Source organism: Arachis stenosperma, chromosome 3 (assembly GCF_014773155.1).
Source record: "Arachis stenosperma cultivar V10309 chromosome 3, arast.V10309.gnm1.PFL2, whole genome shotgun sequence".
Classification (NCBI taxonomy): Eukaryota; Viridiplantae; Streptophyta; class Magnoliopsida; order Fabales; family Fabaceae; genus Arachis; species Arachis stenosperma.
Window position 1 is genome coordinate 156,779,390 of NC_080379.1, and position 72,089 is coordinate 156,851,478.

The 72,089-nt window shown below is 34.0% G+C and overlaps 3 protein-coding genes and 1 pseudogene across 5 annotated transcripts; 3 read left to right on the forward strand and 1 right to left on the reverse strand.

Moving 5' to 3' along the window:
- The first annotated feature begins 8,500 nt into the window (after positions 1 to 8,500).
- On the forward strand, positions 8,501 to 11,222 carry LOC130967007 (uncharacterized). The gene is made up of 3 exons (XM_057891831.1): positions 8,501 to 8,825; positions 9,304 to 10,299; positions 10,399 to 11,222. Exons 1-3 carry the CDS (start codon positions 8,501 to 8,503, stop codon positions 11,220 to 11,222), a joined length of 2,145 nt encoding a protein of 714 aa, XP_057747814.1.
- A 6,178-nt stretch (positions 11,223 to 17,400) lies between these two features.
- Positions 17,401 to 21,493, forward strand: LOC130970433 (receptor-like protein kinase HSL1). Its single transcript, XM_057896516.1, has 2 exons — positions 17,401 to 20,041; positions 20,470 to 21,493. Exons 1-2 carry the CDS (start codon positions 17,434 to 17,436, stop codon positions 20,859 to 20,861), a joined length of 3,000 nt encoding a protein of 999 aa, XP_057752499.1. The 5' UTR covers positions 17,401 to 17,433; the 3' UTR covers positions 20,862 to 21,493.
- Positions 21,494 to 37,934: 16,441 nt separating this feature from the next.
- Positions 37,935 to 41,895, forward strand: LOC130969758 (NAC domain-containing protein 10-like). Of its 3 annotated transcripts, none has more exons than XM_057895639.1 (4): positions 37,935 to 38,130; positions 38,281 to 38,559; positions 38,641 to 38,833; positions 40,954 to 41,895. In XM_057895639.1, the coding sequence occupies exons 2-4, from the start codon at positions 38,344 to 38,346 to the stop codon at positions 41,544 to 41,546; spliced, it is 1,002 nt and encodes a 333-aa protein (XP_057751622.1). In that variant the 5' UTR covers positions 37,935 to 38,130; positions 38,281 to 38,343; the 3' UTR covers positions 41,547 to 41,895. The 3 variants fall into 3 exon arrangements, with proteins under 3 accessions (XP_057751622.1, XP_057751621.1, XP_057751623.1); XM_057895638.1 differs by having other exon boundaries at positions 37,959 to 38,158; XM_057895640.1 differs by having other exon boundaries at positions 37,959 to 38,126.
- Positions 41,896 to 67,942: 26,047 nt separating this feature from the next.
- LOC130969362 (E3 ubiquitin ligase PQT3-like) overlaps positions 67,943 to 72,089 on the reverse strand; it is an 8,110-nt pseudogene continuing 3,963 nt past the window's right edge.

Consider the following 72,089-nt stretch of genomic DNA (forward strand, 5'->3'; position numbering starts at 1 on the left):
AAAATTGTTTTATTATTTAATATTTAATGTCAAATTAGTAAAATTATTACAATTTAAATATAATAAACTTTTACTTATTCTAGTAGTTCCTAAACGTGCTCTTAGGAGATGAAAAGCCTAGCTAATTTAGATGATTATTAGTTCATTACTAAACATTTTGCCAAAAAAATTATAGTGTTTATTTGGGTGTCGTTAAATTGATAAAAAATATTTTTTAATAATTTTTTTTATTTTTTAGGATATTTGATAAATTTTTAATAGTAAAAATAAAAATACTAAAAAATTAAAAAATATATTTTTTGAAAAATTATAATTTACATTTTTTTTCTTAAAAAAAGATATTTTATACATAATAAATAAATAAAAAATACTTTTATCTTGTTTTACTCAAACATAATTAATAGATAAAATAATATTTTTACATGAGATATCCAAACATAAAATTACTTTTATTTTAATAAATTTTTTTTTCGAAAATAACACCCAAACAAATCAACAATAAAGGCGTGAAAATAATGTTATTCGCAACATTTGGACAAATAATAGACATATATAACTAGTTAATTAAGTACCATATCTACGCTTAAACATATATTTTGTGTTGTGTAATAAAGGCAATGTTAATTATTACAAACACCAAAGAAGAACTTTTCCTTTGCTTTGCTTTTCTTAGCTTCTTTAATTTTTTCTTTTGGGATGAGGATGATTAACTATTCTCTATTGCAGCATGAGTTGATAGTCATTTTTAATTCACCAAAAGTAAACTTTCTGAACTGAATTATGGAGTTGGTCATGTCACGCACTAGTAGTAGCGAGTCAACTAACCTAGCTAGCTTTTCTTTTTATTTATTTGCCTATGCAAAACCACTTTTGGAAAGGTACGACACCGTTTCCATTCTATAGGACATGCATCACTAGTGCAGGTCCTTTTCTAAGTAAAACGGATCACGAGGATTTACTGTTTTAATCACCCTTATGTTATCACATGTTACCAAATAGTATCTCTAAAAATGGCAAAACAATAAAAATTGACTACTCTTAATTAAGTCTTAACTTAACACTTCTATTAATATATGTCTGTCTTTTTCTCTGGAAATTTAGTTAATATAAAAAAAATAGTAGTAAATTAAAATACACAAAATTTAACTAATTAAGCAACACTACGTACCACGTACTATATGTATTTAATTTACAGGTTCCAAGTTCCAAAAAATTCTTGGAATTGATCGTAAAGTTTCACTGTTGTAGAGTGATTGATCAATGGAATTGGAATTGCAAAAGAATTGATGGTGTTAGGTTCACATACAATGAAGGTCGCTATCAATTTTAATCTGAAGGAGAAGGACTGATAACGAACCCTATGTGACTGTGCTGACAATTGTTAAAGGTTAAGTGCCCTACAAATTTCGAACAACGCAACAACATAACGCTTTTTATTTTTAATATGGTGGGAGATATGGGGTAATACAGCATTATGGAGAATAGGGGTGTTTTTCCTGCGTATGGTACCAGGAAACTGAAATCGAACCGAGCGATTTAGAGCAAAGAAATCGGACGGTCCGATTTCAGGAGATCTACAAAAAAATAATTTTTTAATAAAACTCGGAGGGTCCGATTTGATTTTTTAAAAAAAAAAAAAAAACCCAGAAACGGAGGGTCCGTTTCCATTAAAAAGAAAAATTAAAAAAAACAAAAATTGAAAACGCAGAGTCCGTTTTCAGTTCAAAAAAAAAAAAAAAACAAAAGGTGTAAACGGACGGTCCGATTTGATTTTAAATAAAAAAGAAAAAAGCAAAAATTAATCGGACGGTCCGATTTGTGGTAAATGAAATTTTTAACAAAGAACTCGGACGGTCCGATTTCTCTCTGTCCCACATTTGTGTCTAACACCTATATACACCATAACCAAACACAACTCACACACTCCTCCCATATCAAAAAAAATTAGCCAACAACATAATGTGTACAAGTGCGTTTCGAAAGGGAAATTGTCATGTAACTATATTTTTCCAAAATCAATATAAAAATGTGCCAAATTACTGTCCACTTGGCCCCTTAGCTTATTATTTTTTTATAGAGATCTTTAGATAAAGATGTCTAAGACGTATTTTTTTAAAAATATTTTTTAATAATTAAAATTTAATACATATAATCAATTAAATTATGTTATTTTTGTTAAAATTAGATCAGACAAATTAATTTAATCAAAAAAATAATGAATCAAATCTTAAATTAGTCTAAATTAATATTATTTTTTATAAAAGATGACTAAAATATTCTTATTATATATATTAATTTTGAAAATCCTAATATAAATTCTAGTCCTTTACTTTTCTGCCATTAAAGGGTTAGGATTTAGAATTTTCAAAATTAATATATATATAATAGGAGTATTTTAGTTATTTTTTATAATAAGAGTATTGTAGTCATTTTCTATAAAAAATAATATTAATTTAAACTGGTTCAAGAATAGATTCACTATTTTTTTCGATTAAATTAATTTGTCTAACTTAATTTTGACAAAAATAACATGATTTAATCAATTATATGTGTTAAATTTTAATTAATAAAAAACATCTTTAAAAAAGTTTTAGACGTCTTCATTTGAGTAACTCTTTTTTTCTATTACTCATTTTTTAAACTGAAAAGTAAAATTAGAAAGTGAAATTAGATATCAAAATAGTTATTTATTCTATCTCAATTCTTATAATAATAACTTTTAATTGGTGTTTATAAGTTGTTGTTTAAATTTTGTCTAATTTATTTTAATAATAAATTTTTAATTTTTAAAAATTAACTATTTTATATTTTTGTATTTTTTAAATTAAATATTAATTTTTATTTTTTTTTTATAAATTAGACACTACATAAATAATGATAGATTATTGATAGATGATAAATGACTGAGATCACTGAAAAAGCTTACAATATTTGAGAGTCTCTGTTATTGATATTTTATAATATGTTTAAAATTTAGAAGCGAAACAATCCACTTTCGGATATATGATATGTGAAGGCATCCGTGTATTTTCAATATGCGAAAGACGTATTGTTTCGCCTCCAAAAATTTAAAAAATACTACAAAATTTAATAATTGAGTAATTTTTTTTTCAATATCCACAAAAAATTAGCCTACTGTTAATACCCAAAACCAATAATGAATTATATTGAGAATGAATTGTCCATGTTTCAACTTTACACAGCTAAACTGGAGCCGGTGTTAGTTTGACTCTGACTCCAAGCTTGTAAGAAAAATAATTATTATCATGTTGTGTCAACTACTGCAAAGTACTGTTTTTATGTCTCTTGGCCACAAGCATGCAGGTTCTATAAAGGTTAAAATTTAAACAAACAATTTTAACTTAAGCTTGTACGCAAAATTATAGCCAACGCTTCAAGTCCTAAATTAAAGTAGCTAGGCTGGGGTGATTGTGATGCTTCTTCTCAGGTGAGGCTACAAATTTACATGAACAACTAGTGCTCCTGTTTGGAGACAAACTTCACTGTTCATGCTGCACCCAACGCAGCAAATAAGCTAAGCTCCTAACAAATACACCTATATATGTAACGTAACATTTCATCTTTAATTTAATCTACCTTAAAGCCTATTTCACCGCTACCTACGTAGCATCATTCTATATCAATGCAGGAAGTAATAACATGCATGACATGATTGATCTATGTATATATGTTATGTTCATGAACACTCTTTGTTACCTTAAGCTTTTCAACTACGTAACACTCTCTTGAAAAAAAATTTTTTTCCAGAATAATATATGAAAACTTAATTAGTAATTATTCGAATATTGATTTTTGAAAAAAAAAAAGATTTCCAGAATGTGTGAATAGGTGGGTAACTCGAGCAAATTTGTTATTAATGACACAATTTATGAGCAATATTCTGTAGTTACGCCACATTACTAAGGTGGGACCAACTTGATTATAAGGATGCGTATGATCTCTCATAGTTATGTAGCAACAACCCATTTGGAAAATTTGGTGGAGAAAATGATGAGAATTATGCTATACCTTAAATTCAAGAATTATAATCTAGCTACCTTATCTTCTTAGTTATTATTATCCTTACTTAAATCCTTTATATTAGAATACCTTCTTCAAAGACCCAGATTCCAGGGTAGGTGTATTTCGGTTTTATTATATGTACGACGGGGCATTTAGAACACATAACAAACAAGAAACAAGCAATTAAATTAAAGACATGATAAATCGCTGTTCTTAGATTCATCTCAGAGACATTTAAAAAAATGCATCTTAGACTAATTAAAGGACTACACAGCATGTATTACTATTTACAATACATTAATTAGTAGTATTATTTACATGAAAAAAAGTTGGTGCTGAATTTAAATGTTGAATGTTAGATGTCCCACGAAGAAGGCAGTGACAGTGTATTAATAAATGGAAGTCACGAGGCAATTTATTATAACATTATAAATATGTTGCACCAACCTCTGCAGTGTCCCTGAATTCGAATTTTAACTTTGGCCTATCTATGTAACAACAACCAAATTAATAAGTAGATATTCTGATTCAGAACGAAATAGGTGGAACCATATGTAAACTCTTACCAACTGAAGTAATTCTACATTGAAAACAGTAGCTTCAGCTGTTGAAGATCATCACACATGCATTAGTTTAGTGCATTGCTACTATATCATCACAGTCTGTAAATTTGGTACACGCTTTCCTCGTCAGTATGGCATGCATTATATTCTGTAACAATGGCGAAAATTTGTCCCCTCAATCTACCCAACTTGACCAAGTACCTTCAAAAGGTTGATCATTAATATCAGGAATCTCTATCTGATACCACTAATTAATAATAGTTAATTAATTAAGTATACCCTTTTTATTGATCTTCTATTATAATCCCAACAAATACTTTCTTCTCTCATTTGTTTTAAGAAATAAACGAAACACAAGACCTCAATTTAGAATGCCAAGACAATATTGAGTATCAAGGTTGTTGCTGCCTTTAATACTGCTCCTACTAACAACATATTGAACAAGTCAATGATTAACTTTAAAAATAAACTTGTGTTTGGAGCCATGTCGAACATTGTGTAAATAAACTGGTGGATAGCATTTATCATATTTGCAATTGAACAACCCATTAACTCAAATCAATGTGTTGTTCTTTGTTTTTGAGAAATGTTTGGCACACTTATCTGTTATAGATGTATTGACTTGCTATTGATTCTATGTTAAACACTATTTGATGTGGAAAAATTATACACAAAACATTACAGTAAAAACAAGTATACTTTTTTTTTCAACATGTGATCTCATTACTAATTAAAGAAGTGGCGAGTAAATATAATATTAATGTAACTAAATCATGTAAAAAAAAAAAAAAAAACCATACTATTATCCGGTCCTGATGAGTTAGTTTTCATATATATAATAACTTGTGGTCGTTATTATTATAAGTTATATTTATTACTACATAGTCAACACACATTCATTAAGTTTGTTGTCGTTTATTACTACATACTCAATACATGCATTGAATCTAATAAATGTAATAAAAATACTATTTACACACTAAAATCAGGTACTAAAATTAATTATAATATATTTATATATAAATAAATAATTTGTTTAATTAATTTTTAATATATATTTTATATTTTAATATAATATTTTATACTAATAACTGAGTTTTATATATACCTAGTGTAATTGAATTTAATTACTTGAAAGTTTATTCATTAATAACATATTTCATTGAATTTATGTTTGCTATGCGGGGTAATAGTTTCATGAATTATTCACTATATAGTCCATATATACATGCATGCGCATTCTGCCACTTCTATTTTTATTTATATATATATAATTGTACAATTTTATGAACTATTAAATATCAAATATATTATGTATAGATTAAAATAAATTAAATAACATATATATTTTATACACAAATATATAATTAATAATTTTTAGTGATTAATTTTAATATATTGATAATATTTTAATTAAATATTTATTATTAATAATTAAGCTATACTATTAGGGATAAAAGCTCTATTCCTATTTATACAAGGCTAAAGGGCTCTCAAGTCTCAACAGCTACACACACGTTTATTTTCTAAGTCCTACCATGATCATTTTATGTATCTTTTTACATTGTGTTATACTCTTTGTATAGTAGTCTATACCTTCATACATCTCACATGCATGATATTTTCCACATTACCTGATATTCTGTATTATACCTACACCGGAAATTTCAAATTAGCTTTAGTCACACATTCCCAATTTCCCATCTATTGTCAATCTGAGTCCAACTATAGTCATGTGATGGAGTCAATATATATCATAACGGTTATGAACCATACGAATAACGAAATAAGATTAAATTTTAAATAATAATAATAATAATAATAATAATAATAATAATAATAATAATAATAATAAATCTCATCGTCGACAAATTATATATGCTAGTTTTTTACATTTATTTTCCGAATGGAACATTTGTTTTTAACTTTTTACAAAAATATTTTCTGCATGTATTTCTAATTAATGATTGATTTTTTTTGCCATTTTTTACAAGACTTTTTTTAAAATATATTTTATTATATGTAATTTAAACAAAAATATTTTTAGGGGTGCACATGGCTCGACCCAAATATTTTAGGGGTTAATTTGGTGTGATTTTACTGGGTCTATGGTCGGGTAAGGGTCTTAAAAATAGACTCGGTCATTATTTCGGGCCGAATTCGAATCAAGTCGAATCTGGATTCACCCAACTCATGTGCATCCTAAAGAACAAAAAAAGATATATATGTTTTAAATTAATTTCAATATTATGTTATATTAATTATAAGTTTATTATTTTATTTTTAATCACATTTGTTGAATTAGAAAATAGATAAAAGAAACATTAAATTAGAATTTATGGACAAATTCAAGTTCAAATATGGATATCAACTTTTCGATAATAAATTTCTTTATAAATTATTGTTAAATTTTTAAAGACCCGGTTTTCATTCGATATAGTTGTGGCCCAAAAATGTTTAAGTTTTATCGGGTTTAGAGTCGGTTTAAAATCTAAAAAATAAATCCAGTATATATTTAGAATAAGGTTTGAATTAGGACAAATCTGATTTCATCTGCCTCATGAATACCCTAAATATTTTATTATTTCTAAGACTTGAATCTAACCTCTTAGTTAAATTATAAAATACTAATTTCACTTTTATTATTTTTTACACACATGTAATAAATAAAGGAGTAAATTTATTGATCCATCACTATAGTATCTATAACTATAGTTCAAAGATTTTCCCTATTTCAATGATGAGCACAAGAAGAAAGTCTCCTCAAGTTGATGAATATACACTTGAAGTGCAATCTGGCCTTCAACTTTGTTTGAAACTCAAAATCTTAAATAAGAAAAACACTTATTAAAAACACTTGGATTAAAGAAAGAAGCAAGTAACTAATAATAATAATATTAAAAATAATATATCTATTTGAATTTTTACCTATCTAAGTATTATAAAAATAATTAAGATGATAAATTAACACTTCTAATAATCACTTTAATAATAATAATAATAATAATAATAATAATAATAATAATAATAATAATAATAATAACGAAAAGGCAATGCACACATCCTGCGGCTCAATTTTATCGTTATGGAGGGCATGTGTGTGCTATGCTTGGATATGGAGTTAGGGGGGAATACACATATATGTGGGACAGATTTTTGTCAGTTTGAGACGAAGGAACTCGGACCGTGCGAGTTCATAGGATTTGAAAATTTTATAAACAAATCGCACGGTCCGATTTGTTAGGCAACCATATAGAACTTCAAGTATAAGGAATCGGACCCAACGAGTTGACATCTTAGGAATGGGTATGAAAGTCGCAGGGTCCGAGTTCTTAGCTGAGAGAATGAAATGGTGATCAATGAACTCGGACCATCCGTTTTGTGGCAATGAGACAAAGAAATCGGATGGTCCGAGTTCTGTCTTAGAAATGAATTTTTTTGGTTCAAGTTAACCTAGTCGTAGGGTTCGAGTTCCTCAAAGGTTGTGATATAAAAGGGTGAAGTGAACTGGTAGGTGGGAAAGTAGCTGGGTATTCCTTCTTCTTCGACGGCTGCATCTTTCTTCTTCTTCAAAACTCTCTCTTTTTTTCAGTTTTGATTTTGATAATGTAGTATCTAAGATTATGTTTCTGTTATAGTGAGTGAAAAAAATGAGTGACAGAGTATTGCTAAAATTATTTTATTTTGGTCAGATTTTGTTAGAAACGGTTGAAGGAGTAAAATTTATTTGTGAAAGCCCAGTAGATATTGTTATTCCTTTTATTATTTCATTTGAGGAGCTAAAAGGAGTAATCTGTGAAAAAATTGGTTCTGAGAGGGCAAGAAATATATCATGTATTCTATACAGATATCCCATACAGGTGTTTGGTGGATTCGTACAATATCAATCCAAATATGTGACGGACGATGCAAGCATGCAGGAGATGTTTTCAATGTATATTGAAAACCGGTCTCAGATCTCGTTCATCGAGTTGTATGTTGAGTTCGAACAATCTGAGGCTGATCGGAATATTCTACAGGAAGATTATAATAGTGACAGTGAAGAAGAGTTCGAAAGCAACTATGAATTTGCTGTTCCAGATGGTGATGAAGATCAAGGTGAGAGAACCATGTGCCCAGATGTGACAGAAGTGGCAAATGCACTTGCAAACGAAGTGCCGTTTGAGGAGCCATCATTCATGCGAGTTTTAGACTTGGAAGCCATGCATGTTCCTGAATTTCCGGAATATATGACTGCATGTACGTAATCGTGGTATAAGTGTTTTTGTAGTTAGACATTGATTGAGTTATGAAGATTTTACCCTTTTTTTAGCATTATTTAATCATGCGTTCTGTGTCGTAGTTGTCAGGATCTAACCGGTCCTCGACCCGTTAAGGAATTTATTTTTTTCTTTTATATGCTTCATGTGTTTATTAGGAAATAATATTTATGTTGTATAAGATATGGTTGTAGCAAATTGCATGAGTTTGTAACAATTATCGGCACTGCTTCGATCTATTGTACGGTTCAAATGGCATGAACCGGACAGGACCGGCACGGTTCGTTTGGTTTTTCGGTCGAACCGGCCGGTCCGGTCCGGTTTTTTACATTTGCTGCTGATGTGCTTATGTTGTTTAGTGTGATATCATAAAATGTTGATAATTTTTTATTTAAAGCATACTGGTTTATTACATTTGCTGCGTATTAATGAAATTTATCTTATGGCATTTGTCCCAGCAGAAATTCCTATGGTCGCAGATGGTGAATTCGTCGTTGGGATGGAGTTCAGTTCCAGGGAAGCTGTTATTAAGGCGGTTAAGGAGTATACCATACGACGAAGTGTAGACTACCGGGTTTTTGAGTCTGAGCCGTTGACATTTTATGCCAAGTGTACACAGTATGGGTCAGGGTGTGATTGGCTTATCAGGGTTAGCTTGATCAGCAGGAAGTACTGTTGGGTTATAAGGAGGTATAATGGTAGCCACACCTGTACCACAGCCACCATTTCACAGGATCATTCAAAACTGGACTCTATCACAATTGCAGAAGCAATAAAGCCACTGGTTGAAGTTGACCCCTCCTTAAAGGTAAAATCGGTAATAGCAGAAGTGCAATCGAAATTCAACTACACCGTCAGTTACCGAAAAGCATGGTTGGCTAAGCAGAGGGCAATAGAAAAAATATTTGGAGGTTGGGAAGCATCGTATGAAGCCTTGCCTATATGGTTTGAGGCCATGTGTCACAAGGAGCCATCAGCTGTTGTCCATTTTGAGACTATGCCTGCATATCAAGGCGATGACTTGGTGGGTGATATTCGGGTACTGCATCGTGTATTCTGGAGTTATTACCCTTGCATTAGGGCATTCAGACATTGTAAACCAATTGTCCAGGTGGATGGTACTCACTTGTACGGAAAGTATAAGGGTTGTTTGCTTGTGGCAGTTTCCCAGGATGAAAACAACAATATCGTTCCGATTGCGTTTGCTATTGTTGAGGGAGAGACTTCTGATGCATGGCATTTTTTCCTAAGTAACCTCCGTCAACATGTTGTTACTCGGGATGGAGTGGGTCTAATATCTGACCGGCACGAGTCCATCAATGCAGCTGTCGAACGAAGTAACGGAGCTTGGTCACCTCCTAGAGCTTTTCATATGTTTTGCATCAGGCATATAGAGTCGAATTTTCTCAGAAAATTCAAGGCACCTTACCTACAAAAATTGGTCGTTAACATCGGTAAACATTTACTAAATTTAAGCAAATTATTAATAGATGTGCCTTAAATAAATCTATTGATTTTAATTACTTTGCTTTCTACATGCTTTGATCTGCTAGGATATTCGAGGACGGTGCGGGAGTACCAAGTGCGTTACCAGCGTTTAAGGGACCGCGGCGAGGCATACACAAACTGGTTAGACCGAATTCCTCGCGAACAGTACGCACTGGCCTTTGATGGCGGGTACCGATGGGGTCACATGACGACGAATCTAGTGGAGTGCATCAACTCAGTATTGAAGGGTGCCCGCAATCTTCCCATTACTGCTCTTATGAAGGCAACATTCTACAGACTAAATGAGTTGTTCACCCGTAAAAGAGCGGATGCGGAAGCCCGGATCAATGCTGGCCATGTGTTTTCTGAGATAGTGACATCGAAGTTGCATGCAAACCAACTTGCATCAGGAAACATACAGGTTAGTTGCTTTGACCGCCAGAATGAGGTCTTTGAGGTTCGTGAGATGCCAAGTGGGCTAGAGTTTGCAGTTGATCTACGTAGCCTTCGATGTGACTGTGGTGAGTTCCAAGTGGACCGAATCCCCTATCGACATGTATTTGCATGTTGTGCCAACCAGCGACTTGATTGGCGACTTTATGTTCATGATGTGTATAAGATGGATCAAGTGCGGCGGGTGTACCGAGCACGGTTTAGGCCACTGGGTAATCCCACTACATGGCCTGCTTACAACGGACCTCGGTTCATACCGAATCCGTACATGCGACGGGTGTCAAAAGGTCGGCCCAGGATGACGCGTTTTCTGAATGAGATGGACACGAGAATGTTACGTCGTCCTAGGCGATGTACTCTATGTGGTGCTGAGGGACATAGTCGAAGCAGATGCCGTCGGTCTGTTGGTTCAAATACCAACAGAGAAGCCCCCTAGGTTCACAGTTTTAATATGATATTGTATAATAAAACCTGACTGAGCAAATTGAGGTAACATGACCTGCTATATGTAACCTTATCATTAATGACACTCTAGTATTATGACATATCTGTAGCATTGCCTATAATATGATGGTTAATACATCAATTGAGAAATATCTGTAGTATCATATTAAGGTTTTAAGAGACATTATTACATGCTCCAGATGGCTAATACATCAATAATGTCCAACACATATAAGTACTCTATACAAGGTCCAACACATACAAATAAGTATAAACGATAAAATATTTTCATCGTTACATAATGTCTAACCAATACAAATAACTATAAACACTACATAAAGTCATCAGTACATAATGTCTAACAAATACATATAACTACATAATGTCTAACAAATACATATAACCCATAAAATTACATAAAGTCATCAATACATAAAGTTTAACAAATACAAATAACTCTAAACAAAAGAAAAGAATTATTTTCTCAATTTCCACTTTACATCCTTCACAAAGCTCTTGCATTTCTTGGCCGCCTTTTTGAAGACAGAAGGGGTGAAACGATTAGCACTCCGACGTGGCGGATCAATCCTCAGATTGTAACCTTTGACGTTGTCATCTGGACTGCGTGCCTGACCTGTAAACGATTTTCAATAAACAAGTATGTGCAGCACATTACATATTCATATACCAACATAAATACCACAAATGAAGAAGCAAAATCCAATAAGATATGCCATTTATGCAAAGAAAGTAAATAAGTCATGGAATATGCAATGCAAAATAGTAAACATAATACCATCGTTGCGAGATTCTTCATCCTCATCGAACTCTTCAATTTCATCGTCGTCGTCATCGCCCTCTTCATCCGGGTCATCTACTAGATACGCATCGGTTTCTTGATCGAGTGCGTTAGTATCTTCCTCAATGAGTCCCATGTTACATCGGTTAGGATTTTGACTATTTAGAACACCTCGTCCACCCTCACTCCTACTAGAGTCAACAGAAACAAAGCCTCCAGAAGCAACGGATGAGGTATGGCCTGGATACCTTGCATCCAACGAATACCTGCCAGGCATAAACTCAGGCTGATCACCATATTGTGAATGTGCTCCATCTGCAGACATGAACCCAAGCAACTGGCTAAAAGAAGTTCCATCACCTATTTCAAACTGTGACATACCCCAATATTGTTGCTGTACTGGATATGATGGGGTGAATTGTGTCTGAGGTAGATACTGGGTTGAGGCTTGAGGTTGTTCTTGTGGAGGCGGAATTGCAGGTGATATATGTTGCTCCTGCTCTTCATTGTCCTCATCCATATCCTGACTACCCTCATCGGTATCTTCATTACCCTCATCCATATCCTCATTGCCCACATCCAGATCCTAGTTGCCTTCATCATTCTCTTCACCCGCAAGATTCGACAAGGCTAAGCGGGCCCCATATTTTGATCGGTACCAGTTCAGGTAGGTATCCAACGGATGCTGTGAAGGCATGAAAAGTTCAGAAAGAACGTAGTGATACCTATTGGTCCAATGCATTATCCAATTTGAATGAGTCGGTGTCGTGGCCCAGTTAAGATTTTTAGGTCCAGTCAGAATCTCTCCATGAGCCTTATCCAAATTCTGTTCCTGAGAAGGTACTCCCTGAACGAAACCGAACTGTCGCCTTAACCTATCCGTGGCATACCACTCGATACATTCAAACGACACCAATGAAACTGTCGCGTTCCAGATAACCGATTGCATGTATATTTCAGCAGGAATTATATTTGGATCCACACGATCCACAGCATAGGCAACCCAGACAAACTGAAAAATTAAAGAAAAATCATGATTACAACCCACAACACATAACTCCAACACAATGACTGATAGTTTTGTCGAAGCCCAATATTCTGAAAAGTAATGCTTCTTTAATTAAAAACACACCTGGCCTTCCTGAAGTTCATCAAAGGCCTTCCTAAAGTGAGCTAGCTTGAGATATCTATATCGTCGGTCACCACGCTCCCAATTACGTCACCTAATACGATGTCATCAATTAGCGCAACTGAATCTTAAATATAAAGAAATAGATACATTGTAACATAATATTACCTGTTTGCAAGTGGAAAATTGCGGGGTTCTCTAGGAAGCGGCGATAGATATGGCAATCGGATCCAAGCCCAACCCAGCAGCAGTGTTAGTGGACCATCTATTTCCTTACAGTTATAACGAGATGCCCTGCATAATGCCCTGTAAAGGTGTGCTAGGCATGCCGAATCCCAACTATATTGTCCAATATTGACAAAATCACGAAGCAAGGGTAGAAATTTCCAGTGCACACCTGCCCCAGACTTATCCCCAAACAGTATCGTCCCAATCAGCAACATAATGTGACACCTCACATACCTAGTAATTAATGACAATCTAATATTATAACATATCTGTAGCATTATATAATACGATGGTTAATACATTAATAGAAAAACATCTAATGTAGCATATTAGGCTATTATGAGACAATATTACATAGTCCGCATGGCTAATACATAAATTACTTCATCAACATAATATGACACCTCAAATACCTCTATATACTGATTTCATCATTTAATTCTAAATTCTCTTTTAGATTCCGGAGCCATGTCAGTTTTATGCAGCTTGATCTACAGTCCTCTCTACGAGGTGCAACCCCAAATTGAAGCAGACACTCCGCCTCCATGGCTTCAAAACTACTCATTGTCATCCCTGTGACTGGAAGACCATCTGTGGGAAGACCAAGTATTAGAGCCACATCTTCAAGAGTCACGGAACATTCACCAATGGGGAGGTGAAATGTATGTGTGTCTGGGTGCCAACGTTCGATTAGAGCATTTACCAATGCTTTCTGACACTGAACTATCCCAATCTGAGACACATGATAGAACCCAGTAATCCGTAAATGCTCCTCCACCCTATCGTTGTACCGATCCGGAGGAACTGGGTGGTTACATGTCAACATTCTTAATTTCTACAAAAAAACATAACAAATAACTAGTCATATAATTAACAGTTACTAACTTACCATCATCAATCATTTCAGTAAATCCATATATAACTAATTCTTTTAACTTCTAAAATTATTGAATTAATCCTTAAAATTATTAATAATTAAAAATAAAAGTCATGACCTATACATTTATTTATTCTTAACGAATATTCTCAACAATATTACAACAATTTAAATATTATCTAATACTAATTACTCATTTGTGAAACACATTTTTTCCTCAATAATAAAAAATATTAACAATCAGTATATGCCATCATCAACAATTCTACACAACATTAACATTCATATTCTAAAAACTATAAACATTGTCATAATTAAAAAAATAGCATGGCTTAATTAAAATAATCCTATTAATCATTAAACATTAACATTTTTATCAGTCACAATACCAATAACAATAACATAAACATTTAAATTCTTCTCTAACAGTTATACTTACTTTTTTAAATAAATATTTAAATATGCTTAATTAACTAAAACATATAATTATACTAAAAATTAATAAAAGTTAAAAAAAATCAACATTCTCTACTGAATAAGAGATCTATTTACTTCTTCTTTTATACCAACCGAAATCTTTTCACCATTAATAATGATTATGTTTTCTTATTAATAATAATATTTTTTATTAAAAATCTGCAAAAAAAATTTAAAAAAATTTAAGAAATATTGAAATATAAACTGCATCTATTTTTTTATATATCAACTGCATTTTTTACCAACAATCACCATCATAATAATTAAATTCTTAATATTAATAATTATAAATATAAATAAATTTCTAAATCTTAAAAATAATTAAAAAATACTTACATAATCAGGATCACTGAGATAATGAATAATATGAAGCTCACATCGATCAACATCTTTAATTTTATGTTTTTTGGGCATGATTGCTTCTTCTCCACCATGCAAAGATGAGCTTCAGAAATGAAGAAGAAGGTTTGAGAGTGAAGTGTGTGTGCAGCTTTCGTTTTCGGATGGTGAGAGAAGAGCAATTGGGTTTGTTTCTTTATTCAAATAGGGGCACCGTTCGGGGGAAAACCGGAGAGCGACGCGTGTTACATGCAACAACGAACTCGGACCGTGCGTTTGGCTTCTTCAGAAATCGGACGGTCCGTGATCATCTACAACTCTGAGGGTCCGAGTTCGAAACTGGCTACAGGGGATTGCATGGAACTCGGACGGTGCGAGTTGGGTTTAGAACTCGGAGGGTCCGAGTTGTTCCCCCTGACACCACCATTTTGTGTATCACTCCCTTTCCCCATATCACCGCACTTCACCAGCTCAGGATCCATATGTAAATTAAATTCTGACATCCTGCAAGAGAGAAAATATTATAGAAAGCCAAGAATATCGTTTTCAGACATTGACCCATTGCCGTTTTGTTGAAAGTCTACGTGATGACACTGTCCGAATCCGAAATATCACGCCGGGATTAAGTATCTATCAAAATTTATTCTTCAATCAGTTATTATTTATAAAAATTTAATAAAATATGTATTATAAATTTTTTCATATATTTAAAATTTAAAATTATAATTTTTTTAAAATTAAAATATTTAAAGTTAATAAAATAAAAATAATAAATTAAAATTAATATAAAATTAAAAAGAAGAATAAATGAAAAGATATTGCGATTCAATGTGAATTGGCAGTCCGACTCCTATATTAATTAGGTGATTCCTATAATGAAAGTTGGATCTAATTTATTTAAAAGGTTAAAAATTAATATTTAATTTTAAAATTATAAAAATAAATAATTTTAATAGTTAATTATTTATTTAGTATTTGAAAAATTTAGGCGTTGATAAAAAGATTTTTAAAAAATATTATCAATAAAACAATTCTTAAACAATGTTAGAATACAACAAAAATAATCAATAAATATAATATTTTTTGTAAATGACAAAAAAATTTTGTATTTAACAAATAATTTATTCATTTAATCTAAATTTTTGTGATAATATTTAAATAAATATTTAGAAGGTACAAAAAAATTCAGACAAAATTTGATCTCTAGCTTTTTCTTTTATTTTTTAAAATTATGCGATCGTTCATAATTAAAATATTTTCTAGAAAAAATTCACTTGACATAAAATTATTAAATTTTAAAAATGAAAAGATTTTATTTTTTTAATAATAATGACAAAAATTTGTATAAAAATATGTCTAAAGTCATTTTTTAGTATATATATTTAATATGTAATTTTTTTGTCATGTTTTTAAATATTTTAAAAATTTATTTATTGTTAGTATTTTTTGTGATTTTTTTTGTCAGCTGTGTAAATTTTTTAGTACTATTTTTATAATTTATTTTAATTTTTAAATATTTAAAATTTATCATCAAAATAAATTAAACAAAAATTAAATACTAAATTATAGATACAGTAAAATTCACTTATTAATTAATCCGAGGCCAATGGTTGAGATCTAAAAGTAAACAACTTACAAGCTAGCAAAAAGGTAAGGTTCTAAATAGAGGAAATTTTAGCCTCTACGTATCATCACAATATGCATGTTGTAACTATATAACTTACACGGTTACATCAATATTGCACCTTTTGCTGACCAGTCCAAAATCATATTGGTTGTTAACCGTAGCTACTAGCTAGTAACATTTTGCCGTATTAGTCATATCAACCCTGTTTAAAAAATATTAAAATTCACTATTAAAATTAATTATTAATATAAAAAATATATATTAAAAAAATTAAATAATATATATATACAAATATATAATAATTAATTTTAATATATAAATAATATTTTTGTAGTCATGCATTTACTAATTAACGCCAAATATACTCAAAATTAACTTGTATACTATCTTTTGTGAGTTGGAATTAAACCTTACTTGTTTAGGCCAAGTCAGGAATGTTTAACCCAAAAAAGAATCATTTTATAAGTTTAGCAGCATAATCATACTGTTATTTCCTTAAGGAGTGACATGATAATGCCAAATTGATGCACTGGAGTGTCCTATTTTAAAGATACTTGGTTAGTTGGTTACGAGGAGCGGACAAATACTAAAAAATTTAAAATAAAAAAAACAAATAAAATAGAAGGGTGGCAACCCAGCTGAGTCACTTTGTCTGTCTCAATAAATTGAGCGCACACACTCATTACTTACTCTTGACTCTAGAGTGTTGATTCCATAGGAAGCCACAATGCTTCATCTGCTTGTGTGCATGCTCAGCATTCTGCTCTCCCCAGTGACCTGCCTCAACCAAGAAGGCCTCTACCTCCAACAATTCAAGCTAACCCTCGACGACCCCGACAATCGCCTCGCCGACTGGAACCCCCGCCATGCCACCCCTTGCAACTGGTTTGGCGTCCTCTGCGACCCCCCTACCAACACCACCGTCACCTCCCTCTCCCTCCCCGACACTAACATCGCCGGTCCATTCTCCGCCCATATCCTCTGCCGCCTCCCCAACCTCTCCTCCATCAACCTCTTCAACAACTCCATCAACGGCACCCTCCCCCTCGACATCTCCCTCTGCTCCAACCTCCAACACCTCGACCTCTCCCAGAACCTTCTCACCGGCACGCTTCCCCACACTCTCCCTCACCTCCCCAACCTCCGCTACCTCGACCTCACCGGCAACAACTTCTCCGGTCCCATTCCGGACTCCTTCGGGTCCTTCCAGAAACTCGAGGTCATCTCCCTCGTTTACAACCTTCTAGAAGGCACCATCCCTCCCTCATTGGGGAACCTAACCACCCTCAAAATGCTGAACCTCTCTTACAACCCCTTCTACCCGGGTCGGATCCCGGACTCGCTCGGCAACCTCACCAACCTCGAGGTTCTCTGGCTCACACAGTGCAACCTCGTTGGCACCATTCCAGAATCGCTTGGCAACTTGAAGAACCTCAGGGACTTGGACCTTGCGCTCAACGATTTGTACGGTTCCATCCCCACTTCCCTCACTCGTTTGACTCGTTTGACTCAGATTGAGTTGTACAACAACTCGCTCTCCGGGGACCTGCCTCGTGGCTGGAGAAACCTCACCGCCCTACGCCTTCTCGACGCCTCCATGAACCACTTGACGGGGACCATACCGGAGGAGCTCTGCGCTTTGCCCTTGGAGAGTCTCAACCTCTACGAGAACCGCTTTGAGGGCCAGCTGCCGCCGAGCATTGCCAATTCGCCCAACCTCTACGAGCTCAGGATCTTCGGGAACCGTCTCACCGGAAGGTTGCCGGACAATCTGGGGCGCCATTCTCCTCTCAGGTGGCTCGACGTCTCCAGCAACCAGTTCTTGGGGCCGATTCCGTCCACGCTGTGCGATCACGGGGAACTGGAGGAGCTTCTTGTGATATACAATTTGTTTTCCGGCGAGATTCCGGCGAGTCTGGGAACGTGCCAGAGCCTGACGCGGGTGAGGCTGGGGAACAACCGGTTCTCCGGCGAGGTGCCGGCGGGGATGTGGGGTCTCCCCCACGTGTACCTTCTTGAACTCGCGGAGAATTCGTTCTCCGGCCCCATTGCGAAGACCATTGCCGGTGCCGGGAACCTTTCGCTGCTGTTTCTCTCGAAGAATAAGTTCGAGGGAGTGATCCCCGACGAGGTTGGGTGGTTGGACAATCTCGTGGAATTTTCTGGCAACGATAACATGTTCAGCGGTTCGATCCCAGAGACTGTTGTGAATCTCGGGCAGCTTGGGACCCTTGATCTTCACAACAACAAACTATCCGGGGAGCTTCCAAAAGGGCTTCATTCTTTGAAAAAGCTGAGCGTTTTGAATTTGGCCAACAATGGCATTGGTGGGAAGATTCCAGATGAGATTGGTAGCTTGTCAGTTTTGAATTCTCTTGATCTCTCCAAGAACCAGTTCTCCGGGATGGTCCCTCACGGATTGCAGAATTTGAAGCTGAACATTCTGAATTTGTCTTACAATCGTCTCTCCGGGGAGCTCCCTCCTCTGTTGGCTAAGGACGTGTATGTGGATAGCTTTCTGGGGAACCCCGGTTTGTGTGGGGATTTGAAGGGTCTCTGCAGTGGAAGAGGCCAAGCCAAGAGTTTGGGCTATGTTTGGCTTCTCAGGACTATCTTCATTGTCGCCACTTTGGTGTTCTTTGTGGGTGTGGTGTGGTTCTACCTCAAGTATAAGACTTTCAAGGATGCCAGAAGGTCCATTGATAAATCGAGGTGGACCTTGATGTCGTTTCATAAGCTGGGTTTTGGTGAAGATGAGATCTTGAATTGCCTTGATGAGGATAATGTGATTGGAAGTGGGTCATCCGGGAGAGTCTACAAGGTGGTGCTTAGCAGCGGGGAAGCGGTTGCGGTGAAGAAGATATGGGGAGGGGCAGGGAAGGGTGGAGAGAGTGGAGATGTGGAAAAAGGTGGTGGTGGAAGGGTGCAGGACGAAGCTTTTGATGCGGAGGTTGAGACTTTGGGCAAGATCAGGCACAAGAACATTGTTAAGCTGTGGTGTTGCTGCACAACCAGGGATTGCAAGCTACTGGTTTATGAGTACATGCCCAATGGTAGTCTTGGTGATTTGTTGCATAGCAGCAAAGGTGGGTTGTTGGATTGGCCAACCAGGTATAAGATTGCCGTTGACGCTGCTGAAGGCCTCTCTTATCTGCATCATGATTGTGTTCCACCAATTGTTCATAGAGATGTGAAATCCAGCAATATCTTGTTGGATGGGGACTATGGTGCCAGGGTGGCGGATTTTGGAGTGGCCAAGGCCGTTGAAACTGGAGGGAAAGGAGGAACCAAATCCATGTCTGTCATAGCTGGGTCTTGTGGGTACATTGCGCCAGGTTTGTGGAAATTTCATGTTATTAAATTTCACTTTCGCTCGCGTTGACTATAATTTCTCTGACTCTAAAGATGCATTTGTGGGTTTAGTGGTAGATAATACTTGTGCTTAGCTTAGCACATAGGCTTCGTGTTGTTAGTGTAATTTGATAATATTATGGAGCTCTCTGTAGATCTTGTTCTGTTCTTGCTCTCTTAGCTTAACTAACAGCCCTTTGATGGCACTTCATGTCTACTTTTGTTGTTATAATTTCTCTAAATTACTAGACTACTAGTAATAAAATATGAACAGTTAATGATCTAAACTCTAAGTACAGATTGTGTAGCATATTTTCCTTTTTATTTTTGTTTGCAAGCATCATATTTTGTTTCATGTGTTATTAATATCTTTGTTTGGACTAGTCTGACCTTTGATTGTTTTGTTCTGCAGAATATGCATACACTCTCAGAGTGAACGAGAAAAGCGACATATACAGTTTTGGTGTCGTGATACTTGAGTTGGTTACTGGGAGGCGTCCGGTGGATCCTGAATTCGGAGAGAAGGACTTGGTGAAGTGGGTGTGCACCACCCTGGATCAGAAAGGGGTGGACCATTTAATTGACTCGAGGCTTGATTCTTGTTTCAAAGACGAAATTTCCAAGGTTTTCAACATTGGCCTCATGTGCACCAGCCCTCTTCCGATCAACCGGCCCTCCATGAGAAGGGTGGTGAAGATGTTGCAAGAGGTGGCAACAGAGAAACAAGTGAAGCCTGCCAAGAAAGATGGCAAGTTAACTCCTTATTACTATGATGATGCCTCGGATCATGGAAGTGTTGCTTGATTCAAGTCCCTGCAAGCTAAAGATCTGGATCAATTGATTCGGAAAGGAAAGTTTGAAGCTTCGCATTAACAAGAAGCCAACTTTCCCTCCAGAAAGTTGACCAAAGAAAAGAGGAGAGGAAGATTGGGCTTGAAAAATTGGTGTTTAACTCTGAGTAGACATCTACATCAGAGGTGCTTCCCTACCAAAATCAAGTTGGTGCTTTGCATTATAACTTTATTTTAGAAATGATATTTTCCTTTGTTAAAAGAAGTATAAGATTTTCCGGGTACATGTATATCTGTGACAAGAATTTTTCCTTGTCTCTTGCATGGGTCAGGGATTTATATATTTGTAATATCAATAGCTTCAAAGAAATTCAGGGTCCTAACTCATAACCAGTCTTCTGCTGTAAAATCAGGCTATATACTGTTTGAGCTACCCTTACCTACAAAGTTGGCTTTGAAAATCTGAAAGCAACTTCTACAGTAACCTTCTTTTCTAGATCATATTAACTTAATAGTAGAAGATGATAAGCCTGCGAAGGAATGGAATAAGCAGCCTGATTGTTCTTGAATGCTCATAATTGTTTTTGGATGTTTGTATCTAAATGCTTAGAGCCTTAGACTCTTCTAAGCTTGAGAATTTGTATCTCACTTGTGTGCTGTGTACAGCTATAATTCGTTAGTAAATGAGGTTGTTAGGAAGGCTTTGTCCTCTCCGGGCCCTCTCTTTAAATTGCAGTTTCCATTCATTTGGGACTGCGATTAAAGGTGTATCCCTAGAAAATGGCTATGGCCTTGCGGTACTGAATTTATTTATTCATTTTGATGAGACTAAACAGTGGAATTTTGTCCTTTATTGCTAGTTCTTATTGTGTCTAGTCTAGTGGTCATATTTATACGTCAACTACTTTATTGTCCGATGAAATGTAAACGAAATTATTGCAAGATTAATGCTAGATTGAGCTTTTTAACCGCTCCACTTTCTAAGTTCTCTTTATAGGGTAGTTGCGGCAACCAACAATGGAATTCCAAGCTATTATTCTTATTAACGGAAGGAAAAGTATAAGTCTGAATGCTAAATCTGAATGGCAGTTTCAAATGCCTAGCCCAATAGGCCATAAATGCAGAATGCTGAGGTTGTAGGACCATTCTGTGGCCATTTCACTTGGATGCTACTGAACTTGAAACTTGTGAACTAAGATTTAGATTCTTAATCACAGTCATAAAATATTTTAATACAGTATCAACAACTCATTTGTGATTTATACTTAAAGTTTAGGGACGCTGTTAGTTAAAAGGTTATGTTTAGCATTGTATCCTTCCTTAACTCATACATTGTCTATATACTTTCCTTTCAGTCTAAATAGATTTGAAAAAGGTCATTTCTTATACATTTCATAACGGCTGCACCAAAAAACTCAATTTTTGAAGAGAAAAAGAATTTGGGCGAGAAGAAACACAGCCAAAAACCTGCATGTTAAGCCATAAGTAGAGTCAAGCAAGTTACTTTAATCTAAAAGTGTTGGAGAATCTATTACAAAAATTTATGCTGCAAACACAGACATGACTTAACACCTGAAGAGCTAAATATTGCTGGGGTTGTTCAATGTTGTAAGTATATTAGTGTGATTAACTACTGATTGTGAACTTTTGGCTAGAATATTAGTGTGATTATTCCTTCCTCCCACTTTAGTACAAACAATGCACATGCATTAGCAGAATCTAAGGAACCGTAACATAGAACTCACTGACTAAGCTAAAGCTGCTGGACACACAGACACACAAAGGAAAAGAAAAGAAAAACTACATGAAAAGGACACACTTAGAATTTGATCATGTATCAAGTGAAGTTACAACGGTCTACAGATTTTCATTATGGCATATTATCCTTCTTGTAATTAAGAGTTTAAAGAAGAATATTATATGGACTAATAATAAGAAATAAGAGAAAATAAAGTACTTGTTTTTTTATAAAAAAATTATAAAATAACAAAAATGCTAATTGTATATTAAAATTGGCCACTAATATATTTATATATAAATATATGTTATTCAATTTATTTTCAACTAGTATTTGTATTATAATATGTATTTTATACTAATAACTAAATTTAATGACTAATTTTAATATATATTTAATATAATTGATAAAATAAATATTCACAAAAATAATACAAATATTATTTCTCTTTCAATAATCAACCTGTTTTTATCAAAACCTTGATCATAAGAAGGACAAGGAAAAGTTCTGCCAAACATACAAATGCATTTTTTGTTTTAAGAAATGTTCTTTTAATGCGTACATTGCAAATTTATCATCCACTTTATTTGAATAAAAAAATTGACGTCGCTATCTAATTCTCAAATTTCCTTTTTTTTAACATTAAAGTGAAATTAATATTCAGAGACACTTTACTTTTAGATACTAAAATAACACATTTGGTATTTGTTCCAAACTTTCAAATTTCTCTTCAATTAGAGTGAGACCTGTTTATCGTGTGAAATAGTAAATTAACGATAATATATAGTATATTTTAGGAAAAGTACAGGGTCTCTTTCTCTTCACCAACATATTATCCGTCAACTTCTGCCAATTTTTATTTATATTTGTATTTCTTGAAAGTGTGTTCGTAGATGTGTCTAATAATTAATATATTTTAAATACATATATAAAGAGACACATTCAGAAAATACAGAAAATATATCTATAAAGACATTTCTATTAAAGACAGTTATAAAAAAGACATTTTTATTAGACACATCCACGAACATACTTTTATGAAACATAATTATAAATAAGAGTTGGCAGAAGTTGGCAGATATGCTGTTAGTAACGTAGTGGAACCGTATATTTTAATAAGTATTATATTATTTACAAATTTAATTAAAATATATATAAACTATTGTTAAATTTGATATTTTATTTAAAATATTTTATAATACAAAAATTTTTTATATTAAAATTGTATAAAATTATATTTTTATTTTGGTATTTATTTTAATTGACGGACTTAGTCTTTTTATGTGGTATTTGTCATCTTTTATTATTTTGGGTTATTGTTGGAGTTATTTTTTTTCTATCATATATTTTTGTAAAGACATATTTTTTTATTATCTTTTTTATTCCATTTTTATATATATATATTTCATCTAAAGATGTATTTTGGATTCATTTACTTTTTTTTTACTTAATATTTTGATTGGTATATCATCTAGGTTTTATGATATTAATGTTGGTGAAGTTGATTTCTATAATCAATGAAAAATATAAATGAACAATATAAATGATGTTTTGAATAATTTTTGTAATATTATCTATTTTATTTGTTGTAACAAGGGTTGAGTTTTAGTATTTTTTGTTGGGATAAATATCTTGGTAACAAAATATTGTTAAGAGCTTTATCTAAAGTTAAAATTATTTACTTTGACTTCAAATATAAGTGTAAAGTTGTATGATGCTTCAGTGTTATTGCTATCTTGAAATGTAATTAGATTTAAGACAGTTGTGTCCAATAATTTTTTTGTTTCTCTATCAAATAACAAAAAGTTGTTGTAGCACTTTGATCTGAAACTTTTAATTTAATTTTGAATTTGTAATAATTATTAAGTTACTAATTTATAAGTTGATGAAATTTTTATGATAAGTATAATTTGATAGAATTTTTTATAATTTGAATTTGTAATAATTTTTCATGTTATCGCACAAAAACTTTATTTTTTATGATTTTTTTTGACATTTACTCGTTTTTCTTCTTCTTCTAATACATATAGTTTTTAATGACATCTACAATAGTAAGAATAAATTTTTTTAAAATATTTATTGTGTATATACATATATGTATATATATTGAATAAATTATTTTTAATAAGAATGATTTAAATAGCATAAAGTAAAATATTTGTTAATATTTTTTTAACCGACTCTTTTTCAGATAATATCTCAAGTGATATAAATTCAAAAGAGTATTTAAAAATGATTAAAATTGATTCTTTGATCATAGCATTTTGAAATAAATATAATTATAAAAATTTTAAAATATAATTATGTGTAAAGTAGTGTTACAAAATAATAAAAAAATATAAATAGTAAAAATAATAAGAGTATTTTTTTTCATAAATTTATTTTGAAAATATAATAAATATTTTTATTTTATATTTAATCATCTAATAAAATTATTTTTAAGTATATCAGATAGAATTTTCTTTATTTGTTGGTGTAAATACTTTTCACAAATAAATCACAAATTGTGAAATAAAATAATAGTGATAAGAGTTTTATATATGATATATAAGTAAATTAAATAATATGAAATTTAAATATTTTGTAATTTCAAATTTATTATTATAATAATATTATTATAATACTTTTAATATAAATATTTATTATATTTAATTAATACTTTATATTTTTATGAAATAATAATATGTAATAAATTAATTAATTATGAAAGTTATGATTTTAATTTTTATTTTTTAAAATATTTTATTAAAATTTAATTGGTTGATTTTTAAATTTTGTCAAGTCAACAAAACTAATGAGGTGGCATTATTAGGAGAACCGAACCGTATCTTAAATTTAAGAGTAAATATCCTTTTCGATCCCTAATCATTTGTTCGATGAACTTTTCACCTCTTAAGAAATCTAAAAACCCAAATTGGTTCCTATCTATTTTGATATATGTAGGTCTCAGTCCCTGGTTAGGGACCGGAAAGGACATTACCAAGGACCGAAGAGGCATTTACTCAAAGTTGATAGGGACTGGAATGTAGTATTTTAAAGTAGATAGAGACCGATTTGGGTTTTTAGATTTCTTAGGGATGGAAAGTCCATCGGACAAATAATTAGGAAGCGAAAAGGGCATTTACTCTAAATTTAATGTACAAGGATTTTGGCATCAACTTTTATATAATAAAATAAAAAAATATTATTTATATACTAAAATTAGTCACTAAAATTAACTATCAATATATTTAGTATAAATATATGTATAGTTTAATTTATTTTTAATATGTATTTATATTCTAACCTATATTTTATGCTGGTGATTCTGATTTTTGTATCTGATAATAGTGTATATGTAAGTATGTAACATAGTCCAATAAAAATAGATAGATTGTCCGATGTCTCACCAACTCTGAATAACAAACATAAGCTAGTATCTATTCTTTGCAAGAACAAAACCTACTGATTCAGAAGAAACACTTCCGGTGAAGAAACTTATTAGTGCACGAGCTATCACCCTTGGCTTCAACCAAAGGCAAATCATCTACTGGGATTTTTGATTAATTATGGCCTCAAGTTTATTCGGTAATGTATATATACTGGTGGTGGCGCGGTGCTAGTGAAGAAAGTGATGTTTATGGATTTGGAGTGCGTTGTGCTTGAGCTTTTACCCAAAGTTTTTTTAGTTAGTGTTTGTATTTCAAGGAAATATAATGTAGGCCTTGCATGGCTAAAGTTGCAACCATTCTCAACAACTTATTTATATTAGGAAATGTGCATATGATCAAGCTTGGTACGCATTTCTAGTCTATATATTAAAAAAAAAACAATTATATTTTGCTTAGATATTTTGTCTAGATTTTACATATTCTAAATCATTCAATGAGACTGAGATGTTGAAATAGAAAAGGCGTGCGTGACAATGGCTTTATCATGAGGGAAGTTGATATGCTAATATATGGTTACGTGCGGTGTGGGGATCCTTTTATAGTTTGATGAGAGCGAAAGTGACGTTGGATTTCTTTTTCCCCTGTTTCAATCAGCTTTTCATTTTTTTTTTTAATTTGTGTATTGGTCTTTTGTTATTCAGCTTGTTTAGTTGTGATTGCTTTTAAGCATTTATCGTAGATTCAAAGTTGTAGTACTTTGATGGAAATTCTGAATGGATATCAAAAGGACCCATAATCGCGAATCCTGATGGTGACTATTTGAAATATTAGGTCATCCTTTATCATATCCTATATTTGTGATAATAATTATATTTGATTTGATTATTTGGTTGCAGCTCATTTTCGTTGACATGTTTCTCATATTTTCATTTTATAAAAGAAATTTGAGCTAATTTGATTTTAATCTTCTTCACATTATTGGAATAATAACGAAATGAAGGATGATGGGAAGAGTGTTGTTTCCGCTATGGGCTATGGCCAATAATGAAAATCAATTTTATAATAAGATTCTTATTTTTTGTTCTTGAAATTTTAATTGAATTAAATCCGTTTAGTCAAATATTCAAGTTGTAGCAGCACTTGATTGCTTCAAAGTTCAAACAAAACAAAATTGAGACAATTCAAGAATAAGCTAAAAAGTGTGAAGAAACCGAGTCTTTCTACCAAAAATTACTTGGCTAAAATCAAGAAATTTGTTGATGCACTTTTAGCTATTGGTCACACATTGAGTTCTAAGGATCACATTAAAGCCATACTGTAGTTCAATGTTTCTATAGGTTTGATCAAAACTATCAAGGTCCATCTTCTTCTAATCCAACATCTCATTCGTATTCATCTGTTTCAATGCAAAATCCACCTAGCTACTCCTTCTACAATTGCTGATCTAGCTTGATACTCAGATTCTAGTGCTTCTCACCATCTTACTCATGATTCTGCTGCTGACTATACAGGTTCTGAGCAGTTATATATTGCAAATGGTGCAGGTATTCTTATCTCTAAAATTGGTAACTCTTTGTTATTGATCCTCTTACAAAAAGAATTTTTATTTCTGATTGGAGAAGTGACATGAAAGATCGCAGATCCACCAATGATTAGGCTGAAATCCTCTCCTATGATCTAGTCAAAGATAAAATGTTGTGAGTTGCTCTTCAACTGAAGCAGAGTTTCAATGTTTGGCTGATGCTACTGCAGACACAATCTCTTTCTAGAGCTGTATGTTCCTTTAACAATTCACCCAACAACTTTCTGTGACAACCTCAGTGTAGTATTATTAGTATTAAATCCAGTTCTTCATAATAGGTTTAAGCATTTTAAAGTAGACCTGCATTTTGTTCATGATCGTATAAATAAAAAATAACTATTCGTTGTCCATATTCCTTCCAATTTCCAAATTACAGACCTATTGACCAAGCCTTTATCCACTGCTTTATTTAAAAATTCAAGCACAAACTTTCTATTATTAGAAACTATTTTCAATTATTTATCTCCCAAGCTATTGTACACAGCTTTCTACTCCAAGCCACATACAATCCTTAATATATACATGTATAATCACACTTGAGATTATAATAATAATTTTCTAATCTTGTTTTCCAGTATTCAATTCTCTCTTTTGATCATAATTCTGCAACAATAATTATCACTCTTCTCACTATTCCAACGGACTCTGAATGATATATTCGTATTGATTAGACATTGCTAAGGCAAAGTGCAAAATAGAAACTGACAAAATTGGGAATAATTATGCGCTTCTTTTACCAGCTGTTTTTGAGGCAAAAGTCTTGTGTTCCCACTTCGTACTCGATAATTGCATTTCAATTGTCGTTTTTGGAACATGGTTTCCCATGCCAATAACTACACGGCCCAATTGGTATTTTTCTTTAGAAATTGACCCTCCAAGCAAATTTAATTTCCTGTTACACCATATGTTCAGAAGTTCTTATTAAACCTTTCACTCAACAAACAATTTGCATACTTATTATGGGATTGCCAACTTGCCAGTTACCAGAGTGCAAAATACAGCTATACAAGCATTGCTTGTAAGCTGACCCTTTAGAAAGGCCTATTTATATATGGTTGTGCACGTTTGTTTTTTTGTTTTTTAGATAACTAAGAAAAATGAAAATAACCGGAGACAATCTTATTTAGTTTTTTAAAACATATTGTTCCAATTTAGAATATGATTTATTGTCACAAAAATTGAAACAGACGCATACAGGGTACACCACATAAAACTGAACTTTGTTAATCAATTATTTAATTTGTCATTCAATTATTTAATTTATATATAATACATATTAAAATATAAAATATAGCGATTTATGTATGTTTCTTATATAGCAATAATATTATATATATTTATATATCTCCTCTTTTAGCTTTTTTCTAAAAATATTGGCATATAATTAATGTCGATAACATATATATTAAATAAGTATCTCTATTGAATTAATCATAAAGATTAATAAAATATAATGGCATAAATTTCACCTAATATATATATATATATATATATATATATATATATATATATATATATATATATATATATATATAGATTAATAGTGAATTGTTACAATTATTTATCATCTATAAAATTCGTACCTCAAATATAGAATTTTTTCTGTTTATTATTTTTCATACCTAAGGGATACTAACTACGGTTCTATCAACAGTATTACCTATGGTAGATTATGTAATGAAAAAGTTTAAAAAATAAAGGCAAGAATTATAAGGTTATGGAAAGTCCCATCCAAATTTGACAAGAACAAGACGACTTACATAGAAATGATTCTCATGGATGAAAAGGTAAGTTGATTATTTTTCATGATTCTTTTAAGTGATGTAAGGTCCATTTTATAAATATTTTTTGTTTATATTTTAAGTTTATTTGATAAGTAAACCCTTGCACGAATAAAAAACAGTGCGATTTTATAGATTTATAAGTGTGTGCTAATAGTCTTTATATTTAATTTATTTTATAGTGTGATAATAGCCAATATATTTGTTGGTGGATTTAACTATTACTATATTATTTATGATCACATTCGATATATCTGTCGGATTTATTAAAAAAAGTGGATTATTAAAACCGATTAATAACTATTTTAGAGTTAATCTAATTAATACGATTAAAAAAAACAAACAATGCATAACATATTACTTTTTTATTAATCAAATTATTATAATCTAAATTAATTTTTAAAAAATAATTTAAAATTATAATTTCAATTTTATCACGTAGATGGCACAGGTAATTACACTTGTATGTATGATAACGAATGTTCTGAAAATCGGTTCGAATCGGTCGGTCGAACCGGTCAAACCGTAAACCGGACGCTAAAGCAGTTCGAACAATAAGGAAAACCACAAAATTAGAAAATCGGCATTGAACCGACGAACCAGCCGGTTACCGATCGGTCGAACCAAATCGGGACCCAACCGATTTTTTAGCTGTGCAGCAAAACGCTACCGTTTTGCATTTTGTGAACCCTAATTCCCTTTGCCCTTCGCACTTTCGTTTCACACTTTCACGTTCCACACCCACAGTTCAGCACTTCAGCTCCACTCTCATCAAGGGTCAGAGAAAGTGAGATACATAGAGAACGCCTGAACGCCATCACGATTCGTCGCGCCGTCAGCACCGTCACGCCGTCAGCACCGTCGTGCCATCAGCTCCGTCGCGCCATTGAGTCCATCGCGCCGTCAGCTTCGTCGCGTAGTCAGCACTGTCGCGCCGTCAGCTCCGTCGCGCACTCAGCCACTTCGACCAGTCACCTCCGTCGAGCTCTGAGAGAAAGCAATAGAGTTTCAGGTAATTTTTATTTTAGTTATGAACTTATGATTGTTTGATTGAATCACTGAATAACTGTTGCATGATGAACTGACTCTGAGTCTCTGATACTATGATGAAATCTGATACCGTGAACTCTGATGAAACTGTGGAATCGGATGAAACTGTGAACTCTGATTTTGTGAACTTTGATTCTGTGAACTCTGATTTTGTGACATGATTTTGTGAACTCTGATTTTGTGAAATCTGATTGTGTGAACTATGATTTTGTGACATGATTTTGTCATTGTGAAATTTGATTTTGTATACTCTGATTTTGAGAGATGATTTTGTAAACAAAGAATTTTTTGAACTCTGATTTTGTGACATGATTTTGTGAACTTTGATTTTGTCAACACTGATTTTGAGATATGATGAACTGCTAAAATTTGAATTTTGGATGTTGTTTGTTCATTTGTTGTGAACTTGAGAGTTGAGATTATTGGGTTGGATTGCTAGTAATATTTAGATATGGATGAAAGTATCAACCAAGAACTACCTAGGAATAATAATGCTGAAAATAATTCTGCTTCGAATGAACGTTCTCTTCCTCCCGCGAGTGACGAAAGTCAGTCACAAACTTCTAGTGTTCGGGGGAAAACTGATCCTGCTTGGAGATACGTTGCTTTACAAAATATAAATGGAAAACCGTATTACCAATGCTTATTTTATCTGAGTACTTTTGGGGGCGGGGGAATTAATAGAATGAAAAAGAATTTGGCGAAGATAGGTGGAGACATTAAGAAGTGTTCTAAGGTCCCGTATGATGTAGAAAAACAAATGGAATGTTTATTAAAAGAGATTCAGAAAAAGTAAAACTAGTAAAAGGAAAGTAAGTTTCAACGAAGAGTGTACCGATGAGTGTGAGGATGCAATTGATGAAGCGATAGCACAAGAAGAACAACAAACTCCGAGTCAGTTACCAACTAAAGAGGTTGTTGGAGGCGATCCAAAAAAGAAAGCAAAAACTATTATTCCTCCTATGTTTGCACCAAGAACAACTCCGGGAAGTCAACCAAGTCTGAAAAGCGTGTTTCAAAACAAAGAGGCGCTTCATAAAGTTGATAAGCGAGTGGCTAGATGGCTTTTGGATTGTAGGATTCCTTTCAATGCGGTTATGTCACCTTTTTTAAAGATATGTTGGATGGTGTAGCTGGATTTGTGCCTGGTTATAAAGGTCCTTCTTATGACTCTTTGAAGGTTAACTTATTAGCCGATCTCAATAGGGAGTGTCAAATGGTTGTTGATAGCTATAGGTCTGCTTGGAAAGAAACTGGATGTACTCTCATGGCTGATGGTTGGACAGATCGAAGGCAAAGAACGTTAATTAATTTTTTGGTTTATTGTTCGAAAGGGTTGTGCTTTGTGAAATCTGTAGATGCCTCAAGTATGGTTAAAAATGCTTTAAGCTTGTGTGACTTGTTTTCAGAGGTGATTGAATGGATTGGACCTGATAATGTTGTTCATGTAGTGACCGACAATGCTGCGAATTAGGTTACTGCTGGTAGGCTTATTAATAAGAAATTTGAAAATATTCACTGGTTACCTTGTGCTGCTCATTGCTTGAATCTTATTCTAAAAGATATAAGCAGCATGCCACATATTTACCGTGTTTGTATATAATCATATGGTGTTCTTGTCTTGGCTAAGACAAAGAACTGATTGGAGGGAGATTGTTCGTCCAGGTGCAACTCGTTTTGCCACTGTCTTCCTCACATTGATGAGCATCTTTGAGCGCAAATCGGAATTACAATAATTGGTTGTTGATACACATTTTACCGGACACAAATTAGGAAGGAGTGCTAATGGTAGAGTTGTGAGTACAATTATCCTAGACAATAAATTTTGGGATGATTGTTTTACTGTATGCCAAATTGTGAGTCCGTTGATTAAATTGCTGAGGTTGGTAGATGCCGATGATAAACCATCATTAGGAATTGTTTATGAAGGTATACTGAGGTCAAAAAATGGAATCAAAGAAGTGTTCAAGCATAGGAAGACTGCATATCAACCTTACACAGAGATTATCAACTCAAGATGGGACAAATATTTGAAAAAAATCTTCACGCAGCAGCCTATTTCTTGAATCCTGATTGCTTTTTTTCTTGAATCCTGATTGCTTTTTTTTTTTGGAAATTATAGAGAATCATCTGATGTCATGCGAGCTTTACTTGATCTTGTTACATTGCATTGCAAGGTTAATAATTTAGATTCAGTTGAGACAATGAAAGAAATACACTTATATAGAGATCGAAAGAAAAGTTTTGATAGGCCTGAAGCTGTTCCAGCTGCAAAAAAACTTCAACCTGGTAATAATATTTGTTTGATAATAAGCTTTAGTTATTTACTTATTTTATGTTTTGGTTTCCTTAATTTGATAACTAATACTTGAGATATGGGATTGTAATTTGTAGATGAATGATGGAGGTTGTTTGGTAGTTCTGCTTCATGTTTAAAAAAAATGGCAGTTCGCATTCTTAGTCAAGCATCTGCTTCTTCAGGGTGTGAAAGGAATTGGAGTCTTTTTTATCAAATTCATACAACAAGAAGGAATAGATTGGAGCATGATAGGCTAAGTGATATTGTGTATGTTACATATAATTTGCGTCTTAAATCCAGGTAATATATATTTCATCTTTTCATTTCATATCATTAGATTTTGTATAGCTAATATACTAGGCTTATCATATATTGTATTTAATTTGTTAGGAAGGAAAGAAAAAAAGAAAGCAAAAGTCGCAATATGATCCAATCGATATTGAAACTATTGATAAGGTTGATTTTTGGGTGACGGAAGAGGTTGTTGAAAAAGAGCCTGATCTTCCAAGTAATATTGAAGACTTGCTTGGTGAGTATTATAGTTTATTGATCAGACAATAAATTACAATAGTTTTGATCTTTAATTTATTGATAATGTGTTATATTTTTTTAGATGAGATTGATGCTGATTTAGATTAAGGTGGTGGTGGTGGTGGTAGTACTAGTACATTTTATGCTGCACCACTTGCTTTTTCTGGTCCAAGTAGTGGAAATGAAGGTGATGAAATCAATGACGCAAATCTGCAGCAAGTTATGGAAGATTTTGATGATTGATGACAAACTTGGATCTTTTTGATGCAGCTATGTTATGTTTGATTGGTTGTTTTGTTTGTTGATTTTTGATTTTTGAATTTGTATTTGAATGAGATTATAATATTTTGGTTTATATAGTACTTTTAATTTAAATGATATTTTAAAGTTTAGATTAGACTATAATTATATTTTCATATGCTTATTTATATTTTATTTATTATTTTATTATAAAATAATTTTTTCGATTCAACTACGGTCGAATCGATTGAACCTATAAACCAGTAAACCAATACCTAAAATAGTTCGATGACCAATTTGGTTTTCAGAACCTTGATGATAACATACATACAAACGTATATATAGAGCACACATACAAATATATTTGTATAGCTGATTTATGTGTATTTTTGGAAGAAAATAAATCTCTCAATTATGAATTCACGCTTAATTAAATAACAATATTATGTACACATAAAAAATCAATAACCAAATCAACTTCTTATATAATAAATGATAACCACCACATAAAAAGTGATTATTAAATGATGGAAACGAAATCAAGGAGTAACACAAAAAATGTTTACAAAACTTAATATCCAACCTCTATATATATATATATAAGAAATCAATTTTTTTTATTGTAAAATTATTTTTTAACTCTTATTTTGTGGAGAGTTTAAAATTTAGCATTATGATTTAAAATTTAACTAGGATAAAAAATCATTTTAAAAATTGATAAATATTAGTAAAAAATTAAATTAACTTCCTATTTAACTCACAAAAATATAAACACACCGAGGACCATTTTGTAAACTTATTTTTGAAGCAAAAAGTTTGGGAAAACAAAAATTTTTAGTTAAAAACCGTAAAACTTTTTATGATTTTATTTAATGCATCCTGTAATTTTTATTAGGATTTAATTAACATGTGTCTTTAAGACACATGATAAGTTTATTATTATTAGAAGTTTTAAATATTTTTATTTAATGAATATAAAATAAATATATTAAGAATTTAAATAATATTATACATTTAAATTTTTTTATGAATCAAGTCTAATTAAATTAAATAATATTAAAATTTAAAATAATAATAGTTATAATTTATTTTTGTTATATTAAACTAACTTAGTTAAATTTGGTTAACAAAAAAAATTAATTGTGTAGCATTATTTAATTTTTTTTATTTTGTAATATTAATATGTGTCCTAAACACATACGATAGATAAACTATTTTTATTATATTTATTTTAACGCGCCCTACAGCTAATTCATATTAATGATGTTATGATTTATTTTGTGGGTTTAACATGTGTCTCAACGGCGCATAATAAAATTATTATTGGCAGAAAAAGGTTTTAAATTTTTTTTATTTAATAGATATAAAATAAATAACTTAATTTTTTGTATTTTTAATAAAAAAATTTTAATTTATAATCTTAATCTATATTCTTAGGTACAAAATCGATAAACCCTTATTTTTTTAAAAGAAAGATGTTAATGGTAATACTGCTATGCATTGAGTGCTCTATCCCAAAAAAATTGAGTTTTGTCAAATAGAGATATTATTGGTAATGAATGATATGTGTGCTTTGAATGCTCTATCAGAAAGTAAATTTGATTTTTTCAGAGAGATTAATGGTAATACGTGTTATGCTTGATGAGTGTTTACAAAAAGTTATTTTACCATAATTAAATTTAAAAAAAAATCCCATATATTTAAAGGGTTTAGTTCATATATGTCCTATAATAAATTTATTATTAGTAAAAATTTTAAATATTTTTATTTAATAAAAATAAAATAAATGTATTAGAAATTTAAATTTTTTATATTTTTAATAAAAAAATTGTATTAACAACAAATAAACACATGATAGCTAAATCTTAATATTTATAATTTTATATTTATAATTCTATAATTTTATATTCATAACATCCATAATTTTAAATATATAATATTTATAATTAATATATTTTTATAATTAATATTATCAAATTTTAAATTATGTGTTTTATTATATATTTTAAATTATCACAGGTACATTAATAAATCGTAATTTTAAATATTTTAATATTATTTATTTAATATTTATATATGTATGCTTATTTATTAATTTTAAAAAAATAATTCGCAATGTTTTATAAGTAAAAATATTATTATTAATAATATATTTTTATTTATTATCTATAATACTTTAACTACTTAACATTACTTTTATTTTTTGTAAAACAGTAAAAATAAAAAAACTAATAATCAACCATGATGAAATTTAAATATGCGAGTTTATTCATTTTTGCTAAGAAACCAATTTTTTTTTTTCCAGAAGCAGCCTAACAAATAAAGTAGTGTGATGAATAACAAAAATAATATGTACACACTATACATCTTAGCTTTGAGCAAACCCGCAGCTTTGTAGCAAAAGCGAAAGAAGCAGCCCGCATGCATGAAGCCATGAACCCATAATTTGCGTAGTGCTATGTATGTATCCATGCCATTCACATATATCGTGTTTTGGTTGATACTCCACATCCATGAAACATATCACGTTTTTCTATAACATAAAGTTTGTTCTTCTCCTCCTTTCATTCACCCTTTACTCCTCCAAAAAACCAACTCCAATCCCTATCCATAGCATCTAATGGACACGTGGACATACATACATTGGGATCGGAAACCTCAAAATTACCAGAAATTATATTGTACTCATAAAAGATATTTAAATTAATAATAAATCATAAGTACATAAAATATTTTCAGTATAAATGAAAAGCATTTGGTGTTATCTAAATTACAGGAAACAAGAATGCATGTCAAAACAAAGCCTTGAAACCCTAGTGTTGAAGGCGTTAAAGTTGATAATAGAAACACAAATTGCAACAAAACGAGGAGCTTAACGGCCAAGTTTCGAGTAGCTTCTTTGAGAAGCCCTCCAAAGACGTGTCGGTTGGTGTATACTATTGAAAATATATAGTTGAGAAATCTTAAGGAAGGATTAATGCTAATATGTGTTAGCGTCTTTTGTCCCTACCTATTACTCTTATGTTTGTTTGTGATCTAAAGCCGTGGTGAAAACGTTCAACAACTTCGGCCGCAAGCGAAAATCTATTGTACTATTTCTTGAAAAAACATATAAGGTGATGATGACCATGACATACATGCATTCATCATATTATCATTATCATTACCAGCTAAAGCCAAATGATATCAACGACACACGTTCAAAATATTTGGAAATTCTGTGTCTTTTGAAACTTTGAATTAATACATATTCTCTTGATTTATGTGAAATTTGTTTTCTTTAATAAGAGTAAAAATATAGTTTGGAACCAGTACGTGTGTGCGAGCGTGTTTAGTTTATACGGGATTGTGAAAGGATAAAGAAAAAGAAGAGAGATGCGTTACTTGAATGAAGAAGTATACGGGAAGAAATGAATTGAGAATACTATATATACAGTGTATTATTTGTTGGCGCTAAAGCTTTTATATACATAAAATAAAATCAAAACATATCCTTTGAAATTTTATTGAAAGATATTTTGAATAAAAAATATTAGGTAATTTATATTTATCTTTATTTTAGATTAATATTAATTAATTTTTTATTAAAAATGATCTGGTCTTAATATTTTTTATTTAAAATTATTTATAAAAATATAAAAACTTATATATAGTTGTTGTCATATAAAATTAATAATTAAAAATTATTTGATGACAATTTAGTCAAATTTATTAAATTATTTAATAATTTTAACTATTAATTTTATATAAAAATAACACGTAAAAGTTTACTTTATAAAGAATACAATATATATATATGGATTCAACAAAAGAATATTCGATTTATTTTTTTTGAGCAGTATTACTAAGTGATTATTTTTTTTTATTTTAGTTTTACCGTCAATACTTAATTTTACACCTTTACACAATTATATATATATATATATATATATGAAAAGTATTCCTTGGGTTACATTGAACTTTGTCGGTTCGTATGTACATATCTGATAAGTGTGTAAGTTTTCTATTTTATTTTATTTGAAGGTTTTTACATAGCTTTAAGGACACTTCAAATTTGACAGTGCAGCCGAACCCCTAACACACACATGCACACAGCACACTCTAAATTAAAGAGGTGAAACGTCCTCACAAGAATCATCAGGTTGCCCCATCTCCACTCTTACCCACTACCCCTTTTTTTCTTATGAATTAAGGGTTTAAATAATTAATTAACCATGCACATTTTCATATATATACTCTTCATTTTTCTTAACTAAGTCAACGTAATTAATCCTTCAAGTACACCAACAATGAGATCATTTTCATTTTCTTACATTATATAATTACCCCCAGAACTAGTGCAGCTAACTATTTATTATTTAACCCTTGATTAATTAATTGATTCAACCGTATATACCAGGACAAAGAGAAACTTGGCTTCCAAGCTTCTTTGCTATATGTAGAACCCACTTGTGTTCCCCACCTTTTTTTTTATCTGTTATTCTCTCTCTCTCTCTCTCTCTCTCTCTCTCTCTCTGCTTTATCTCTTTCTCTCTCTCTCCCTCTATATTAGAGAAGAAGTTGGCGAAGTAGTAGTGCAAGGCGTTTGGAAGACCAAAAAGCACAGTTTCTGTATGAATCTTAAACAGAGAAGAATAATAATAGAAATATAGAAAAGATGGAAAACTAAGTAGATAGAGCAGACTGGTAGGTAAGATTATACTCGCTCTCCTCTGAAGGTGATCATTCAGGAAAAACGTGTTCCAAAAGGGACAAGCTACTACCTAGCTTTACCTTTTATTTTATTTTATTTTTCCTTTTCTTCTCTCTCTGTTGATTCTATTTTTATTTTAATTATTAGGGAGGTGGTGATCATCGATAACTTGTGGAATTGAAACGACCGGGTCTGGAAAAATCAAAAGAAATGACATGGTGCAATAGATCATCAGTTGTGGAGAGGGGAATCGAAATAATCAACCACCCTAATCTCAATATTATTGCAATCCCTAGAAATAGTAATGACAATAATAATAGTGTTATTAGTGTTACTCATCACGCAAATACTCCTCCTAAACCAACCGAAATCCGAGCCGTTACTTGCCCCTCTTGTGGTCATAACATTCAAATACAACAAGATCAGGTACTCATATCATTAATTAATCCCAAGATTTGCTTGGTTAGTTATATCTTATGAAATTAAATGTTTTGATAACACATACAGGGTGGGGGAATTCAAGACTTGCCAGGATTGCCAGCTGGAGTGAAATTTGATCCGAATGACCAAGAGATACTGGAGCATTTGGATGCAAAAGTGCAGTCTGATGTGAGAAAGCTTCATCCTCTAATTGATGAGTTCATACCAACTCTTGAGGGCGAGAATGGAATTTGCTATACTCACCCAGAGAAGCTTCCAGGTTCAATTTCCCATTCTTTAATTTCTTCTTCTTTTTCTTTTAAATAATATTGATTAATTATTTTTCTGGTGATGGCTTATTTAATTAATTTGGTAATAATAATACCATCATGATGCATAGGTTACGTTACTTTCATAATTGAAATTCTAATTTATTCGGAGACATCAGATTGATGTGCTGCATGAAATGAGGATTATTTAACTGAGAATGACTGCCAACACATTTATTCATATCTCTAAGACGATATATTAATAAATTTCTGTTTATAAATGCACTTTCAATCATGCATGTTAAAGCACTTGTTGCGGAATAAATTCTAAAAGTGATCTCAAATTATATATAATAAAGGGGAGGGGTCTTGGTTTGTGAAAATTAAGAAGACACTGGGGTTAGACAAGTTTATCAGTCTAATAGAAATGATGATTCATGTCTCTTTAGCTTAGCCTTTTAAGTTGTTCCTTTTAATTATATATGTGTGTCATTCTGAGATGTTATATGATTATTAGGGGTAGTAAGGAGTAAATAGGTGGAAGAATCACATCTTTTAACCTACTCGTTCATGTATGTTACAAGGAAATGCAGATGCTTTTTAATTAGTACAGTTGTCAATGACTACCAAACTCAATGGTGGCATGATATCTCATGCATGTAGCAAAATGAAATAATGTAAATAAATGTGAGAATTTATTAGATGCAACCTCATCATAATAAGAAAGATAACATTCTCAATGAATCATAGTTCAATATTTAAGTTATATTATATATGATACATGATAGAGTTTAATGACATTTGATCTATGTAGTCGATCCTACTTAGTGTGTCAAGACTTTGTTTTAGTTTTAATTTGTAACAAACAATGTCTTGAGTTATCATACAATAGAAAATTGTTTTGTAACAATGTATGTACACTTAAAAAATTAGATGATATGAATAAATCGTCATTTAACACTACTTTACTAGTTATATATATAGTAGGAGGATTATTTATACGAAATTGATCTACTGAACAACCATTAAAGAAGAGAGGGTTATTTTTCTGTATGTTAAGAATGTATATTTAAAAGATGATGTTTAAATATGTTATAGTTTGTTTACCAATTCTTCATCTATAACAAAATATATTAAAAGTAAATAGTTAGAGTAGTGACTGCAATTCATACAAAATTCATATGTCAATTTATTAATAGAATGGAGGATTATTTCTCTGTTACTAAAACATTTAAGAATAATGCCTTAAGTAATTAACGATTCTGAACCTTAAATGGTATAAATAAATAATAAGCAATGTTTTATGATCAATAAAACTGATTATCTTTTATTTAATAATGCTGGTTAAGAATTATTTATTTATATTTTTTGTTTAATTATATTAAATATATACTAAAATCAACTACTAATATAAAATATATGTTAAAATATAAATACATCTTAAAAATAAATTAAATAACACATATATTTAATTTATACTGATATAAAATATTAACTAATATTAATAAAAAATATTAGTCTCTCATCATCTTTTATAAATAATACATGATAATGAGAAATTAAGATGATTTTGTAAAAGAGAAATTTGTTGGTATTTTGTGGTGAACAGTTGAGAATTTTTCAAATGAAAACTAATATTTGATTGAAAGGCATTTTTTTATATAAAAATTTTGATATTATATTATAAAAATTATTTTTTAAAAACAAAATTAAACTAATTAAAAAAATTATAAATAATTATATGTCTAACAATATTGAATCTAACTAACTTAGCTAGTTATAAGTGTTGAGAAGGATTTTAACAACTGATATATATATAACTACAAAAATGTTATCTGCACACTAAAATCAATCATTATAATCAATTCTTAATGTATTTGTATATAAATATACGTGTAATTTAATTTATTTTTAATATATTTATATTTTAGCATATATTTTATATTAGTGGCTGATTTTGGTAACTCGTATAACTATCTTCCTTCTCCCAATCGGTTGTGTTAATGCTAAAGAAAAAGTTTTAGAAACTAATATTTGAGGGTGAATATTATGCTATAGTATTAAGTAGCTAAGCAATAATTAGTGTAATGTTAATAAAGGTTGGATGAATTGATATTATTGGTTGGCACAGGAGTAAGCAAAGATGGACAAGTGCGTCACTTCTTTCACAGGCCTTCAAAAGCATACACAACGGGAACAAGGAAGAGAAGAAAGGTTCACACCGACCAAGAAGGAAGCGAGACTAGGTGGCACAAAACTGGCAAAACCAGACCCATCTCTGTGGCTGGTTCCGTTAAGGGTTTCAAGAAGATTCTTGTTCTCTACACCAACTATGGCAGGCAGAAGAAGCCCGAGAAGACCAACTGGGTCATGCATCAATACCATCTCGGCTCCAACGAAGAAGAGAAAGACGGCGAGCTCGTCGTTTCTAAGGTTTTCTATCAAACACAGCCTCGACAGTGTGCAAACAAGGATCCTTATGATGAAAGATTATTGATGACTCCACAAATCAACAGTGTCAATGACATTAGCATGCACGCACTACCCAAGAACAATGCAGGTTTTGTGGATTATTATAACCCCGGTTTCATGAATATGAATTATGAACAGATGAACGAGACTACCTCACCGCAACTGATTCCGAATATGGTGGTGCAAGGTGACAGCTCTTCTTTCATTCGGTTAGCCATGGATGCAAACAAACCCAGGTTGGACAGAAAGTAGTATGACAATGACTGCATGTATGCATGTTGATGTTTTTTTTAATGCCTTATATATGTGTTTATAATTATTATATGATGACTGTATTTATTATTCTATTTATATATATATATAGGAATATTAATTAGAATGAAGGGGAATCAGTAGGGTTGTTAAGGAAATAATTATTTAGGCCTGAATCGGCTTCCTTAATCCCTAATATATATATGTTGACTTTTGCTGATTTGATGTTGAGACTTGAGACTTGAGAGACGATCGACCAACAAGGTCTTTCCTGTACTGTATTGTACTTTTATCTTAATCTTAGTGTACAGGTAAATTCGCAAAACTCTCTTCCATGGCTCGCTTAATCTGAAATCTCCACTCCTTTCTTCTTTCAACAATAAAATAAAATTCATTACTATTATGGTTGTTTTTTATATATGTACGAACAAGTGACACATATGTCTTATATACATATATATGTTGGCATACTCGGTACATATTGGAGTAGTATAGAGAAAATATAATTTTTTTATAGTTATTTTTTATTATTTTATTATTATTTAAAATATAAATCCTACTTTTATTAATTTCTCTTTCATTCTATTAAAAAAAATGTATAAATTTATATCTTTATCGTATAATTCACTATATATGTTTATGCCTTTTTGAACATAATTCTTTGTCTTTTATCTCACAAGCTTGATTTTTCCGATTCATTTATCTTATTCCTTTCAATTGGGAGTTTAGGGTGCCTTTATTTACATATATGAAACACTGAGATATAAACAAAAAATATTATGTATAAAAATATTAAATAGTGTATTTTGTGTTACACATAAATAAAAATATAAAAATATATTAACAAAAGATATAAGTTATTTTATATTTTTTATTAATTTTATTAATTTTTTATAATTATATTTTTTATTATTATATATATATTTTAAATTTTTTGAATAAAAAATAAAAATAAATTAAATTTTTATAATTTCTTCTAATTATTCATCAAATAAAATATAATACTAATTTTTATATTTTTATTCTTTATGAAGAAAATCTCATACCCTAAACTGTTCAAGCCGTGATGTTGATGGTTTGATTAACCAAAAGAGATTAAAAGAGGGAGAAAAATAAGTTCTTCTCATTGTTAAAGAAAATGAAAAATTCTTTTAGAAAATATTTGTTGAATTATTACATCTTATATACTATGTACTCTTTATGTACTCTCACTAAAAAATAATTACAATGGTAAGTGTTATGGGTAACCGGAGATTAATAGACTGGACCGTATTTGGCTGGACCAATCGTTTGCGGATGGTAGTCTCCGAACAGGTTTGCACGCTGGAGCCTCCTTCTGACTTGTGTACACGAGTGAATGGGGGGTGGTACCTACAAAGACACTCCGATGCCTAAGTCAGCAAGGGGTTAAGCAGGTTTAGAATGTATTGGAACTTAGAGATACCTGAGGGGTGTCAGGGTATTTGTAGTATGAGCCAATAACCACCGTTGGAGTAGTGCCATATTTTTAGGGTGTTAACCGCCCCATTATCTTAGGGGGGTTAAGATATGGTTAGAGGAAGTGGTTAGAGAGATTTTAGGGGCAGTTACTCATTTGAATGAGTGTTTATCTGCCAGCTATGCTCCGTCCTGACTTCTTTAGAGCAAGTCGTAGTTAAGACCGACTTCTTAGTACGAAGGTCGGTGTTGATCAAGGCTTAATCCTCTGGACTAGGCCTTTCGTTTGGACCTGGGCCTTTAGTATTGGGCCAGGGTATGAACAGTGCTCCTACTTGAGCCCAAGATCTTTTTAAGACTTGGGTTCGAGTATTTTACTCGGGTTCGTAGTCGACTTTCTTGGAGGAGACGTGGGTTTTAAACCGACGTGATTTTCGTGACTTTTTGTTTCTGACAGTTACGTCTATTCAAGCGTCGTGTCCGTTAGGGATGCATCTAGGGATTGATGGCTTTGGTAACGGTGCACTCCTTATTAATGACTGCCCCGTTTTTACCATTATGCCCCTAGAGTATTTATAAATACGTTTCCCTCTCTTTCATTATCTTTTTTCTGCGATTTTTCTAATTCTTTCCTCGTTCGTTTTTCATTCATTCGTGCTGCATTCTTGTGTTTCGGGGACTTCTGCTTCTTCCAACCTTCGTTTTCAGAAAGATGTTAGTTTCTTTTTCTCTTTCATATCTTTCGTATGCCTTTACTTTGTGGATAAGTAGGTTTGTAGACTTTTGCTTGGTTCCTTTTTCTCCCCTCTAGAGACATTTGTTTTTGATTTTTTCCTTTCTTTTTTCTTTGTAGGTTTCCTCATCTTCTTTTAGGAAAAAATGGCCTCCGTAGATTGGGTTGATGTTACTGTCCTAGGGGAGGAGCCGTTGGTTGATGTTGAATTTATTACTCATCTTCGCACTCACCACCGGCTCTGTACCTCGGATGAGGATGAGCCTAAGTATGAATTGCTCATCCCAAGTTCAGAGGACCGAGTTTGCCATGGGAGGACCAACGAAACGGCCCCTCATTTCTTCTTTATGTATGAGTGCATGATCACCCGTCTGGGCATTTTTCTACCCTTTTCAGATTTTGAGATGTTTGTTTTGCAGCACTGTCGGGTTGTCCCTACCCAGCTTCACCCCAATTCTTGGGGTTTTTTGAAAATTTATCAATTTATTAGCCATGCTCTGGAGTTCCCGACCTCTCTGAAAATCTTTTTCCATCTTTTTCATATGACCAAGCCCTTCAGTGGGTTAAACAATAAACAACAATAGGTTTCCTTCCGAGCCATACAAGGTCGGAGATATTTTACCCTTTTTGACGAATCCTTCCACGACTTTAAAAATTACTTTTTCAAAGTGCAAGCTGTAGAGGGTCACCACCCCTTTTTCCTGGATGATAATTCCTCTCCTCGCTTTCCTTTATACTGGCTGGAGGCTTCTCCTTGTGAGAAATATGGTCTGGATGACCTGGATGAAGTAGAGGCTGCCATTGTGGGGTTCCTCCGAGAAGTGTGGGGGAGGGCCCCATATTTGGATACTAAAAAGTTTCTCCAAGGGTCTCCGACCTTTATCCAAGCACAGCTAGGTAGCTTTCTCTTGTTTGTTAGATTCCCGACTTGTTAACTGATCTTTCCGACTTGTTTAATTCCTTAGCTATTGTTTTCTTTTTCAGAAATGGCGAAGACGAATGCTCAGGAATCTTATCAGAGAGTCCAGGAGGCCAAAGCCAAGTCTCGCGCCCGGACTGGTGGTGCCAGGGTTATCTCTCCTCATCCTCCTCCTCGGAACGTTGGGACTCTTTCCAAGCCCATCGTGATTTCTTCTTCAGCTCCCTCTCAGCCGCCCCCCGTCGTCCGACCCTCCCCTGATCCAAAGAAGCGCAAGACCTTAGAGTCTGGCTCTTCTGGTGAGGTTAAGGCGGATGCTCTTGCGTTCGTCCGAAAGAATATCTATCCCCATGCTCGTATAAGCATGGATGATATGTCCGTTCGGAGCCACCTTACCACTATGATTGAGGGGAGTCTTAAGGCGGCGGGGGTCTGCGGCAAATTCTTGGACATTTTTGAGAAGGCTCCTCTCAGCTCTTTAGGGATGACCTCGAGGGTCGAGGAGCTGGAAGGAAAGCTTCGTTCATACCAAGAGCATGAGGGAGAGTTGAAGAAGGAAATCGCCAAGCTGAAGGAGGAGAGAGATACCCTCTGGGAGAAAGGGAAGGTTTTACAGGCCCAATGCAACATGGAGATGGATTTGAGGAAAGCAGCGCAGGCCAGCTATCAAAGTTTATTCAATGATCTTGTGTCTGTGAAGAATGATCTGCTGAATTCTCGGAAGGCATACGATGAGTTGGAGGACTCTATTGCTGATGGCGCCGAGGAGTCTTGGAGGATCTTCCTGGAGCAAGTCAGAGTTATTGCTCCCGACTTGGATCTTTCTCCTTTACATCCTGACAAAGTTGTTATTGATGGGGCCATAGTTGATCCTCCTGCCCCTGTGATCGTTTCTGAATCAGAGTTAAAGACTCGAAGGCAGAGGATCATTGAGTCTCCTCCTCATGGGAAGGATGCTCCGAGTTCTTCAGTAGTTCCTCCTATTTCCTCTTCATCTCCCATGGATGCCTCTGGTGGCGCTCCTCCTGACTCCGGTGGTGGTGATCCGTCTACTCTTCTTCCTAAAAAATGATTTGTGGCTATTTGGGGGTCCGGCCTGTGGGCCCCCCGTTTTTAAACTCTTTTATTTATTTTTGGTTGGTGGTGTTGGTTGAACAATTTCCTTTTGGCCTTTTAAGGCCGTAAACAAAATATCAAAAAATACCCCTTTTTAATAAGGATTTTTAAGTTAAAATAAATACCCTTTTTTGGATAAGGGTTTAAGTTACCTTATGCGTATATGCTTTTTGATTTTCCGAAGTCCCCTTGATCTTTTCCTGAAAACCTTTCCCTTTGGCTTGTTTGTTTTTCTGAGCCTTTTGTTTCAGGACTTTTAGGACAGCCTTTAAACTTTTTCCTAGGTTTTTCAATCTCTTTTTATTATCCCTTATACTCAACTTTGTTTTAGTGAGTTCTTATGACTTAGGTTATTTTTGCGATACGTTTTTCTTCAACTCGGTCCTTTACTCCGATTTACGGGTCGAAGTATTTCCGAGCTTTTCTACTCGGGTTCTCATTTCGACTTATGAGTCGGATTGTTCCCGAGTTTTTTACGATCAACTCATATAACCTCTTTACACCGACTTGTACCTCGTCGTTTTATCCTGACGACCATATAGATCGATTCATGGGATTTTCACGTTTTGTCGAGCTTAAGTCGGCGCGTTTCGTAGAAAGACTTAAAAATAGAAAAGAGTTTATAAGAGATAAATGGAAAAAGATCTTTTATTGATTGGGGAGGTACCTTTTTGCTACTAAGGGTTTTTAATAGCCTATTTTCCCTTAGCCTCTACTATGATGCCTCGTTAAAAACCCTTCTCCAGAAAAAACCCTTTGATCTTGGGAAAAAATCATGAAGTTGGGAAAAGAGTACATCAGGGAGTAGGGTTCGCTTTTAACTGTAGTACCTTTTCATATTACAGGCATGCCACGACCTTGGAAACTCGGTACCGTTCAGGTCGGTTACTTTATAATAACCTTTTCCTAAAACTTTATTGACTTTGTATGGTCCCTTCCAATTAGCGGCAAGTTTTCCTTCTCCCGATTTGTTGACTCCAATGTCGTTTCTAATTAGTACCAAGTCATCCGGGGCAAATGTTCTTCGAATGACTTTTTTGTTGTACCTTGTAGTCATCCTTTGCTTCAATGCTGCTTCTCTTATCTGGGCATCTTCTCGGACTTCGGGGAGCAAGTTGAGCTCCTCTTTGTGCCCTTGTATGTTTCCTATCTTGTCATGGAGAATTACCCTTGGGCTTTGCTCATTGATTTCTATTGGTATCATTGCTTCTACGCCATAGACTAGCCGAAAAGGCGTCTCTCCAGTGGCGGATTGGGGCGTTGTCCTGTAAGCCCATAGTACTTGGGGGAGCTCTTCAGCCCAAGCTCCTTTTGCTTCTTGCAATCTTTTCTTTAGCCCTGCCAGTATGACCTTGTTGGCTGCCTCGGCTTGCCCATTGGCTTATGGGTGCTCTACCGAGGTGAACTGATGTTTGATTTTCATACTGGCTACTAAGCTTCTGAAGGTAGTATCGGTGAATTGGGTTCCGTTATCTGTAGTGATGGAATAAGGTATCCCATATCTTGTGATGATATTTTTGTAGAGGAACCTCCGACTTCTTTGAGCGGTGATGGTGGCCAGTGGTTCTGCTTCTATCCACTTTGTGAAGTAATTTATTCCCACGATCAGGTATTTGACTTGTCCTGGCGCTTGGGGAAAAGGACCTAACAAATCCATTCCCCATTTTGCAAAGGGCCATGGAGAAGTGATACTGATGAGCTCTTCTGGTGGAGCTACGTGGAAATTTGCATGCATTTGACATGGTTGACACTTTTTCACAAATTTTGTGGCATCTTTCTGCAAGGTCAGCCAGTAGAATCCGGCTCGGATTATTTTCCTGGCTAGTGACCTTGCTCCGAGATGGTTTCCGCAGATCCCACTATGTACTTCCTCCAATACCTCGGCAGTTCTTGAGGTCGGTACACATTTTAACAATGGTGTCGATATCCCCCTTCTGTAGAGGGTATTTCTCACCAAGGTGTAGTGTTGCGCTTCCCTTCGGATCTTTTTTGCCTCCTTTTCCTCTTTAGGGAGGATGTCGAATTTCATGTATTCGACCAAGGGGCTCATCCATCCGAGGTTTAAACCGACCACCTCAAGTACTTCTTGTTTGTCTTCTATTTTTACTATTGAGGGTTCCTGGAGGGTTTCTTGGATCAGGCTCCTGTTGTTTCCCCCTGGTTTGGTACTTGCTAACTTGGATAGGGCGTCCGCTCTGCTATTTAGATCCCGAGTTATGTGTTTAACCTCAGTTTTTGCAAAGCGCCCAAGGTGCTCCAGAGTTTTCTCCAAGTACCTCTTCATATTTGGGTCCTTTGCCTGATACTCTCCACTTATCTGGGAGGTCACCACTTGTGAGTCGCTGTATGTCATCACCTTTGTAGCACCGATTTCTTCTGCTAGCTTTAATCCAGCAATCAAGGCTTCATACTCTGCCTGATTATTTGAAGCTGAAAATTCAAATTTTAGGGAAACCTCTATCTGGGTTCCTCTTTCATCTACCAATATTATGCCTGCACCGCTTCCTGTTTTGTTGGAGGATCCATCTACATAGAGTTCCCATGTAGTTGGTTTTTCCTCCTAATCCCCTGCGTATTCTGCAACGAAGTCGGCGAGGCATTGAGCTTTGATTGCCGTCCGAGTTTCATATCTTAAGTCGAACTCGGAGAGCTCTATTGCCCATTGAACCATTCTCCCTGCAACATCCGTCTTTTGGAGGATTTGCTTCATGGGTTGGTTCGTACGGACTCTTATTGTGTGAGCCTGAAAGTAAGGTCGTAGCCTTCGTGAGGCTATTACTAAGGAGTAAGCAAACTTCTCTAGTTTGTGGTATCTTAGCTCAGGGCCTTGTAGAACTTTACTGATAAAATAGACTGGATGTTGTCCGACCTCATCTTCTCTTATCAGGGCTGATGAGACAGCCTTGTCTGCTACAGATAAGTACAGGATGAGGTCTTTTCCAGATACTGGTCGGGTCAGAATAGGAGGTTGGCTTAAAAACTTTTTGAACTCCTGGAACGCCTCCTCGCATTCAGGAGTCCATTCGAACTGGCATCCCTTTCTTAATAAGGAGAATAGTGGAAGGGATTTCAGTGCCGACCCTGCCAAAAATCTGGAGAGGGCTGCAAGTCGGCCATTCAGCTGCTGTACTTCTCTCAAACAAGTCGGACTTTTCATTTCTAGGATGGCTCTACACTTGTCGGGATTGGCTTCGATCCCTCTTTGTGTTAGCATAAACCCTAGAAATTTCCCTGCCTCCACCGCGAAGGCGCACTTTGTGGGATTTAGTCTCATCCCGTGCAGCCTTATGGTGTTAAAGACTTGAGAGAGGTCTGACAAGAGGTCGACTTCCTTCTTGATTTTTACCAGCATATCGTCGACGCATACTTCCATTAGACTCCCCAGATGAGGGAAAAACACTTTATTCATCAACCTTTGATATGTGGCTCCTGCATTCTTTAATCCGAATGGCGTAACCACGTAGCAGAAGTTAGCTCTGGGTGTGATGAATGATGTTTTCTCTTGGTCTGGCTCATACATTGGGATTTGATTATATCCCGAGTAGGCATCCATAAATGATAAGTACTGATACCCCGAGCTGGAGTCCACCAGGGTGTCAATACTTGGCAGTGGATAAGGGTCCTTAGGACATGCCTTATTTAAGTCGGTATAGTCGACACACATTCTCCATTTGCCATTTTGTTTTTTGACCAGCACTACATTGGCTAGCCATGTTGGGTACTTGACTTCCCTGATGAAGCCAGCTTCCATGAGCGCCTGTACTTGTTCTTCTACTATTAGGGCTCATTCTGGGCCGAGCTTGCGTCTTCTTTGTTGTACAGGTCGGGATCCCGGATAAACCGAGAGCTTGTGGGACATGAACTCGGGGTCTATCCCAGGCATGTCAGAGGCTTTCCAGGCGAAGAGGTCGGAGTTATCTCTTAGGAGCTTAGTCAATTCTTGTTTTAGGGTCTCCCCTAGGTTGGCTCCTATGTGAGTATTTTTCCCTTCCTCTTTGCCGACCTGTATCTCCTCGGTTTTTCCTCCCGGTTGTGGTCGCAGCTCATCTCTGGCCCTTGCACCACCGAGCTCTACTGTGTGAACTTCTCTGCCCTTTCCTCTCAGATTTAGGCTTTCATTGTAGCATTTCCTCGCCAATTTTTGGTCTCCCCTTACCGTTGCTATTCCCGCTGAGGTCGGGAATTTCATGCAAAGGTGGTGAGTGGATACCACTGCTCTGAGTCGATTAAGGGTAGCTCTGCCGATTAAAGCATTATATGCTGACCCGACATCAATGACTATGTCTATACTCAGAGTCTTAGATTTTTCCCCCTTTCCAAAAGTGGTGTGGAGGGGCAAAAATCCCAGTGGTTTTATTGGCGTGTCACCTAATCCATACAAGGTGTCGGGGTAGGCTCTTAATTCTTTCTCATCCAACCCTAGTTTGTCAAAAGCGGGCTTAAAAAAGATGTCCGCTGAGCTTCCTTGGTCTACTAGGGTTCTGTGGAGATGGGCATTGGCTAGGATCATAGTTATTACTACTGGATCATCGTGTCCAGGGATTATTCCTTGCCCATCTTCTTTTGTGAATGAAATGGTAGGGAAGTCGGATGACTCTTCTCCGACCTGGTAGACTCTTTTGAGGTGCCTTTTGCGAGAGGATTTTGTGAGTCCTCCTCCCGCGAACCCTCCTGAGATCATATGGATATGTCTCTCAGGAGTCGACGGTGGTGGGTCTCTTCTGTCGATATCATCTCGCTTCCTCTTCCCATGACCGTCCGACCTTTTTATGAGGTATCTGTCAAGTCGACCTTCTCTAGCCAACTTTTCTATCACATTTTTGAGGTCGTAACAATCGTTCATGGAGTGACCATATATTTATGGTACTCACAGTAGTCGCTGCGGCTTTCCCCCTTTTTATTTTTGATGGGTCTGGGGGGTGGCAGTCTTTCAGTGTTGCAAATTTCTCTGTACACATCCACTATTGAAACTTTTAGAGGAGTATAAGAGTGGTAATTTCTTGGTCTGTCGAGACCGAGTTCTTTCATCTTCTTGGGCTCCCTCTCCCTCTCTTTTATTGAGGGAGTGTGCCCAGGTCGCCAACTCAGGTCTCTCAACTTAGCGTTTTCCTCCATGTTGATGTACTTTTCAGCTCTTTCCTGTACATCACTCAAGGAGATGGGGTGTCTTTTGGATATGAACTGTGAGAAGGGAGCTTCTCTAAGCCCATTGACTAACCCCATTATTACTGCCTCGGTGGGCAGGTCTTGAATCTCCAAACATGCTTTGTTGAACCTTTCCATATAGGCTCGTAAAGATTCTCCGACTTCCTGTTTTATTCCCAGGAGGCTCGGCGCATGTTTCACTTTGTCTTTTTGGATAGAGAACCTCATCAAAAACTTCCTTGAGAGGTCTTCAAAGCTGGTAACTGACCTCGGGGGGAGGCTATCGAACCACTTCATCGCTGCTTTCGATAAAGTGGTCGGGAAGGCTTTGCATCGCGTAGCGTCGGAAGCATCAGCTAGGTACATCCGACTTTTGAAGTTGCTCAGGTGATGCTTTGGATCCGTGGTTCCGTCATAGAGGTCCATATCAGGGCTTTTGAAGCTCCTCGGAACTTTAGCCCTTATTATGTCCTCGCTGAAAGGATCTTCCCCACCTAAGGGTGGCTCTTCTTGTTCGTCACGGGAGTTGCGACCTTTGAGGGAGGATTCTAACTTTAAGAGCTTTCTTTCTAACTCTTTTCATCGTTCCATCTCCTCTTTTAGGTTCTTTTCAGTTTTCTTTTGGCGCTCCCGTTCTTGTTCTAACTGTTCCAGGCGACTGTGGACTAATCCCATTAGTTCAGTTACATAGGATGGTCCCTCTTTTTCTGATTCGCGCCCTTCTGAGGAGTTTACCTTTGAGTTTTTCACTCCAGAGGTACCTTTCCTGTGTTGATTATCAATTTCCTGGTGGAGGGTGAAGTCCACATCGTTATTGCCTGTGTCCAGATTTTCTTGCTCAGAATCTGTCTCCACATGACCTCCTTCGTGGGATCTGTCCGCCATTGGTGGCTGATCTCTCGGGTCCATGGCAACGGCGCCAATATTACGGTGGGTAACCGGAGATTAATAGACTGGACCGTATTTGGCTGGACCAATCGTTTGCGGATGGTAGTCTCCGAACAGGTTTGCACGTTGGAGCCTCCTTCCGACTTGTGTACACGAGTGAATGGGGGGTGGTACCTGCAAAGACACTCCGATGCCTAAGTCAGCAAGGGGTTAAGCAGGTTTCAAATGTATTGGAACTTAGAGATACCTGAGGGGTGTCAGGGTATTTGTAGTGTGAGCCAATAACCACCGTTGGAGTAGTGCCATATTTTTAGGGTGTTAACCGCCCCATTATCTTAGAGGGGTTAAGATATGGTTAGAGGAAGTGGTTAGAGAGATTTTAGGGGCAGTTACTCATTTGAATGAGTGTTTATCTGCCAGCTATGCTCTGTCCCGACTTCTTTAGAGCAAGTCGTAGTTAAGACCGACTTCTTAGTACGAAGGTCGGTGTTGATCAAGGCTTAATCCTCTGGACTAGGCCTTTCGTTTGGACCTGGGCCTTTAGTATTGGGCCAGGGTATGAACAGTAAGCCTATTATTGTAAAGAAATAATCTAGATAATACCCTCGCGCAAGCTAGAATTGTGTAAATCTAACAATCCTAGCTTAAAAACATTAATAAGAAAAGGACCCGGTGGCAGAGTTTTCGTAAGAAAATCAGCAAGTTGATCTTTAGAACGAACTGACATAAGATGAATGAGACCAAACAAATACTTTTCACGAACAATGTGGCAATCCACTTCAATGTGTTTGATTCTTTCATGAAAGATGGGATTATTGGCCATGTGAATGGCTGACTGGTTGTCACAGAATAGAGTGATAGACTTTTGAAGCGGCAAATGAAATCCATTAAGAAAGATAACCAACTAGCTTCAAAAGTGGCTGACTTGGCAACTGTGATTTGCTTCTTACTCTTCCAGCTAATGAGAGAGTTCCCAAGCATGAAGCAATAACCGGAAATGGAGCGATGAGTATCGGCATAAGTAGCCCAGTCAGCATCGACAAATCTAGTGAGATGCAGATTAGAAGTAGAGGAGAAGAAGAGACCAGTTGCAGGTCGGCCTTTTAAATATCAGAGTAAACAAAAAGCAGTATGTAGGTGAGAAATAGTTGCACAGTCCAAAAGTTGGCTCAAACGTCCCACAGCATAAGAGATATCGGGTCTAGTGTTTGTGAGGTAAAGGAGTCGGCCGATGAGCTGTCTGTAAACAGTGTTGTCTGTTAAAATAGTACCTGATTTCTTTGAGAGTTTCTAACTATAATCAAATGAGGTAGAGAGAGGCTTGCAATCTAGATAACCAAAATCTTTGAGAAGGTCCATGGTGTACTTCCGCTGATAAATGTGAATTTCAGAGTTAGAACGTGCTACTTCCATTCCTAAGAAGTATTTGAGATCACCAAGATCCTTTATTTTAAATTTGTCATCCAAATTTTTCTTGATAGAATTGATTTCGCCAATGTCATTGCCGGTTAAAACCAAGTCATCAATATATACTAGAATGGCAGTGAAGCTTTCAGATTGTTTCTTGATGAAGAGTGAATGATCATAAAAAAACTACTTATAACCAACATCCACATCCACAAGAGTCTGAGTGAGCTTAATGTTCCATTGCCTGCTTGCTTGCTTAAGCCCATATAGACACTTTTGCAATTTACAAACCAAACCTGGTTGTGACACATATAGCCAAACCAGGTGGTATCTTCATATAAACTTCCTTGTCTAAATCTCCATGAAGGAAGGCAGTGTTGACGTCCAACTGTTTCAAATGCCATTTTTTTGCTGCTGCTAATGCTAACACTACTCATAAGGTAGTCATTTTGACAACTGGACTAAAAGTATCATCATAATCTACTTCTTTGCACTTGAGTGAATCCTTTTGCAACTAGCCTCGCTTTGTGCCTCTCTATGGTGCCATCGAGATTGAATTTTATCCAAAAAACCCATTTGCAACCCACAACCTTCTTGTCTTTTGGGAGTTCAGTGAGACACCAAGTTCTGTTCTGATCTAGAGCTGTCAATTCATCTTGTATTGCCTTTCTCCAACATTCATGTGCAGCCACTTCCTCATAAGTGCTAGGTTCTTGATTTGAGGTGATGGCTAGAGAAAGTGACTTATATTTTGGGGTTAGTTTATCATATGACAAGTGTTGTAAAATAGGATATAAAGAGTTAGAGTTGGCAAAGTTGCTAGAGTGAGCTGTGTGGGTTGTCATACAATGATAGTTCTTCAAGTAAGCAGGCGATTTCTTGACTCTTTCAGATTTTCTAGTAATGCAGTCATGTGTGATGTCAGAGTGTTATGATGTAGGTGCATTGTTAGTGTGTGGTGTGGTAATGGGTGCAATGGTGTGTGAGAAAATTGGTGAGTGCATTGAACTTGAGAAATGTTCATTTGAATTTGTGAGTGTGGTATGTGTGGGTGATTGCAAATGTTGTGTGGGTGGTGTATCATATTGAAAAAGATCAATGCATTGTGGAGTACGAGTGGGTACCACAAAAAGATCAGTGCTAGTGGAATGTAAAAATGGAAAATGTGTTTCATAAAAGGCTACCTTTCTGGATATGAAAATTTCCTTTAATTTTAAATCAATAAATCGAAAACTCTTTGTTCCTAATTTAAAATCGAAAAAAGTTGTTTTTCTGGCTCTTGGGTCTAATTTTGTTCTTGAATTTGTTAATGTGGAGGCATATGCAAGAGAACCAAATACTCTTAAATATGAAAGGTCAGGTAAGTTACCATACAAAAGCTTGTAAGGACTAGCATTATCCAAGTTAGTGCTAGGTAGACTATTAATTAGGTGAATGGCGTGAGCAACTGCGTATTGCCAAAAATAATGTGAAATTCCTTATTGAAATAGTAGTGCTCCAGTAACACCTAAAATATGCTGGTGTTTTCTCTCTAGAATTCCTTTTTGCTCTGGTGTTTTTACACAAGAAGTTTGGTATAAAATTTCAGTTGATACAAAAAGAGATTTTAGAGTAAACTCTGGCCCATTGTCAGTCCTTATACACTTATTTTTCAAATTGTACTCTGATAAAATTCACAAAATTAATAACTAATTGTGATGTTTCAAACTTGATTTTTATAAAAAAAATTCAAGTGAATATGCTCTTGCCATCTACCACAGTAAAAAAATACCTATGTCATTTATTGGAAGGGACAGAAATAGGACCCTAGATATCCATATGAACTAAGTCAAAACAATCTTTTATTTTAGTTGTACTATGATTAAAAGATAATTTCTTTTGTTTTGCAAAATGACATGAATCACAAGGAAGTTTTGAAGCAATATAATCTATAAAAGGATAATACTTCTTCAGAAAAATCAATTTATGCATGGGTATATGTCCTAATTTAAGATGCCAAATATTGTTGTGCTCATTGTGTGAAGGTGTGGTAGGATGAATAGTAGTCGTAGTTGCTGCCAATGAAGATTGCTTTGTTGGAAGAGGGAGAAAGTGAGAGAATTTTGGTTCTCTGCTCATTATATATAACCTTTCTATACACTCAGCAATGCCAATCATCTTTGATGTGGATCGATCTTGTATCTCACAACACTTATCATTGATTAACAGTTGACATTTGACAATGTAAGTTTGAGGTTAATTTTGACACAGAGATCAATTTAAAATCAAAAGAAGGAATGTATAAAACATTTTTGGGAAAAAAATTTAGAGAATGTGATTATGCTAATGATAGTGCTAACAATTTTAGTCTCATTTGGCAATATCACATTTATTAGAGCAATATTTTGAAAACTTGCAAAATCTTTTAAGTCAAAAGTCACATGATCTGTTGCACCAGAATCAATGACGCATAGTGCAGATTTTGGAGTGATAATACTCATAACTCTCGCATTAAAATGTAATGCAATGATTTTACTTGGAGTGGAAGTCTGAATGAAATTAGTCAAAATTTGATTTGCATTATGAGGTTGCTGCTGCACATTTTTGTCTTTGATCAACTCTAATAAGGCAAATCTTTGCTCTGGAGTGAATCCAGATTTTGATATTCCAGTGTTCTCTTGGAGACAATTGAGTTGGGATTGTTTGTTACTGAGTATATCATCATGCCCCTTAGTGATAATGTTATTGATGGTGGTATTATGTTGCTGTCGTTGATAGAAATGGGAGCAGTACCCATACTTCTTATAGTATACATCTTTTATGTGGCCTTACTTGTTACAATGAGAGCGAGCCAATGTAGCACCATGACCTCTACAATGGGAGGATCTGTTTACCATGTTCGCTATTTCGAGAAATCAATAAATCAAGAGTAATGAGGATTCAGATCTTTTTCCTTCCAACTCGTTGATCGGAACAGTTATGTTCATCAAGAAGGAATCTTGCGAAATAGCCTCTCATCAAACTCTATTGGATGAGTTTGAAGGAAGAGGTAAGAATGGGAGAAAGAAAAATTAGAAATAGAAAGAAAATGGCAAAATTGGATTGGATCTCAATTCACAACTATTTTTTTTAAATTTGATTCATAGCTTGGTCCTCTCCACGCTCACCGCACCATGAAGAAAATCTCATGTCCTAAACTGTTTAAGTTGTGATGTTGATGGTTTGATGAACCAAAAGAGATTAAGAGATGAAAAAAAATAAGTTCTTCTCATTGTCGAAGAAAATGAAAATTTTTTTTAAAAAATATTTGTTGAGTTATTACACCATATATATACTATGTACTTTTTATGTACTCTCACACTCAGTCTAGGATTCTCTCATCAGCTTCTCTCTCGCCGTCAACTTCCTTTGTGAATCATCTAGTTCACTTTCCAGATGGCAGTCAAAATTATGATTAGAGGACCTGAGGATGAGAGCGCAGCACACTTTTTGGTATGTAGAACAAAGTACGCAATGCAAGATTTGTTATCGGCTCTATGCGAGAGTGGCCAGTAGATGACTTGGAACCTTTTACCCGAAACAACGTTCACATTCCAATTGGACTGGAAGTTGAAATGCCGAGTTTGACCGGGCTTGTTCCTGTGCTTCCATCTTGGCCGAGAATGTCAACATGGGTATGGCTGTGAGCCTATGATGTGAAGCAATTATAGTTTTGTTGTTCAACATGACAAGTTATTGGGAAGAGTGGTTTTAGTTCAGCTAATTCGCAAGCAAGTAATATTAGTATTACCATATCAATTTGCTTTTTTAGTTCATTGAACAATATGTCATGTAATCAAGAAGAGAATATTAGTATTACCATATCAATTTGCTTTTTTAGTTCAGCTAATTCGCAATTATGTAATTATAAAAAAAATTTCATACTCTAAGCTGTTTAAACTGTGATGTTGATAGTTTGATAAATCAAAAAAAAATAAAGAGAGGGAGAAAATAAGTTCTTCTCATTATTGAAGAGAATAAAAAATTTTCTTAAAAAATATTTATTGAGTTATTACAGCTTATATACTATGTACTCTTTATGTACTCTCATTAAAAAATAATTGCAATAATAAACCTATTATTAATAAAAAAATAATTTAAGTAATACTTTATATCTTGTTTTTAATATCTTATATTCTTATCATATTTTTAGAATTAAATGCAGTTTCAGAAACAAGGAGAAGATTTTAATAAACTTGAAAATTTTAACGAAGAGAATGACGTTGAAACTTTTTACTCTGACAAATTAAAAAGCTTCTTTTTCAACCCTAGCAAAAGGCAGCAACCAACAATAAACAAGAGAAGTTTTCATCCCAATTCAATGAAATATTATATTATATGAATATATGTAAAGTCTAAAAAAAATTGTTGTTTCAAGTTTTAACCAAAAGTTGGTTGATGCGTTAATAAGTACAATTTTCACTAATATTTATTCTTTATTCTTTAAGAATGAAAAAACATCAGTTATTAATTATTATTCTCATTCAACAATTTTAATTTAGTAAAATAGGAGTTTAGTCATTTTTTTTGGTAATAAAGTTTGAATAGGTCACATTAAAATAGAAAAATAAAAGTATAAAACAACTCGAGAATTTTATGTTGGATTTATAGATTTTAAAAAAACTTTTAAATTAAATTTTGTGATGAATTTATAATTTTTTGAGAAAAAACATTGGATAAATCCTGAAAAATTACATAATCATTTTATAGGTCACTGATATAAAGATGAATCTATCCTATTTAACATTGTAATTTTTGAAAATTTATAAGTACAATATTTTAAATTTTTAGGGACTCATTTAATATTTTTCTCAAAAAATTATAAGTCCAGCACAAATTTTTTAAAATAAACTTATTTAGTAGTTTTTTTCTTTAAAAAAATATATATCCAATGCAAGTTTCTCAAAAACATATATTAGGACCGTCAAAATGGGCTAAACCCATCGGGCCAGTCCGTTTATTCATTTAAATGGGCGGACTTTGCCTCTAAAATTAAGCCCCTTTAAATTTCGGGCCAAACGAGATGAACCCGATTAACCCGAAAAAAAATGACGGGTTAAATGGATTAGCCTATGTGCTAAATGGGTGGCCTGTTTATTTTTTTTATAATTTTTTCAAAAAAACAGTACTTTTAATCGATATTTCTTCCGATCCGACCCGAAAATCAGACTCATTAACAAAAAATATTACTTTTAAGGGTTTTTGTTCTAAAAATGGTATTTTTTGTCAAAATATTTTTTAAAAAATAAAATTAAATGATAAACGGGCTGACTTGTGTAACCCATCGGGTTGACCATAAACGGTCCAGACTAAAAAATTCTGACCCACGAATAAAGCGGGCTTAAATGGGCAAGCCCATTTAACCCATGAGCTTAACAGGTCAGGTCTAAATGGGCCGGATCAGTCCGTTTGACGGCCCTAATATATATACATGTCGTATTACTATTTAGTAAAATAGAGTTGGTTTAATAATTTTTCGGGTTAATAAAGTTCAAATAATATCTATAGTCCCATTGAGACAAAAAAAAATGAATATTTCAATGCTTTTTATTCAAGTATATGAATGAAAATATTGTTTAAACATAATACAAATATATTTAAAATATGTTTTATAATTTTTTTTGGTCTATTTATATACGAGTGATTAGAGAATACTGACTACATGTCCCTTTCTTTTACGGCCTTAGGCTTTAAGACTGCGTTTGTTTCTGTGGATAGGATATAGAGACATGGACACTGGACACAATATTTTTGGGACTCTTTTTTTTTTATTTTTGTGTCCACTTCTAAATAAAGGACACTGATGGACACGAAATTTTTAATAAAATTTTTTTCTTTTTGTCCATGGTTATTTTTCATTACTCCACTATTACCCCTTATATTATCTTGTTAAAAACCCTAACCTTAACTTTTCTTCACCGTCGTTTCCACGTACTCTCTCTTCTTCTTGCTCTTTTTGTCGTCGTCTTCTACTTCAATCTCTTCTTCCTCTTCTTTCACAGTAATATCTTCTTCTTGCTCTCTGTTTCTGTCTCTCTTTCTTCTTCTTCTTTTTCCTAATTCTTAATCTTCTTTTTTCTTTCTGATTCTTTTCTTAATTTTTTTAGAGTTCTTTTCTCTTCTGATTTTGTATCTTCTTATCTTTTTTTTATTTTTTAATTTTTTTTTTGTGCAGCTAATTACTGCTTGTTCTTGTTACAATTTTCGAAAGCCTATTCATCTCTTTATCAGTCACATAATCAGGTATTACTCTGCCTATCCTTTTATTGTTTTTTAGTTTTGTTTTTATTTTTCTATTCAAAAGAATTTCGTTCTGCTTTGTCTTTATTTTTTTCTATCCAACCTTTTCTTCGCAGGTCGAGTTTAGAGCTTGTTTATGTATCTATCTTTTGAAACTCTGTTTATATACTTGTCTCTTTAGTTTTCTGTATAAGCCTTCTATCCAATTGCTTTTCGAGTGTGGTACGCTTTCGATCTTGTTTTGTTCAACCTTTTTCTCAAGACTTTTAGTTAAACTATTATTCATATATATATATATATATATATATATATATATATATATATATTTATGATTTTTATTTTAGAGTTTATAGCGCCTCATCACCTTTGATTTATGTCCTAGGTGTAAAGTTTTGTGTGATAGGGTATTACAAAGTGAGTAATGAAGCTTACCTCAACAGTCAGTTCTTCCATCACGGCGCCGTCAATAGCTCCGTCGGAACCAACTTCTTCCTCCAAGTGAAGCATTGTCAACGAATTTTTGGAGGGAGAAGATTAGAATTTTCTGTAATTCCAGAGAATGAAAAAGGGATTTTGTGTTATCAGGGTTGAATCGGAAATGGATCCTCTCAATTTTTTTTAACACTTAAGAGAATAAAGTGTGATCTCTCACCTTTAATTCTATAAGTGGGACCAAAAATAAATATGAGAGAGAACAATGAAGGGTTAGATTAAACAATTGACACCATCCAGTTTTTTCTTCACTTGAGAGGATCCATTCCCAACCTTCTCTTTTTAGGGGCCGGGCCCATTAATCTGCCCATCCAAATTGGCATTTAACTGACACATCATTAACTTAACGTGCCACGTATTCATGGTCAGTTGGCTCTAGAGAGAAATTATTAACGGATGGGCTAACTTGTCTAATGGAGTTAAAAGACATGGGCTGAAAACGTTTTTTTTTTTCTCTAAGGGCCTCGTTGTCTTTTGATGTTATTGTCAGGAGCCATGTAGAAAATTTTCTTGAATTTTTTATTTTAAAATAAATAAAAAAATAAATTTTTTTAAGAATTTTAATTTTAATTTTTTTATTTACAAATTAGACAAAAAAAGATCTAATTTTAAAATTAATTCTCACACCAATTTAACTTAACATGTTAAATGTTAAAAATATTTTTATTTAAATAAGTAGATATTTAATAAAATAATTTTGTTAATGACAAAATTATAAAAAAAATTTAACTCATGTAAAAGTTATTTCAAACTAAAGAATTAAATTATATTCTATTAGTATATTAAAGTCATTCTAAATTATGAAATTAAATTTTAAATAAAATTAATTCTTTTTTTACAAAAAATAAAATTCTTTTTTACACTCAAATGCTTTTCAAACAAGCTCAAAGTTAACAATTTTCAAAAAGGGTACATTTTGAATAACTAATTTGATTTAAAAATGATTAAATTATCTAAATCATGGTTCTAAAAATCAAACCCGACCAACCCGTAAAATAGATTTATTAGTCATGCTATATTTAAGTCATTCTGGTTAAAACGGCGGTTGGTGCGAGCAAAATCGACGGTTAAGAATTTCTTCTCGGTAAAAGAGAAATAACCTCGTTGCAAGTATTGTTCTCTATCGGCAAGTAATGCTTGATCAAAGTTTAGAATTTCTAATTAAAACCGAGAGTAATCGAACTTCGGGTCGTTCTCTCTAGGAATGCAATCGAAGTGTTATACGCTTTCGGTTGATAGGACAAAAATGAATTTTTTTTTTGCAAAATCAAAAGAACAAAAGAGTAAAAGAACTAAGAAATATTCAAACTTGGAAATCAATGCAAATAAAAAGGAAACAGGATCAAAACCAGTGAAAATGCATAAAAGAAGCCTTGACTTGGGAGTTGAGGGTCCAAGAAATCCTATCATTACCATAACCACAACTATGATAATTATAATGAGTCAATCTTGCCTAGTCAAGCCCAACCATCGAGGAGTAAGTCAAGTAAGCATAATTAACCTTAATCCATAAGTCCTAGCTAACTTACTAAACTAGTTGATAAAAAGCTAGCGTCAATGGAAACAAGAGTCAACTAACTACCCAAGAATTACCACTAAATGTCGAACATTATTACTCTAGTATCCTAGGAACTCAAACCACAAGGCAAGGTGTGAAAATCTACTCAAAATCTAAATTTGACATTTTCACAAACACCTTTGTGTGCATAAAAGTAAAGCATGAAAAATTGCAAGGAGATTTAGAAAACTATAACCAACTATCAACAATATCAACAATAAATAAGCAATCAAACATAGAGAAAGCATGAAATAGTAAATTCATCAATCAAAACTTCAAGAAACACAAAATTGCAAATATAAGCAAAGTAACTTGAACCAAGAGAAATGAAAGTGCTTTAATGAAATTGAGAGTACTTACAATTAAAGAAGCAAAATCAAAGATCAAAGCTTGCTATAAAATGTTAGAAGAAAACTACATAAATCCTAGGAGAGCTCTCTATTCTACACTACTCCTACTCCTAATACTATTAAAAACTATGTAAAAATCCTAATGAAAGCTTATCTCTTCATATGTGTTGATTCTCCCTTTATATAGCACTCTCATTTAGCAATTCAGCCTTCCAAAAATGAGCCAAGGGCCTCCAAATTCGCGTAGTATGTGCTTCATTAATGCAACCACGTGCAGGGACCTGTACGGACGCATAGACGTGTGAGTCCGTACACTCGGCTAAAAATTACGCACAGGTGCTTGTGCGCACGCACACATGAAAATTCTTTCTTGTGCGTACGCACACTTCGCTATGTGTGTTTTTCCTTGTTTCTTCATGTTTTCTCCCTTGTACATGCTTTCTTCCACTTTTGGCCATCCATTCTCGCCTCCAAGGCCTGAAATCACTCACAAACCATATCACGACATCGAATGACATAAAAGTGAAATTAAAAATCACTAATCTAAGCATTAAAACGCATGTTTTCACATTTAGGATCAAATTAGGGATCAAACACAGAAGTATGCTATTTTGGTGCTTAAGTGTGAGTTCATATGCTAGAATCCATTCAAATCAAGCCAAAATATATCAAAAAATATGGACTCATCAATTTCCCTACACTTAAATAATAGCATGTCTTCATGCTAAATCAACAAGGAGAATGATCAAAGGGGATAATCAACTTATTAAATACAACTATCTATATGCATGCAAGTATGTATATACTATATCTATCTATCTAAACAAGTATAGACAAAATAGGGCTAAGCAAGGAAATAAGTCAATGCAACAAAATCTAAAGAATTGATTCAACTCATCAAGATTAAGCAACTTGCTAGAATGCATGATAAAAGAAGTGGAGACATAGAATTGAGTAATTGAACCCTCACTAGATGTGTATACACTCTAATCACTCGGTGTCTAGGGTCGATTCACTCAAATTCCCTTCCAATCATGCTTTCAAGGATTTGCTTTTCATCTAACAATCAACAAACAAATGATGCATGAATGTAATTATTATGAGAACTTCATATGATTGTAATGGAGTTAGGATAAGGTGGGATAGATATGGCCAAGTGGACTAATGTAATTGAATCCTTGATTAGTTTAAGTTTCCACATCAACCTGTATCAACCAAATCAAAATAAAAACACAATCCTAACCTTCCATCATTTTCAATTCATTAACACTCATGTATGCTTTTCTCACATAAACAACACATATGTAATTTTTTATTCATTTGTTTACTCTTTAGGGTGCCTTTACGCCCTTTTTATAATGAAGAATTTTTTTTTTCAAATTAGAATTGCATATGGTCTAATTAGTTCATACATGAATGTTCCTATTTTCAAAAATTTTCAATGAATACCCAAATTAAATATTTTCTTTTTACTACCAAAGTTTTCCAAAAGATCCCCCCCACACTTAAATGTAACACACTCCTTCAACCTAAGCTAATCAACGATACAATCCAAGGTAATTCATGATTTTTCGCTTATGGTTCTGATGTGCTAAAATCAAGAAGAATGGGGTAAATAAAGCTCAAAGGGGTTTAACAATGGTAACTGCAAAGGGTAGGCTATATGGGAAAGTAAGCTTTAAACAAAGATGGCCTCAATCATGCTCAATGTAATTCAAAACACCAATCATTAGAAATAAAGAATCAAGTAAAACCAAGATTACAATCATAGAAAAGATATAGCACACAATGAACAAAATTAGTGGTTAAAATGTGTAACCACTCAATATAGCTCAAAAACTCACAAGGTATTCGTTCTTTACTCTTCCAAGTTTGAAAAAACAGTTTTCCAATTAATTCAATAGAAAGCCCAAAATCCTTGAAAAGTTCTTGTTGTTTTTCACCAAAATTATTTCTTATATGTATGTATGTATGTTGTGACGGATGCAAAATTTTCCAAAATTTCCTAGTTCTTCTCCTAATTTTCAACAAACAAAAAGTAACATGAACAATTAGAATCAAAATGAGCTAGGCATAAGCTATTCACATCATCCAATCACAATCCATATCTATACTATATACCATGCAATATAAAATGCGATATGCATATATATACCAAAATAAAAGTGCAATACTAGATATAACCAGAAGCAACTAATATATATATATACCAAAGTAAAAAGTGCATAAGTCAAAGGTACTAAAAGTATCCAAAAAAACATAATAAAGACTGAAAATAAACTAAATGACAAGTGTTTAGAAGAGAATATTTACACCTAAAAATAGTAGATCCTTCCCCACACTTAGATGATGCACGGTCCTCTGTGTCATAAACGGATCGGGGTGATCGAATCTACAAAGCTCCACTGTCTGGCGATGGTGGGTGGTGATGACGGTGGTAGACAATGATGGCACTGGACGAACGGGTGGTGGGATCAGCTCTATGCTTCTCAGATGCCTGCCCAGCTGTCTTTGATGCTGTCTCAGCTCTCGGCTCAGCTACAGCTGCTGGCTCCTCAACATTGTGATATGTTGGCTCCTCAACTATGTGCTCTGTGGCCTCCTCAACTGTGGCCTCTGCTGCTGTCTGCTCCTGGGGCTCGTCTGTCTGGCCAACTTCAGCTGCTGGCTCCTCTGGTTCCGGCTCCTCAGTCTCAGGCTCAGGCTCTGGTGTATACGGAGGAGGTGGCCCAGGATCTCGCCCATCAAACTTCGCCACAATCCACTGGAAGTGGCGAGTGTTGTGGCGCTCAATGCGATGCAGGTCTCCAAGATCTCCCGACCCAGCTCATAGGGTGTCTGGAGTCGAGGTATGGGTACAGGAGGTGATGGAGGTGCTGATGGCTCTGCTAATGATGATGATGGCTCATTGGTCTTCCTCTTCTTCTGTGGTGGTCCATCGTAGTCGCCGTATGGCAGAAATAGCTACTTGCTGATCAGGACGGACATCCGATCTGTCGACCGTCTCTCAACCCCAGATATAGTAGCCAATCTAGTGATTAACGATGGGAAGGGAATGTTGTACTTATGCTGTTGTGTCACCTTCCACATCGAATCTCTGATAAGGGGAAGAACAGAGATTCTCTTCCCCTCCAGAATGGCCCAAAGCAAAACCGCCACACGGACCCTAATGTGCGTGGCATGCATGCTCGGAAGGATATAGTCGGCGATGATTTGCTGCCAGATCCTCGCCTCCAGGTTGAGATCAGTGCACGCGATGCTCTGCGGGACCACATTTTCTCCCCTGCTGTACTCCCATCTGGCCTCAGGTGTGCCGATCTTCCTTAGAACGACATCTAATAAAAGCTGGCCCGATAACAAATCCTTCACTATCTGAGTGTAAGCGTCACGAGTCGGAGGAATATGCGAAATACCTAAGAGGGCCTCTAAAGCAGTATCAGAGGTGTCCAGAGTGACACCTCTGAAAAAAACAGTCGGGGCATCCCTCTTTAGGAGATTTGCGTAAAATTCTTTGACCTGGTGTTCATTAACTTCCACCGGATCGAATTTTACGAATTCCCAATGATAAAAATTTAATCTGTCCAAAACTTGGTCCGCATATTTTTCAGGCAAGTTTAGCTTTCGCTCATAGTGAAAGCTTTGTTTTCCACTTTTTGTATTATCCTTGGGTTTCAGCATTTATGAATGTGTCGGGTTAAGTGCTCAAAGGCACAAGAAGAGAGCGAGCCAAAGAATTGACTTTCTCTTTTTCTTTGCGAGTCATCCTGAAAAAGACAGAAACATAATACAACTCAGGAGAAACAGATAAAAGGCACCGAATTCATAGGACATAATCAAACAATTCAAGTAAGAGCCAATGAGATAAACAAACTCTCAACTTAGGGGAAAACATGTATAGTGCAGTGAAATGTTCAAAAGAAATGTATTTTTCCAAGATCAAGCAACCTAAGTAGCAAATGAATGAACAAACAATGAAAGCATATGTATGTCTTAGGTGCATTATGTAAGTAGATGAATTGGAAGAAATTGATTAATGCAATTGTGCCTTAGAAGTTGAAAGAGTTTGGAAAATTTTGTACAAAAGGCGAAAATCAAAGTCACAGTGAAAGCATACACATTTATGTTGAGAGGATAAGAAATGACCATATGTACATAGCTTTCTTGTCCAAACCAGTGCTCGATTGAAAAACAAAGTGCATTGCTCAAAAACATCAAGGAACAATGGGCTATGTCTATGGTCATTGATGTTAAAGACATATGAATAAGCATTTGATCAATTCACATAGAAAATAATGTATGTACTGCTGCCAATTAGGCCTGGCAGCATGGCGCGGAGCGGGTTGGCCTGCGGAGCAGGTAGGGTGCGGGTTGAGCCTCAACCCTACCCGCACCCCCTATAATATGTGTTATATATGTTTAAAAAAGTTATATATGGGAGTTGAACTAAGGACCTTAAGCATGTGCAAAACATTCTTAGCCATTGAACCAAATTTTTAAGTTTGTAAATCTTATTCATTTATTTGATCCTTATGTTGTGTATGAGATACTTGTATTATTATAATGTTTTTTTTTATCAACCCGCGTGTAGGGTCGGATACCCGCGGGTTGAGCGCGAGTAGGATTAGAGTTGGGTATTTCTCAATTCGCGGGTAGGGTAGGGTTGAATGTTAGTTAAAAACTCAACCCGCGGGTAGGGTTAGGGTTGGGTTCAAACCCTACCCTACCCTACCCATTGCCACCCCTATTGCCAATGACACCGAACAGATTTTTATTTAAAATTTAATTCCATAGTTTAGAATGACTTTAATATACTAATAAAATATAATTTAATTCTTTAGTTTGAAATAACTTTTACATGAGTTAAATTTTTTTTATAATTTTGTCATTATCAAAATGATTTTATTAAATATCTACTTATCTAAATAAAAAAAATTTTAACATTTAACATGTTAAGTTAAATTGGTGTGAGAATTAATTTTAAAATTAGATATTTTTTGTCTAATTTGTAAATAAAAAAATTAAAATTAAAATTCTTAAAAAATTTAAATTATTTTTTATTTATTTTAAAATAAAAAAAATTAGAGAAAAAATTCTACATGACTCCTGACAATAACATCAAAAGACAACGAGGCTCTAGAGAAAAAAAAAAAACTATTTTTCGGCCTATGTCTTTTAACTCCGTTAGACAAGTTAGCCACTCCGTTAATAATTTCTCTCTAGAGCCAATTGACCATGAATACGTGACACGTTAAGTTAATGATGTGTCAATTAAATGGTAATCTGGATGGGCAGATTAATGGACCATCCAACTCCACCCCTAACAGTTTTTTTGCACTATTACCCCTTCTTATTTTTCCTATTGCGTTGTTCAGAGATACATTTTTCTTCCTGTTCTTTCTCTATCTCTTTCTTTTTCAGGTACTCTCTCTTTTCTGTAGAATTTTTTATTAGGGGTAGATAATTCTTTTCTTTTTATCGTTTTACTTCAATACCATTTTAACCTTATATTATATTATTTGATTTGTAATAAAAATAATAACAAAAATAATTAATCTTGAAACTTTTGAAAGATAAATATTATCAAAAGTAAAATTAATCTTTTAAAATGCTAAAAAATAATTTATAAATTGTAATTGATTTTATATAATTTAAAGAAAAAATAAGTTTTTTATAAAGAAAAATCAGTTTTTAAATAAAAAAAGTTAGTTTTTTTAAAATAAAGATAGATTTTTATATGCAAAAACTAATTATTTTTTTATGTAAAAATGGATTTTTTTTAAATTTAATTTTTTATTTAAAATTAATTTGGCTTATTAACTTAAACAAAATTTTTTATTAATCAAACTCAAATTCCATGTCCATCATTGTCATTCGTGAAATAGTGGACACAAAAGTATAAAAAACTGTCTCGAAGACAATATATCCACTGTCCATGTCTCTACTTCCAAATACTTTTTAAAAGTGTTGTTCATATCTCTGTGTCCTGTCCCCTGAAAACAAACACTACCTAACAAACATGTAATTGAAGACCTTTTTATGTATATTTTGAACAAACATATTACATTATTTTTAAGTGCATAAAAGATATAACAAATGATTTTAGATTGACAATATTTTTAAGATGATCTATAATATATAAGTTTCTAATCCAATGGTTGATTTTTTCAAAAATTACACGAATAAAAAGTTGAACAGTGAATATTTACTTAGATCGACAGTGGTGTCAATTGATATTATATACATATATATAAAATAAAATGAATCGCCATCGAAGCAGCTGAGATGCTGCCTTGAGATGTGCTGAAGATGTGGCAGGGGTACCAGCTGAAGCAGCTTCAGTTGTGGGAAAGGCAGATATCTTCCTCTTCTTGGTCATTTCTTCCTCAGCGGGGAAGCTGCTTATGCGGGAAAAAACACTGGCCTTCTGCTTGCGGTCTGCAGCTGCAGATGATGGTGCAGTTGAGGAGGTTTTGGTGGTTCAGATGACATCCGGGAAGAGGATTCTGACCGGCGGTGGCGATGGCCTCTTTCTCGATCATGATCACGTTCACATTCCCATTCCCATTCCCGTTCCCAATCCACATGGTAGTCAGCTTTTCTCTTGATAGGACATGGAGGCTCCACCTCACATAGAGACCGATCAGGTGCCCCACGTTCCCCACGGTGACGATGGGATTGGGGATGGTGGTACTCACTACTTGGAGGTGCTGGAAGTGATTTCTGCATTAAAAAAAACAAATTATTGTTTGAAACATGTTTGGTTTTAGTTTTTTTTAATTTTTTTTGTTACATTCCTCTTGACACCACAATATTCCATTATAATTTTCAATGACAATAATATTACAAATAATAATATGTAAGCAACATAGCCACACCAATCACGTTTTCTTTCTATATATTAAGAACCACTAATCTATATATTAAGGACCACTAACACAGGACAGAAATATGGTCACCCAAATAAATTCAATTAAGGAAGATAGGTTAAGAGTGACTTCGAGGACAGCATTAAAAGCTCCCTTTCATATTCATTTTCCAAAAGCCACTTCATGCGCATAAGGTTTAAACATTTTAAAAGCACTATTGTGCATACTAGTAATTCAAAAATCGATCTTTGCCAGCATTGCTACACATTTTATACATTTCAAGCAGCTAACTCATGATAGGTTAGAATTATTCATTCTAACAGCTTATATTAACTAACTCCATCGTGGAACTTAAAGGAATCAAGCAAGTGAAACATGAGTAACACACTAGTTTCAACGCACATGATATTCTTTTTCGCTCAAAACACATCATTTCAGAACACATGGTTTGAGCAGTTTGTGTTTGTTTTTGTTTGGCGCACAAGGTGGCACACTCATCCTTGTTACCCTTGTTACAACTTCTAGACCCTGCATAATATAGACTAGAAGTTTTACCTCTCAAAAGGCAGATGATGACATGACAAGAATGACAAATAAAACATTTAACTGCCACAAAACAGACTAACAATATACTGACCCAAGTTTGTTTGTTTTATGTTCGAAAAATAAATAATGCAGTACAGACCATGTATTAGTTATTAAAACCATATAGACAAAAATTAGGAATGTTAAATTTTAATCACTATACCCTGCCCTCATTAGTGGACAACAATTATGAACAGAACCCTTACAACCAGGATAAAAGGCATAAATCTAAAGGTATCATGGGTCAAAGAATATCGAAAAACAATAGTCCATAAATGATCGCTAAAGAGACTCTGAACCCAGAGAGAGCATATAAATTTAATCACATTACTGTTACCATCCAAGTGCAGCAATGCAACTCTAATCTAGTTATACCAATTCCCTTTTAATCAACTTTAAACCAACCGGTGGCTGTTGATTAGAGATATATGGTTCTGAGTGGGCACCGCTCCCTCAACCATTTATGACCAACAAGATAGTACTCTGTAAAACAAGCAAGACTAACTGCTAAAGACTACTATCATCATTTAAGAAGCCAAAACAGTGAATGGCATCATCTAAAGCAATTACTGTTCAAGCTCAAGGTTCAAGTTTCTAACAAAATTTAGTGGGAAAAACCTAGAAAGGTAAATGATGCATACATGTCAACAGATAAATAAAGGCAAAATAAGAGAACAAAAAGCACATACAGTTTTTGATTTCATAGGAACATCCCCAATACTGCTCGCTTCCCTACCAAAATATCGATCTTTGGAGAAATCCCTATTTCATTAAAGAAACAAACTCATTAACAATGATAAACAAAACAGAAATACCTCGAAAATAACCCACATAAAATTACAAGCAATAAGAACCACAATAACATTGGAAAATTTGGCAACAAAAAATTCATTAGACGTCGTCAATAAAGAATAGATTATCTTGTAAACCAAAGCTTTTGCTAAGATTAACATGCGACCCTTGTCCTTTATTAACCCAGGAAAAAGGATAGCCGTACCCGTTACAAATCATAACTATTAGAAAGTAAAATTATGTTAAATCGTAAACAAAACAGGGTCAAAATACAGAAGAAATATGCAAAAGATCACATAGATGAGCAATCATGTCTAAAACAGTTATTAACTCGGTGGTAACAGATATTTCACTGTTAAGTTTAAATTCCATATATATTTATGGGATGACATAGGTGTCAGTTTAAATAAAGTTACAGTGATCATAACTATTTGTCTCTTCATTACATAATCTAATTCATTTTTTGGAATATATCCAATGGCATAAATCCCTTATCTAGAACTTCCGCCCTATTTAGAATTTCATTGCTTAGGTTTTTTCCCCTTCATTTTGAGAGTTCCAACCATTATTGAATTCATCATAGAAGATTTTTTCTCTTGTTAAAGAGTCTATTCTTTTTCCATCATTTTTAGAGAAGTCGACAGATTGGGTGGTACTCATAACTATTTATAGGATATATATTTTTCGATCCAACTATTGGATCACACTAACAAATAATAAAGATCATCTATAACACATTTTACCAAAATCAAACATTAACAAACATGTAATTGAAGACCTCTTTATCTATGTATATTTTGAACTAACATATTACATTATTTTCAAGTGCATAACAGATATAACAAATGATTTTAGATTGACAAAATATTTTTAAGATGATCTATAATATATAAATTTCTAATCCAATGGTTGATTTTTTCAAAAATTACACGAATAAAAAGTTGAACAGTCAATATTTACTTAGATCGACACTGGTGTCAACTGATTTTATATATATAAATAGAATAAATCGTCATCCAGGAGTAATTCTGTTTTACCTATCAATCCGTTTCTCATTTTCACGCTTTCTCCAACGATCAGCTTTCCGAGCTTCAAACTCCTCTCTACTCATAACTGGAGGTGGAACATTCATCCCCATGCCATACTCAGCAGCAAGATCCCTAAACAATTTAGCTTTCTAAAATAGTAATTATCTAAATATGCAACACAAATTTTGATAATAAAAAAAGGTACATACCTATGAGGTGGAACAACAGGCATCATGTAACCCTGCATGCCAAATGGATCATGAGGCAGACCACCTGCAAATGGCATGTCTAAGGGGCCCAGGCCATAACCCATCATTTGCATCGGGCCACCATAGGGTCCCAAAAATCCTTCCATACAAGGTTGCATGCCATTCCAGTATGAATTGTAACCAGGTGCTGGGCCCATTGGCATCATGTAGCTCTCAGCCCCAGGGTCGTGTGGGGTTTTCCACTGAAAATCTGAAAGAGATAAAATAAATTTGACATTGTTACAGCTAACATAAATAGAGGTAAAAAAAAAAAGACCTCTGTATTGTACTCCTCCCCCGAATGTTCAAGCAGCAATCCGGTTTGCAAAGTTTAATATAAAGGAAAAGTTACAGATACATGTCCAGATTTGAACATAAATATATAGATTCGAATGCAGGAGAGTAGATTTACCATTTGCAGGCAAATGGACTTTCTTCCTTTTTTTCTTCTTTCCTGCAAAGTTGAAAGTTGAAACTACAAATGAGATTGTCATCAAAGAAAATAAATTATTACATGTCTTACACACGATGACATGAGCAATCTACATTACCTGCCTCAGCAGGAACCATTTTTTGCTGGACTTCCTCCTCAACCAACTGAGCACTCCCTTGTGAGGCTGGTTCCTTTACACTCATCGACTCATGTGTAGCTTCACTTACATCAGGCATTCTGGGCTTCACTTGCTCTGATGTTTGCAATGGAGCTGGAGCAGAAACTGTT

What these genes read in the sequence shown, in the direction of transcription:
- LOC130967007 (XM_057891831.1), top strand. Translation starts at nt 8,501, where the DNA reads ATGCAGGAGATGTTTTCAATGTATATTGAAAACCGGTCTCAGATCTCG. An exon ending in TCCGGAATATATGACTGCAT is followed by an intron (nt 8,826 to 9,303) that starts GTACGTAATCGT and finishes CATTTGTCCCAG; the next exon opens with CAGAAATTCCTATGGTCGCA. An exon ending in AAAATTGGTCGTTAACATCG is followed by an intron (nt 10,300 to 10,398) that starts GTAAACATTTAC and finishes TTGATCTGCTAG; the next exon opens with GATATTCGAGGACGGTGCGG.
- LOC130969758 (XM_057895639.1), top strand. Translation starts at nt 38,344, where the DNA reads ATGACATGGTGCAATAGATCATCAGTTGTGGAGAGGGGAATCGAAATA. An exon ending in TTCAAATACAACAAGATCAG is followed by an intron (nt 38,560 to 38,640) that starts GTACTCATATCA and finishes TAACACATACAG; the next exon opens with GGTGGGGGAATTCAAGACTT. An exon ending in TCACCCAGAGAAGCTTCCAG is followed by an intron (nt 38,834 to 40,953) that starts GTTCAATTTCCC and finishes TGGTTGGCACAG; the next exon opens with GAGTAAGCAAAGATGGACAA.
- LOC130970433 (XM_057896516.1), top strand. Translation starts at nt 17,434, where the DNA reads ATGCTTCATCTGCTTGTGTGCATGCTCAGCATTCTGCTCTCCCCAGTG. An exon ending in TTGTGGGTACATTGCGCCAG is followed by an intron (nt 20,042 to 20,469) that starts GTTTGTGGAAAT and finishes TTTGTTCTGCAG; the next exon opens with AATATGCATACACTCTCAGA.